At 34.4% G+C, this 72,089-nt stretch overlaps 2 protein-coding genes and 2 long non-coding RNA genes across 6 annotated transcripts; 1 reads left to right on the top strand and 3 right to left on the bottom strand.

Annotated features, from left to right (window-relative positions):
* Positions 1 to 29,828: 29,828 nt before the first annotated feature.
* LOC149190498 (uncharacterized) lies at positions 29,829 to 30,552 on the bottom strand. The gene is made up of 3 exons (XR_016256495.1): positions 30,476 to 30,552; positions 30,255 to 30,332; positions 29,829 to 30,119 (listed from the first exon to the last, which is right to left on the bottom strand). It is a non-coding gene; the product is annotated as an uncharacterized LOC149190498 (long non-coding RNA).
* Positions 30,553 to 31,210: 658 nt separating this feature from the next.
* LOC149190497 (uncharacterized) lies at positions 31,211 to 35,607 on the top strand. The gene is made up of 8 exons (XM_089410528.1): positions 31,211 to 31,918; positions 32,014 to 32,033; positions 32,136 to 32,439; positions 32,602 to 33,180; positions 33,838 to 33,954; positions 34,054 to 34,694; positions 34,896 to 34,914; positions 35,020 to 35,607. The coding sequence occupies exons 1-8, from the start codon at positions 31,211 to 31,213 to the stop codon at positions 35,605 to 35,607; spliced, it is 2,976 nt and encodes a 991-aa protein (XP_089266654.1).
* A 1,515-nt stretch (positions 35,608 to 37,122) lies between these two features.
* Positions 37,123 to 38,330, bottom strand: LOC149190496 (uncharacterized). The gene is made up of 3 exons (XR_016256494.1): positions 38,244 to 38,330; positions 38,023 to 38,100; positions 37,123 to 37,887 (listed from the first exon to the last, which is right to left on the bottom strand). It is a non-coding gene; the product is annotated as an uncharacterized LOC149190496 (long non-coding RNA).
* A 26,599-nt stretch (positions 38,331 to 64,929) lies between these two features.
* LOC149190495 (uncharacterized) lies at positions 64,930 to 66,633 on the bottom strand. Of its 3 annotated transcripts, none has more exons than XM_089412198.1 (3): positions 66,216 to 66,633; positions 65,986 to 66,102; positions 64,930 to 65,510 (listed from the first exon to the last, which is right to left on the bottom strand). In XM_089412198.1, the coding sequence occupies exons 1-3, from the start codon at positions 66,297 to 66,299 to the stop codon at positions 65,403 to 65,405; spliced, it is 309 nt and encodes a 102-aa protein (XP_089268324.1). In that variant the 5' UTR covers positions 66,300 to 66,633; the 3' UTR covers positions 64,930 to 65,402. The 3 variants fall into 3 exon arrangements, with proteins under 3 accessions (XP_089268324.1, XP_089268323.1, XP_089268325.1); XM_089412197.1 differs by having other exon boundaries at positions 64,930 to 65,513; positions 66,216 to 66,632; XM_089412199.1 differs by having other exon boundaries at positions 64,930 to 65,565; positions 66,216 to 66,629.
* Positions 66,634 to 72,089: the final 5,456 nt, after the last annotated feature.

The following is a 72,089-nucleotide window of genomic DNA, read 5'->3' as shown; positions in this document are numbered from 1 at the left end:
TACCATGGCATGCATTCATCACCAAATGCGAAGTCGAAAGGGGGGATGTCATGGTGGTAGTGTCCGCCCTCTTGCGACGCTTAGCCCTGAATCCGCCTCCACCTCCCCTTCCCATGACATTCCCAACCCATATGGCTCCTTCTCTGGCAGGTATCCTGATACCTGCAGTGGTCGTGGACGCGCACAACTTCAAGGCGCTATCCGAAAAGATGTTGCTGCCCACACTACGAATTTTCTTCTCCCCCCTCACCCTGCTCCCCACTTGACCCAATTTCGCTTCCGCAACACCCTGAATAGACCTGTCATTACAGCCACTATCACCATCGTTTTCTTTAAAGAAAATGATCCGCAGGATGCTCCGTCGGGAACACTGGAGCACAAGAACGGGATGCTCACAGGCTCAGGAGCGACCGCGATTCAGGCAAGCAACCGATGGACGAGGAGATGGTCATCCTGCATGGCAAGGCATTGGGTGGCGGTTAGCATGTAGCGGAAGGAAAATCTGGAGACATGCAAACACCTGGTGCTAGAATGGTTGACACATCAGGGCCGCATGCAGCTACTGGCAGCTCTGGTGGCGTTCAACCTGCTCGCGGACCTCAAACCAGCGTGTCGGAGGAGGATGATGATTGGTATAAGTATGCGTTCCTCATCGAAGAGGAGCCCGCTCCGAACGACCTCAAGTGATGACACTTGGCAGCCAGGTATCACCCTTATGCCAACTGGGTATTTCTTTTGCTGACATGCTCTTTTCTGAAATGGTTGAACTGATTAAACTTTCCTGGGTTTTTTGCCATGTTTTGATATTTCTTGTTTTTAAGATTGATAACCCATAGGTGGGTATTTTTGCCTTCGTGGATTGGTTTCCCCATCGATGGGGCAGTGAAGTTATTTTTTGACAGATGATGTTCAGTACTGCTGAGGCCTGTGCCTCAATCTAAACATATTTTGTTTCATATTTATAGAATAGATTGACTTAGAAAAAAAATGAAAAATTAAATATGAAGTTTACAACATAATAGTTATTAAGGTAGTCAGATAACTTAAATTCTTGATAAACACTTATAAGCATCAATTCATAACAAGCATCAAATAAATTACTTCATTATGCATCTCACGTTGAAAAAAATAAAATAAAATAAAATTATAATTTTATTTTAAATTATTATTATTACTATTTTTTTTGTTAGCTTGACCCACTAGGATTTGAACCTTAAATTTTATGGTTTACATGATACTTAATAACATCGTGATTTCCAATTAAACTGTCTCTTGTGAACAAATTATTATCATTACTATTAATTATAAAAATAATTAATATTGAATTTTATGATTTACATGATACTTGATAATATGGCCATCTCTAATTAAACTATCTCTTGTGAAAAAATTATTATCATTACTATTAATTATAAAAAGAATTAATATATAAGTTAAACATATATACATTTAGAATAAGGAACAAAATTCTTAACTATGGAGATTTACCATGTAGATTCTTAATATGAAAATAGGTTTTATTACAATGCTATGGACCAATATCATGGCTTATCAATACCCATGCCCAAAAAAACCATAATTCATTTCAAATGACACTTGTTCAAACGAAATTTTCTTTGTAATTAATCAATTTAGTTAAAACAACAAAAAGAGCATAACTACTTTGGAGATGAATCTCAACCTTTGAATTGTGTATATTAATATAAATATTCTAGAATAGTCTATGAAGGTTAAATTCCTACCATCCAGCTAATAATTATTGATAATTAAAATAAAATTTTATTATCCTTATTACAAAATAGACATACCCATGGCCATGATTAATTTAAATCATTAGTTAATATATGTGTATAGGATTTTCATAAAAAAAATTGTAATTTTATTAAAAAAAAATTGACAGTATAACAATAACTACTTTTTCGGCTAACTAAAATATAGTGTCTCTCAATACAATTATTTATTTTTAAAAATATAAATCAATTAAAAGACATAGAATTTTGAATTTAAAATCTAATATATAAATATTTCCAAAATATCGTATTTAATTATTTATTTTAAATATAATTTATTTAAAAAAAATATAAAAGCAATTTAAAATATATTTATTTATTTTATTTATTTTTGTGTTTAGATTATGTTTAGGATTGGACTAAAATCTTTATTGGATGAAAGAAGAAAGATTAATTTACAATGGAATATTATCACCAAAATTATGTGAGACTTGGTGACATCTTTTAAGATAGTTGAATTCCCTAATGTGACTTCCATCATAGACTTATCATAAACCGTGTTTGGTGACACTCTAAAATAGTTTAATTCCCCAAAATAACTTCCATCATCAACTCTCACTATAAAATATAAACCCAAAAAATGATAAAAACTAAACCCACTCGAATTATTTAAAATATATTTATATTATATCACTCAAAATATCATAAATAAAATTTTATTATTTTTATTTATTATTTTTTTAACCATGATGATGATGATGGTTAACGTCCGCTGAGACCAAATAATGATCTATCAGACCTAAAAAGACAAATTATTTATTTTGATTTAAGATTTTATTCCTATGCTCAAAAAGCTTGGAGAGAAGCCTCTCGAGTTCACTATAATTTTGGCATTGTAAAAGGCTAGGAAGGTCAGTATTGTAACAAAGGTTGTGAAATTGAGATCTAATGTGGTTGTATGCAGGGCACTCTAAGAGGAAGTGGTTTTCATCCTCGATGCTCCTATTCTCACAATTATGGCAGATCCTTTCCATCCATGGCGTTTTAGGAACTGCCTAACGGCCAGTTTCACTATGGAGCTCATGAGAATTCGTTCTAATCTTTGCTATATTAATTTTCTTCTTTCAGCTAGTTAAAATAGAGAGATACTTTTGATCTTCAAGGGTGGGGTTGATGACCTTCTTATAATAACTTAATTTTCTTTTAGACGCTAAATCTTTCTCACACCACAATTTTTCTTTGAACTTAGAAGTAACAATATCTTTAATGTTATTTATGTTTTGCAAAGCATCATTCTCATTGATCTCCCAATAGTTTAACCAGGCCCTTGTGTCCTTATGCCATCCTCGGTTAAGCCTTAGGTGGTTTTGGCTGGAATTTAAAGCTAGCTTAGGAAGTCTATGATTGTCTATGTTATTGAGCTTGTGCTTGTACAACAGAAACCTGAGCATAGCCAAGCTCTCAATAGGAGAAAGACCTGCTTCTATAAGGAGAATAGGATAGGGTGTATTACTTTTAATTTTCAGGTTATAAGTTATAAAATGCTTCTGGATTTGCTCAATCTTTCTCCATGATTCTCTGGAGATGCTGCAGCCCCAAACTTCACAGCCATATAAGATAACAGGAGTGACTAAAGTTTCAAAGAGGAACTTCTTTTTATCCCACATTACGAGGTTTGCTGTTTTACAATTATTTTCAAGACCAAAATAAGCTTTCCATCCCCCATTGATCCTTTTCTCAATACTATGGTTCCAGTTGAGCTTGTGATGGATATCAATTCCTAGGTATTTGTAAGAGTACACTTCCTCCAAGTTATTATTGTCATACATAAAATTAGCGCAAGTGTCCTTCTTGGATTTGATAATCATAACTTTTGTTTTGTCAGTGTTAACAGTCATACCCATGGTAGAGCAGAAATCCTTAAGAAGCTTGAGTTGCTTATCAAGATCAGAAGGGCACCTTGCCAAAAGAACAATATCGTCAGCATAGAGAAGAAAGATAGACTATCCCAGCTAAGATTGTGCCACCACATCCTGCTTCTTCTAAATAACCTTCGAGCTTATCGATGTAAATGCCAAATAGGGTAGGGGAGAGGGGGCAACCTTGTTTAACTCCGATGTTACACTTAATATCTTTTGACCACCCCTCATTGTTTTTTAGCTTGGCAATTACATTCTCGTATAGCCTTATAGCAGCAGCTCTCAACTCAAGAGGAACCTTTAGCTCTTCTAACCTATTCCAAAGGTTGTATCTAGGAACCGTATCGAAAGCCTTTCTAAAGTCTACAAAGCAGCAAAATAAATTGGATTTATCATTACGACACTCCTCCGCAATGATCCTAAGCGTAACAAGGTGGTCTGTTGTTGAGTGATGCCTTCTGAAACCTGCTTGGCCTTTAGCCCGCTTACCTTCATTTTCAAGCCATATGCTTAACTTTTTTTCGAGAATACTACCATACAACTTGGCTAAGAGAGGGCTGATCATAATTGTCTGATAATTAGAGGGGTTATTTGTATCACCACTTTTAAAAATAGGGATAATGAGGCTCTCAGTCCAAGGTTTAGGGAACCCTTGCTTAACAGCTTGATACAAATAACCATATAAATAAATAAAAAATAAATAAAATTTAAAGTTCAATACGGAAATGTTTTTTTCTCTTTATAACATAAATAATATAAAAACAATTTCAGATAATTTTGATTCACTTCATCGTAAATTTCATATACTATGTTAACGAGATTCCCTCATTACTCACGTAAATTGGAAACATTTCAAGTATCTTATATCAGCACAATTTTGACAGCTATATTGTTTTACCAAATAATAATTCTGTTAAGAAATAATAATTAATCAATTTATCAATTCCTTTAGGCTGTTATTGGTTTTACCATATTTTCTATCAAGATAAATACACTTTGAAAGGTATAATTTTAAATATTATATATTTTTTCTATTATCAAAATTCAATAATATAAATAGCAAAATTATAAATTTTTTTTCTTAAAATATAAATTTATAAATAAATAAATTATTAAAAAACCTTAGTCTATATAAATTATTTATCTTCAATAATTAAAATTTATAGTTTAAATATTTTTTTAATTAAAAAGAAAAATCATAAAATAAAAATTAAAAATTTAAATTTAGGAAAAATTATCATTTTATAATTAAGAAGGTATAAATGACATAATTATGTTTTGAGATAAATCTCAATTTTTGATCTCTAATTATTATTAAGGAATAAATAGGCTTTAAGCAAAGCCTTTAGGTAGAAATCATATAAGAGAAATTTTTTGCCAACGCGTTTCGAACCAATGAGTGTGGTTCATCATGAAGACAAGATGAAGAGGCAAACCATGGCAAAGGCTTAAATAGGGAGCAATGTAGAGACCAAAATTTTGGTCTCTACATTGCTCCCTATTTAAGCCTTTGCCATGGCTTGCCTCTTCATCTTGTCTTGATGATGAACCACGCTTGTTGATTTGAAACACGTCGGCCAAAAATTTCTCTTATGTGATTTCTACCGAAAGAATTTGCTTAATTCATTATGGATCACAGAAGCTTGAATACGGAAATTACTACCATATTCGGAAGGGCCACAACTATAAAATAGGCTTTGTTACAATATTATGGGTCAATATCATGTCTTATCAATAGCACATGTCCAAAAAAACCGTAACTTAATTAAAAGGGTGAAAACTGACACAACTTCTTTTGAGATAAATCTTAACATTTGATTTATGATTACTATTAACGCATAAATAAGTTTTGTTATAATGATGATGATAATGATTAACATCCACTAGGACTAATGAGGTTTATTGGACCTATTATACACCACCAATGGTTGACCCCATAGGAGAATTTTTCTCCCAGATTTGTCTTTAGCTAGCATCCAATAGCCCCCTCATAGCCACCAACGTAGTCGATATATTATGTCAATTGATCTCCGCTCCCTGAGCCAGTCATATGTCCCCTCACCCATATGTGAAGAGCGTAATGTATGTTTTTCCCCATTTAGCCTTAAATACGTGATTATATGACTAGTCATATAATCAAACATCAAATCAGAACTTGTGCTCATTATGTCAGGCCGAATGGAGGAAAAACATACATTAGGCATCTCTATCTCTTCCCCCCCCCCTCTCTCTCTCTCTCTCTCCATCTATATCTCTATCTCCCATCTATCCCTTTTCCTCCCTCCCTCTCTTCGCCTCTATCTTCTACCCCTTCCCCTGCCCCATCTATATCTATATCTCCCCTTGTCTCTCATTCTCACCCCAAAAACATACACACTCTCTCTCCATATATATATATCTCTCTCTATCTCCCTCCTCTTCCTCTCCTCTCTCTCTCTCTCTCTCTCTCTCTCTCTCTCTACTCTCCATCTCTCCCTTGCCACTCCCTCTCCACCTTTCTCTCTCTATGTATTTCTTCCCCTTCCAACTCCATCTCTCTCCCCCCTCTGTCTCTCCTCTCTCTCAAGTCCTCTCTCTTTTTCCTTCCTCTCTCTCCCCTTCTCTCCCACCTCCCTCTATCTCTCCCCCATCATACACACACTCTCTCTCCACCCTGGTTGGATATTATTTCTCCTTGTCATACTATATCCATTGGAGTACCATACTAGTCATCAATTATAAAATTTGAAGGACTACTCTTAATTTTAAGTTGAAGGGTATATAATTTTATAACGCTCATGTCATAAAAAGTTGCAAAACTACTTATACTTCAATCAACAACATTAAACTAGGTATAAATTTCATGAAATATTTAATCTAAAAACATATCTCCCCTCCCATTTTTTACCACATTAAAAATTAATCAATCATTAAATAAATACACCTTAATTTCAAAGAAACTAATAACAAAAATCCTTTGCAATTTCAAATGTGACCTTATGATGGGTATATGGGCATTATAAGTAAACAAATTTCAGAAAAAAATGAGTGACCATTGTTGCTTTAGCAAAATTTCAAATTGTTAAAAATGACAATATAAAGCATGATACACAATGTTAGAATCATTTTTTTTTTGTATACACCCATATAAGAGAATTTTGTATGTGTAAACATGTGATACTTTAGAACAACATCTTGAATCCATGTTAACCATGAGAGTTAATTCCTTCAAATTCCCAAGTAGATTTGGTATGCTCATTTTATATCCATTAGAAATAAGAAACTGTAGTAAACCTTGAGGCCTTTGTTGAAGGGTAGTAATTCTATGAAAACATTGTCAAAGCAGTTAAGTGAGTCTAATTTCTTTATAGGCCTCTAGGAACATGTAAATTAACATGATTGCATTCATTGCTTATTACTTAGGCTAAAATGTCATGCTTTGGAACTTCTAAGATCCATACAAGCATAGAGCTAGAGGACATTGTCCATCAAGATCAATAGGGATGCCATTATTATTAAAGATACTAATTGATTAATATATCTATTAAACCATACAAAAATGAATGCCAAAGTAGAAGTTAGAGTATGATTCCTAATATGTATATTTGCTCATAACAAAAATTATGTTACATATTTCTCCATAGCTTGCTTAATAATCTCACCCAAAGATAAAATATGCGGCTACATTCATTAATTTTGCAAATGATATATACCATAAGGCTTGAGGCACAAGGAAAGAGATCTATTGGACATTCTCAAAATATTTGATGGGTAAAGCATTGTCAAAATTGATATCAGTGGCTACAAAACAAAATACACAAAGATTATAGAAATTGAATGAATAGAATCATGTTTTGTGATGTTGAAAAGGTTAATTTTGTGTAGGTTCATATTCAAACTTAATCAAGAACATACAAATTGGAAAATTTCAGCAAGCTTAACAAAGTATTTTTATATCAAGCAAATCATTGACACACTTACTTTTGAAATGAAGAACCATACATTATCTTTACAATTAGATTACAAATGTGTAAAAGATAGATGGACTGGCTTAAGAGGTTATAAAGAAAGAGGGACAACATCATTTAACCACATCATTGATCACAAAGTGACACATAGCATGACTAATGAGAAAAAATAATTGTCTATTATTTATTCTTCAAAACTATCCTAAAACCACATATTTACCATTAATCCAACTAATGTGTTTCTTATCCAATTATAATTTACTTATGGATTATGAATAATTATTTGAATATTTTCCAAAGCAAAAAAAAACTAACAAATAATATAATATTATAGAAATGATGGAATACAAAGATTTAGAAAGATAAAATTTCTAATAAATAAAAGTTAAAAAAAAAAAAAATCCTTTTAGACCAAAGCCAAGTAATAAACATGGACTTTTAATTTTTATCCATTCTCATTTATTTTTATGTAATATTAAAACATAATAATTATTCAATATTTTATTTTTTTATTTTTTAAATTAAAAATTAAAAATATTATTTAAAAAAAAATAATAAAATTTCTTCCAAATTTAAGTCCCTAAAAGACTTTGAGAGGAATCAATCTCGATTCCAATCCATCGTCATTATGATTAAATTCAAATCTTGTAAACCTCTATTAACGATGATGATGCTCATCATTCATTCAAAATGACATGATGATGCGATGTAGTGGAGCGTGACGGTTGTCCATCACCATCATCCACTCCCAAGAAAGCTACTTTTTAAGAAAAAAAACTGTCCATCTAAAGCAAAAAGCATTCAATCTAAAGCAAAAAAGCAGCGTCTCCATGCTCCAGATCGATTTCGCATTGGTATGCTTGTTTTCATGTGCTTGCCTCTCTGCACCAATATTTTTTTAATTTGCTTCTTTGAAAATTTTGTTGTTTTCATCCTTTCTTTATTTTCATGCTATCTCTTTGTTTTGGCCTATTTCTGTGTTTTGTTTTGGATTGGTTTTGATTTTTGGATTGGTTTTGATTTCCAGAACCATGGTTGCATGGCCTATTTCTGTGTTTTTTCGGTGCACCGAATTTTGCTTTTCAATTTTTTTGTGCGGGTATATTGATGAGTTTCAAATGCATGACATCTCTTGACCAGAAAAATGAATGGGAGTGCACTAAATCGACATAATTTAATGACACAGTAAGATAAATCATTCCCTTGCCATTGCCATGTGTAGTTTGAGAAGTAGCTGATTCATGCAGGTTGGTGTGTATATTTTGCAGTGATGGAAATCACGATTCTTACAAAGTCATTGGAATTATATGTTTTGTTTTGGCAATTAACTGATATGTTTTGTTTTGTTGTGGTACTACTGTGCAGGATTACACATATCATTAGCACGGTTTTGAGAAAGTTTCAGAAGAGCTATGAGGCACTGGTTGGTTTTCTAGTCCACATGCCAACATATTTATGCTTACTAGGATCTTGGAACTCAGCCACATCGCATCGCATCGCATCTTATGGAGGTGAGTTTCTTAAAGTAATTCTAAATACTATGGATGACAAATTCTAAATACTATGGATGACAAATGAAAATTCATATCAGAATAAGAACATACCAGAATAAGAACATACGTAAGTCATGGAACTTTTATTTCTTTTCTTCTCGCTTCCTGTTACCATAAAGAAAACCCAATTTCTTTTTTGCATCTATGTTGAAATTAGTCTTTTATGAAATCTGTAAGGAACGGCACGATTTATAGATATTATCTATAGACATATCATTGCCATTTTTTCATACTATGCATGACAAATGAAAATTCATATCAGAATAAGAACATACAGAAGTCATGGAACTTTTATTTCTTCTCGCTTCCTGTTACCATAAAGAAAACCCAATTTCTTTTTCGCATTTCAATTTCTTTCTGGCATCTATGTTGAAATTAGTCATGACTTTTTTTCCTTCTCGCTTCCTGTTACCCTAAGGAAAACCCAATTTCTTTTTTGCATCTATGTTGAAATTAGTACTCTATGAAATCTGTAAGGAACGGCACGATTTATTTTATCTATAGACAGATCATTGCCATTTTCTCAGTTTTGGGATAAAATTGATTTGGAAAATTGTGCACTCAGAGAATCTGCTATATTGATTTTGAAATTTTAGTTGCACAGAATTTGTCATATTAAATTTTAAAGAATGATACTGTTCCTACGTACTGGGAGATGTTTTTTTAAGTTCGTGCTGCCCACTAATTTTCTTCTTTTTAACTCATGCACACATATGGAGATGAGCTTTTAGATTACTCAAGGTTATGCAAAGTAGCATTGGAACAGGAAAAGTCCATGAATTTTTTTACTGCACGTGAATACCAAGTTACGCGGTTGACGTTAGTTTAGGTTATAAAACGTTAGTTTAGGTTATAAAAACGAGCGTTGGACTAGGAAAGTGTTTATGGAAATTTAATTAATAATTATCGTCCCAATTTTTTTTAACTACCCCCATATTTTTTTTTCTCCAAAAAGCGAACCGTCTTCACGATTTAGGTTTTTTCCTTTTTGCTAATTCGAGATATTTTTATTCTTTGTTGGAGGTTGTTTTTAAAACCAAATATAAATGATTTAAACAGAGTCGATTTTTCTACATACCTAAAAATCGTAGCTATCTTTAAGAAAAATAATTGATAGGTGAAACTTAGTTCAGTATTCATAATAGAGAATTTATCATAAAATATTATGTTATTAGGTTTTAGATGTTTCTATAAATAATTATAATTTTTAAGTTAATTATAAATTAAATTAAAAAAATTATATATCAAATTTGTAATATAAATTCTATAAATATTTCCATAAATAATTATAATTTTTAGATTAATAAATTATATATATATATATATATATATATATATATATATATATATATATATATATATAGATATATCAAATTTGTAATATAAACTCTATAAATTTATATTGTTTTTCATGCATTCAAAAAAAATCGTAATTCTCAAATTGGATAGGAGTGATTTAAAGATATATAAAAGTAGATAAGAATAGTTTAAAAAAATTGTAGTTATTTCTCAAATTAGATAGGAGTGGTTTAAAGATATATAAAAGTAGGTAGGAATAGTTTAAAGATCCATTAGATAAACTTTAAAATTTTGCATAATTTTTTTAATAAATTAATATGAATTTTACAATAATATTTTTAATAAAAAAGTTGATATATTGATTTTAATTTGATATTATTTTTTAACTTTTTAATATTAATACTTTAAATATATATCATTTTTTTGTTTGTGAAGTTATGTGACTTTTGAGATGATTGTATGTTGAATCTTTAGTTTGAGAAAATGCGAAGGAAGGATCTATGAAACTATGATGCAAAGACATCTAAGACGTCAAAATATCTAGTATGGAATTTTGAACTAGTGAGCTTCACATCACAAAGTGTCTTAACAATACACCAGTGTATTCTAAGCTCCATGGGCTATATATAATTTATTTTATATGTAATAACAAATTGAAATATTTAGAAAAATTGATTGGAATTAATAAAATATAGATATTATAGTATTGGTTTAAAATATAAGATTTTAAATTTTGTGTATTTTTTAATATTAATATTATAATTAAATATGATTTATTTTAATGCAAAAATAAATCATACTATTTAGAAAAATTGATTGGAATTAATAAAATATAGATATTATAGTATTGGTTTAAAATATAAGATTTTAAATTTTGTGTATTTTTTAATATTAATATTATAATTAAATATGATTTATTTTAATGCAAAAATAAATCATAACTATTTCAAGAAATGAGTTGAAACTAGTTAAATATAAATAATAAATAATATATTGCTTTTTGAAAAATTATTTTTTAAAATTTTACATAAATTTCCTAATCTTAATTGCTCATAAACAGGGTTTTAAATTTCTAATAAATTCCAAAGATATATTTATAGAGAGTAAGTAAGTTTGATATGTTTTTAAATCGATTTGTTTTTAGTGAGACTTTTTGGAAACTTTTCCAGTGGTCTGGACTAATTTCTTCAAAATTCTATAGGAATTTATTGAAATCACAAGCTTTATAAGTAATCCTTGCACAATTTCAAGATATACACAGTCAAAAAACCAGTTTAAATAACACAAATCAAGATTTCACCTCAAAAGTCCAAAAAATCGCACTAAAGACAACTCCTTTTAAATTACTAAGAAATTTTAAAGATATATTTTTAGAGAATAAGTTTTGAAAGTATATTATGCCTATGAATAATTCATATATGGGAATAAGGATCTATCTCAAATTAAGAGTATTTATGTATGGGAATAAGGATTTATCTAATATTTAGAGAAATTTTATAAACTATTTTAAATTAGTAAACGTTAAAATATCATTTCATTTATTGACAAATTGTAATAAGGAAGAAACAATTACATCTTACCAGAAAATAGGAAAAGAATTGTATTGTTACATCTTACTAGAGAAGAGGGAGGAAAAGAATTGTACTAAGAGAATCAAATTAAGTAAAATAAAATACTAATTATTTTGATATCACAAGTGGGAAAAAAAAAACCAAGCAATACTAAAAAAAAATAAAAAATTGTACCTAGGTTTAATCAAGATTTCACCTCAAAAATTTCCGCCATCAAAAAGTCCAAAAAATTGCATTAAAGACAACTCCTTTTAAATTAGTAATAAATTTAAAGATATATTTTTAGAGAGTAAGTTTTTGAAAGTATATTATGCCTATGAATAATTCATATATGAGAATAAGGATCTATCTCAGATTAAGAATATTTATGTATGGGAATAAGGATTTATCTAGTATTAAAATAAAATTTATAAATTATTTTTAAATTAGTAAATGTTAAAATATCATTTGATTTATTAATAAAGCATAAACAATTACATCTTACAGGAAAAGAGGAAGAGAATTGTACTGTTACATCTTACTAAAGAAGAAGAAAAAAATTATACTGAACAAATAAAATAAAATACTAATTATTTTAATATCACGAATAGGAAAAATAGGAAAAAAAAACCAGCGACACTAAAAAAATACATAAAAGATTCTACCTAATTTTCCATCTATATTTAATAATGAGATGAAATGAATATCTCAGCGAAATTTTATCTAATCAATCTAATAGTTATAAATGAAGGTATGGCATAAAAAAAAATAATTGAATTTAATTCTATCATAGTTATATTCTATATATTATTCAAGAGTATGTTTGAGTTGTGCTCGTCTGTTTTGTAAAGTTATTCTTTTGACATAATTTATTACGATAACTGGACTATTGAGTATGCATTGTGAGACGTTGAGGTTGGGAGAAACAACTCGCATTACGAGAAATTTAAAGGCTTGAGCACCCTACCTCTGCACATGATGGTGAAGAGCACGCTCTGAGCGCTGGCTTTGCCAATATTTTTTGGTTCAGCAATAGTTCACTGAATCCGTGGTCAAGTCAGGAAACTTATCAAATTTACATTTAAACCATAAGAATTTAGCAGTTTCACAACTCATGTTAACTATTGTCTCCCATGTTCGATAAGCTCCTAAAACAACTCGGTCCAGTGTTACACATCAAAGGGCCATTCAAGTGCTTCTTTTCCAAACGTTGGAATGATTAAACCCTACTTTTGTGTGGTTTTACTACAGCATCCTGAAAAACGGTCTATACAAACACTGAAAACTTCCCACACTTCCTGTATATTTTCTTTAAATACATCCCACTATTTTCTCTAAATACATCCCACTCAACCTGGTGGGGCATGATCATGATGTTGCTGCCACTATGTTTGTCTGACTCTTTTCGGACAATAAGATTCCAGAAATAAAATTTTCCACGTTGACATTGAGTTTTCGGAGATCAAAATTCTTAGGTTCAGTTTTCCGATGTCCTTGCGATTTCCCTTCCAAACAGAGGTTTTCCCCACAATCCTTGGCAATGGGAAAGTGTAGGGGTTATGTTCAATGAGGGGACGAGTTTATCTGCCATAATGATTCATATTGTTTTGTGAAATATATTTAATGACATATTTTCCATTAGATTTAGTCTGTTTAGATAAGGGTTTTATAGAACTGGGAAATGTACTTGTATGTTATTTATATCAATCTTGCTATTCATGTTTTTTTAAACTCAGTTCCTATCCGAGGTAGAATAAACAAGAGCAACAAAAGAAGTTGTTGATATTTGTGATATTTATTAAATTACATAGTAAAAAAATAATATTCAATTCCAGAACCACCCTCTTCTGCAGGGGTAAGGTGGCATCCAAACCTATCCTTCACTATCTTTCTGGGACCTATTCCCACAAATCTATACTCCAGCAACAGAGATAGATGACGCAGGGCACCAGCAGAAATAGAGACAAAGGCACCACCAGAACAACGACATAAATAAGTTAAGCACACCCAGTCCATCCCAACAATGGTTTTCCTTCTTTCTTAAAAAAGGGCCATTGAATAAAAATGTATTCTGGATTAGAAACAAAGACTTCATTTTTCTAAGCATTGCAATTTAAGTTAAGCACACCCAGTCCATCCCAACAAGGGTTTTCCTTCTTTCTTAAAAAAGGGCCATTGAATAAAAAAGTATTCTGGATTAGAAACAAAGACTTCATTTTTCTAAGCATTGCAATTTAAGCTGGGGTCCAAGATCACAACCAGAACTATTGTCAGTAGTCAAACACCTTGCATTGCAATTTAAGTTGGGGTCCAAGATCACAACCAGAACTATTGTCAGTAGTCAAACACCTTGCAAAATAACCATGGCTTCCCAAGACAAACCTAATATTTCCTCTTATACACTTTGAACTATTGATGGGTCTTGGTATCAACAAATTAACTTTTAGGAGCAGTCTAATTATTAGATAGTTTTTCCTTTTCCACTAGAATCTGACGTCACAATTTTTGGAAAAAACATGAATTTAAGTTGTTTGAAATGTGTCTGTGAGTGTATAAATAAATTCAGTGGCCTGAAAAACTCCTGGGGCACTTGATTTCTGCAGATTACACGACTGAAACTTAATATTCCAATAAATTCCTGCCAAATTTTAGTCAAAATTGACAGGAAAAATTGCCCGGAAAAGGGCAAAAACATCTAACATTTAGACTATAGCTATCCTTTATATCATTTGCAGTTATAAAGTAAAAAAATGATGTCACTATTATCCTCTTCAAAAGCATCAATAAGCAAATCGACATCAAAGTATTGAGCTGACCATTATCTCTCTTTTTACAACCCATTGATGAGAGATCGAGTCTACTGGGAGTGAAAGTTTTGACAAACTTTACTTAAATTTTTTTAGGCTACCATCTATACATAGAGCATGTATAATATTATTGGAAGTAAAAGCTTTGGGAAGTATTTTTCTCACATCCATATCTGTCTGCAAGGGTTTTTTTATAGATATAAGTGTAGTTGGGTTTCACTAAATCATCTAGGAAATGATATGAAGGACCAACTCAATTCTCTGTAAGTTTGAACATATGCATAACATCATAGACCTATGGCTTAAAAGTAGGCCTTTATCATCGTATTAAATGCCATAGGATTTAAATGTGATATATTTGAACCTTGTAACAAATCATATCTTAATTCTATTGCAGGCCTATGAACTAGTGCTATAAATCCACAGAAATGGCCATTGCATTAAAAAATTATCTAGTTTACAAGTGAAAACTTCATTTCTAGACATTTCACTTTAAAACTAGGTACAAGAGCAAAACTAAAGCTAACCTCAGTCGCTAGACAACTTGCAAAATGACCAAGGCTTCCCAATCCAAAGCTAGTGTGTCCTATAGTACAGTTCGTAGTATCGACGGGTCTGAACATGAGCAGATTATCCTTCATATCTTGTATAGTTAGAAAGTACAATAACTTTATCATTGTTGTGCTCTTTAAAAACTATTGGAAACTTGGATGTAACATGTTCTTAGAAAAACCTATTCTTAACTTAAAGATCCAAGTGGAAACATTAAGAACAGGAATCTATATTTCTAAATCTTTCCTAGAAGTTATAGTTGCTACCAATTTTCCCAACATTTTTGTAAGTTTTGCAAACAGGCTTGTTTTTCAACTGCAATTTAAAGCTAGAAATAAATTGCCAAAATCACCATGTTTCTTTAAGAGGACAAAATTTTATGATCATTGCTGATCTGTATTCCATTAATGGGAATCATATACCAAAATGATGTCATCTTTGATATGTTATTCACTCTCCAAACCATATCTTCCTTCAGAAACTTGAATAGTTTTATGAAATCAACACATGCTGAAAAAAATTCCTTGACCTTACAGAGAAAAATTTATACAATAGGACTACCCACAGAATACGATAGCAGAAAACCATCGATTACAGACTGAGTTTTGTTGCCAAACACCAACATCAAACAATGTAGCCCAAAACTAACAACAGTGAGCCATAAAACTCTCAATTTCGTCTTTGAAATGTCAAGGTAGAAGCTACCATTAAAACTCAATAAAACAATTCCCAAGATACCATACCCCATAGACCAAAACAAGACAATTGAACGAGATACCTGGAAAATCATAACCTTGGAGCCCCGATAAAGAAAGCACGACCATATTGTAATGGCAATTATCCATATTTTCATAAATATTTAGGATTTTATCTATAGTAATATGACGGTTATCGGTTCACAAACTATTGTCATTTCATGCGGACAAACATTTTCTTATTTGGGGTTTAGAGCTATGATAGCTTGTATAATTTACAAAAGATATGTATGATTATTGTTATTTGTGATTGATTCTTTCTTGAGCAGGGTTATCTTAAAATAAAATAAATTTAGAGCAATAACAACTTTAGTATGTGAATGATGCTTCTCAAGAGTAAGTTCATATTGGTGGTTGAGAGTTTTTGATAATAAAAAAATTGAAATAAAATTAAAAATTAAAAATTAATATATATTTTATTTTATTTTATTTTCTATGGCTCTTTTTTGGTTTTCAAAATATTTTTGATTGAATAAACATGTTTGCACATTTTAATGTTCATCATTAGAGAAGTATAAGTGAAAAAGAATATAAAATCATTGTGAGTATTAATTTTGTGGAATATTTCTATCATTGAGTTTAATTATTTCTTTAAGCTTATGAACAAAATTGCTAGGAGTCTTTGCTGGTTAGCCATACATGTTATGAGTTTACCAACGTTAATACATTATTTAGCTAAAAAAAATTATATTTATTTAGCTAAAAAAAATTATATTTATTTTCTTAAAAAGGGGTTAGTGTAATCTGAAATCACTTTCATTTATGGAACACGATTTTTTGTTAAATGTTTTTTAATGCCTTGTTAAAAGAGGTTTAAATAAGTTTTCATAGTTATCATGTTTTTTCTTTCATTTAAACCGATGATGTAAGGAGGGATGTGCAAGACCTTAATATTATATTGGGTCTTGGCATTATTCAATTGTTAAAGCTAAATCTCATGTAGGGGACGTGATACTAGTAAATTGTAATTTTTTTAACGGTGATTATGAATTCAAGTGTAAGAATAGGAGAGAAGAGTTTTTAACACCAATGGAACATTGTATTTGAAAGCATGATTAGACAAGTGGAAGATATATTCAGTATTGTTTTTTTTTTATTGTTGATGGCTTACTCAATTTAAGATTATAGAGGTCGGGAACAAAGTGCACTCTGAGTTGTCTTTAGTGTGATTTTTTGGAAGTTTTTCTAGTGGGTTTTTTAGCTCTAATTTCTATAAAATTGGGTAGGAATTTATTGAAATCATGGGTAACCCCTACACAATGGAAGTGCCCTAGGAGTTTTTCAGGCGTTGAATCAATATATACAATAAAAAAAACGAGTTTAAATAACACAATTCAAGATTTCACCTCAAATTTTTCCACCTTATTCTGGCACCAGAAAGTCCAAAAAATCACACTAAAGACAACTCCCTCAAATAATAATAAAGACTACCAAATTTACCATGACAATATAAATATTTTTAATATACATCATGGTTTTAAAAACATAATTAAAATTAACAATGGTATAATTTTCCTAAATATATTTAAATTATTAAAATATTTTAATATACATAAAAATAACTAAATATAATCTTCCTAAATATATTTAAATCATTAAAATATTTTAATATACATAAAATAAGTAAAACACAAACATAAATAAATATCTTTCCGTGAGAAATAAAATTCAAATACGTCACTAAAATATGCAGAAACCAATAAAATACACGAGACACATATGTGATTAGCTATAACAAAACTAACAAAGATCTTATCTTACTCTAACTAATTAAAATATAACACCAAGCTTTCACCGTATTAACTTTTCCTTTATTTTCACAACCTCTAAATACACGATCAACATCATAGTGGTGATGCCATTATTTGGCTTCTAAACACTTAACACTCGGTAGATAAGGCTTAACACGTGGTATGGTAGATATAAGTTTAAAATGTTTATATAAACTTTACATTTTTATATATAAAAATATGTTTATTTTAATTTTATTAAAATTTAGATTATATATATGTTTGGTATTTTTTTATATGTTTCAATTTAATATATATAATATTAATTTTATATATTTAACTAGAATGGTTTATCGTAAATATTAAATTTTTATATGCATATTAATTAAATTTAAATATATTCAGATGCAGGTGACAATCTAGTCATTTAAAATGATTAGATTGATGGGCAGCGAGAAGATGGGCCACATGACCCTCTGCTTTCCCTCCCATGTCAGTCTGATACGAATTCATGGCGGCCTACAAGCTTCATTAAATGGGTACTTTGGCTGAGATTTACCCATCATGCGCATATCAATGAATTCCACTCGCCATAATGTTGTTCTTCCCCCCCCCCCTGCTCCATTGCATTTGTCCGCCTCAGGCTGCTGAACCTGGAGCTGTTGCTGGTTGGTAAGTTGTGTAGACCTTGGTAATGGGCATCACTTCTCCCAAACTAGGCTATGCAATTTGACATCAACCCAACCTTCCCTTGCTCATCCTCTGTTCAATTCTTCAGCCAACTCCCCCACTAATAGCTCGGCTTTGCATTCTGCAATGGCATGCATTCATCACCGAATGCGAATTCGAAAAGGGGGATGTCGTGGTGGTAGAGTCTGCCCTCTTGCGACGCCTAGCCCTGAATCCGCCTCCACCTCCCCTTCCCCTGACATTCCCAACCCATATGGCTCCTTCTCTGGCAGGTATCCTGATACCTGCAGTGGTCGTGGACGCGCACAACTTCAAGGCGCTAGCCGAAAAGATGTTCCTGTCCACACCGCAAATTTTCCTCTCCCCCCTCACCCTGCTCCCCACTTGACCCAATTTCGCTTCCGCAACACCCTGAAGAGACCTGTCATTACAGCCACTATCACCATCGTTTTCTCTGAAGAAAATGATTCTCAGGATGCTCCGTTGGGAACACTGGAGCGCAGCAACGGGATGCTCACAGGCTCAGGAGCGACCTTATTTAGGCAAGCAACTGATGGATGAGGAGATGGTCATCCTGCATGGCAAGGCATTGGGTGGCGGTCAGCATGTAGTGGAAGGAAAATCTGGAGACATGCAAACACCTGGTGGCAGAATGGTTGACAGATCAGTTCCACATGCAGCTACTGGCAGCTCTAGTGGCATTCAACCTGCTCGTGGACCTCAAACCAGCGTGTCGGAGGAGGAGGATGATTGGTATAAGTATGTGTTCCTCATCGAAAAGGAGCCCGCCCCGAACGACCTCAAGTGATGACACTTGGCAGCCAGGTATCACCCTTATGCCAACTGGGTATTTCTTTTACTGACTGGCTCTTTTCTGAAATGGTTGAACTGATTAAACTTTCCTGGGTTTTTTGCCATGTTTTTATATTTCCTGTTTTTAAGACTGATAACCCATATGTGGGTATTTTTTCCTTCGTGGATTGGTTTCCCCATCGATGGGGCAGTCAAGTTATTTTTTGACAGATGATGTTCAGTACTGCTGAGGCCTGTGCCTCAATCTAAACATATTTTGTTTCATATTAATAGAATAGAATTACTTAGAAAGAAAATAAAAAATTAAATATGAAGTTTACAACATAATAGTTATTAAGGTAGTCAGATAACTTAAATTCTTGATAAACACTTATAAGCATCAATTCATAACAAGCATCAAATCAATTACTTCATTATGCATCTCACGTTGAAAAAAATAAAATAAAATAAAATTATAATTTTATTTTAAATTATTATTATTACTATTTTTTTTGTTAGCTTGACCCACTAGGATTTGAACCTTAAATTTTATGGTTTACATGATACTTCATAACATGGTGATTTCCAATTAAACTGTCTCTTGTGAACAAATTATTATCATTACTATTAATTATAAAAATAATTAATATTGAATTTTATGATTTACATGATACTTAATAATATGGCCATCTCTAATTAAACTGTCTCTTGTGAAAAAATTATTATCATTACTATTAATTATAAAAAGAATTAATATATAAGTTAAACATATATACATTTAGAATAAGGAACAAAATTCTTAACTATGGAGATTTACCATGTAGATTCTTAATATGAAAATAGGTTTTATTACATATTACAATGCTATGGACCAATATCATGACTTATCAATACCCATGCCCAAAAAAACCATAATTCATTTCAAATGACACTTGTTCAAATGACATTTTCTTTCTAATTAATCAATTTAGTTAAAACAACAAAAAAAGCATAACTACTTTGGAGATGAATCTCATCCTTTGAATTGTGTATATTAATATAAATATTCTAGAATAGTCTATGAAGGTTAAATTCCTACCATCCAGCTAATAATTATTGATAATTAAAATAAAATTTTATAATCCTTATTCCAAAATAGACATACCCATGGCCATTATTAATTTAAATCATTAGTTAATATATGTGTATAGGATTTTCATAAAAAAAATTGTAATTTTATAAAAAAAAAAATTGACAATATAACAATAACTACTTTTTCCGCTAACTAAAATATAGTGTCTCTCAATACAATTATTTATTTTTAAAAATATAAATCAATTAAAAAAATAGAATTTTGAATTTAAAATCTAATATATAAATATTTCCAAAATATCGTATTTAATTATTTATTTTAAATATAATTTATTTAAAAAAAATATAAAAGCAATTTAAAATATATTTATTTATTTTATTTATTTTTGTGTTTAGATTATGTTTAGGATTGGACTAAAATCTTTATTGGATGAAAGAAGAAAGATTAATTTACAATGGAATATTATCACCAAAATTATGTGAGACTTGGTGACATCTTTTAAGATAGTTGAATTCCCTAATGTGACTTCCATCATAGACTTATCATAAACCGTGTTTGGTGACACCCTAAAATAGTTTAATTCCCCAAAATAACTTCCATCATCAACTCTCACTATAAAATATAAACCCCAAAAATGATAAAAACTAAACCCACTCAAATTATTTAAAATATATTTATATTATATCACTCAAAATATCATAAATAAAATTTTATTATTTTTATTTATTATTTTTTTAACCATATAAATAAGTAAAAAATAAATAAAATTTAAAGTTCAATACGGAAATGTTTTTTTCTCTTTATAATATAAATAATATAAAAACAATTTCCGATAATTTTGATTCACTTCATCGTAAATTTCATATACTATGTTAACGAGATTCTCTCATTACTCACGTAAATTGGAAACATTTCAAGTATCTTATATCAGCACAATTTTGACAGCTATATTGTTTTACCAAATAATAATTCTGTTAAGAAATAATAATTAATCAATTAATCAATTCCTTTATGTTAGTTTGACAACGATTTAGTAAATTTAGGTATAGACAGTTTTGCAACGAATAAGTTTGTAACGAATAATTAGTTATGTAAATATAAAATTATCATTTTGCCTATGAAATGTAAGGCAAAGAAACTCATTGTTGAATGAAAAAGTCTGATCCAGAATTCAGTTTCATATTTCGGTTTCTTGTCTTGTTGATTCTCTGTTTCTTTTTCCTTCATTTGTTCAAGAAGTGGTATCGGAGCTCCAAGGGCGTGAAAGGCTGTCTGTCTGTTGTGAATAAAGCGGCTGTACCACCTGCGTGACTGTGTCAAGCGTGAAGAGCCAGAAGAGCGGCTGTGTAGTTGCTGCCTACGTGGTCGGCTTCAGAACCTGCGTGTGGAGACCAAAACATTTCCTTTTTTCAGCCTGTCTGAGGTTTGCCAAAATCTGCCAACCTGCGTGAGAGGGTAGATCTGAGATTTGCCAGAATCTGCGCTGTTTGCCAGAATTTGTCTGCGTGTTGGTGTTGGCTGCCAGAATTAAATCTTTTGCTCTGCGTGCCGCTGCCCAGGACCGCTGCCTCTATTCTATGTGTTGGCTGCCAGAATTAAATCTTCTGCTCTGCGTGCCGCTGCCCAGGACCGCTGCCTCTATTCTGTGTGTTGGCTGCCAAAATTAAATCTTCTGCTCTGCGTGCCGCTGCCCAGGACCACTGCCTCTATTCTGCGTGTTGGCTGCTAGAATTAAGTCTTCTGCGAATCCGGGAGAAAGTCTGAAACCCTAGGAAGGAGGAAAAATGGCCAAGATGTCAAATGCAAGATTCAAGGTGGAGAAATTCACCGGAAAGAGCAATTTTGCTCTTTGGAAACTGAAGGTTAAGGATCTGCTTGTGCAACAAGGGTTGCACAAGGCATTGGATGGGGTAACTAAGAAACCTACAACCATGACTACTTCAGACTGGGAGGACTTGGATGCCCGTGGTCTTAGTACCATCCGGTTATGCCTAGCGGATGAAGTTCTCTTCAACATTGTTGAAGAGACTACGGCGTAAGGATTGTGGGAAAAACTTGAAAATCTCTATATGACAAAATCATTAACCAACAGAATTTATCTGAAACGACAGTTATACAGTCTTCGAATGAAAGAAGGTTCAAACGTTGCAGAACATTTGAATGTTTTTAATACACTAATATGTCAATTAACAGATATGGAAGTCAAGATACATGAAGAAGATAAAGCCATAACCTTGCTGTGTTCTCTGCCTGAATCATGGGATCACTTCGTAACTTCAATCAGCTTCAGCTCTGCTGATTCTTTAAAGTTTGAATCAGTCGTGGGAGCTCTTCTGTCTGAAGAAGTACGAAGGAAATCCAGCATTTGTCAATTAACAGATATGGAAGTCAAGATACAGGAAGAAGATAAAGCCATAACCTTGCTGTGTTCTCTACCTGAATCATGGGATCACTTCGTAACTTCAATCAGCTTCAGCTCTGCTGATTCTTTGAAGTTTGAATCAGTCGTGGGAGCTCTTCTGTCTGAAGAAGTACGAAGGAAATCCAGCACTGAAACAGCTGCATCAGAAGCCATGGTCGCTAGAGGACGCTCAAAGGAAAGAGGAGAAAAACCAAGGGGGTCTTCCCGGTCGAAATCGAAGGGCAAGAAGTGTAAGGCAAAATGTTGGAACTGCGGTAAAGTTGGACACTTGAAGGACTATTCGAAACGGAAGGAATCTGAAAACCCAAAGAACGAAGCGAATCAGGCTGATTCAGGTATGGTAGACGAAGTATTAGCTGCTGAAGAATTGTGTATGATAGATGAAACTTCACCTGAATGTAATGTCTCTCAGAGTTTTGATAGCTGGCTGTTAGACTCTGGTGCTTCGCATCACATGTGCCCACATAGAAATTGGTTTACTTCGTATGAAAATGTAAACGATAGTTCTGTGTTTATGGGTAACAATATGTCATGTCAGACTGTTGGGATGGGAGATATCAGGATTAAGATGTATGATAACACAGTTAGAAAATTAACTAGTGTTAGACATGTACCTGATTTGAAGAAAAATTTAATCTCTTTGGGAGTGTTGGATTCAGATGGTTATAAGTTTACAGGCCAGGATGGCGTCTTGAAAGTCTTCAAAGGTGCTCTTATGGTTATGAAGGCAGAAAAGGTCAGAAATCTTTACAGGTTAAAAGGAAGTACTCAGGTCGGTGAAGCAGCGGTTGTGTTAGAAAAGGAAGAAGCAGGTACTCATCTGTGGCATCAGCGTTTGGGTCATATTAGCGAGAAAGGTCTTCACATACTGATGAAACGTAAATCTCTTCCCAGTCTGAAATCCTTGAATTTAGATTTCTGTAAACATTGTGTGTACGGAAAACAGTGTAAACAAAGATTTAAAGTTGGCAATCATAATAGTAAAGATGTTTTAGACTACATTCATTCTGATCTGTGGGGGCCTTCCCCTATTATGTCATATGGAGGTGCATTGTATTTTTTAACGTTCATTGATGATTACTCTCGTAGAGTTTGGGTCTATTTGCTAAAAAGGAAAGCTGATGTATTCAATGTCTTTAAACAATTTAAAATAATGGTAGAGAAAAGAACATGCAAATCTATTAAATGTCTAAGAACTGACAATGGTGGTGAGTTCACTTCTGTTGAATTTGAACAATACTGTAAGGATGAGGGCATTGTTAGACACAAAACTGCTGTCTATACTCCTCAGCAAAATGGTGTTGCTGAGCGTATGAATCGGACTCTTATGGAAAGAGCCAGAAGCATGATCAGCAATGCTAACTTGCAAAAGGAGTTGTGGGCAGAAGCAGTATCTACTGCTTGTTATTTAGTTAACAGATCACCTTCAGTAGCAATTGATTGTAAAATTCCTGAAGAAGTTTGGACAGGTCAGTCTTGTGAGTATTCTCACTTGAGGATATTTCGCTGTAATGCTTATTCTCTTATTCCGAAAAATCATCGTTCAAAATTAGATCCAAAGTCGAAATGTTATGTCTTTGTTGGCTATGACTATGCAGTGAAAGGATATAGGTTGTGGGATCCTACATTGCGGAAGATAGTCATTAGTAGAGATGTAACATTTGATGAATCCTCTTTGTTAAAATCAAATGTTGAAAGAATTGAACAGGAATAGGTATCGCCGAGTCAACGAGTTCAGTTGGAGGCTAGATCTTTCGGCGACAGTCGAAAGGAAGGAGAGACTTCTGGAGACAAAGGTGTTGAAGACACAAAGGAAGCCGTTGAAGCTTCTGAACCAGTGCAAGTTTCTGAACCAGTTCAGCAACCAGTCGCTCTGAGAAGGTCTACAAGGGAAAGGAAAACTCCCAAAAGGTATGAAGATTCTGCTTCATCTGTTGCTTTGGTTACTGAAGATGGAGAACCTTCGTGTTATCAGGAAGCAGTAGATGATACTGATAGCGAGAAATGGAAAATGGCTATGGAAGAAGAAATGAACTCGTTAGCCACGAACTATACCTGGGATCTTGTAGAGCTTCCTGAAGGAAGAAGTGTTGTTGGATGTAAATGGGTCTTCAAGCTGAAACGGAAAGTTGATGGTAGTATTAAAAGGTATAAGGCACGACTGGTAGCGAAAGGGTATTCTCAGGTTGAAGGTATAGACTTTCATGAGATTTTTTCTCCAGTTGTAAAACTTGTTTCTATACATACTGTGTTGGCACTAACTGCATTGCTTAATCTTGAGTTAGAACAGTTAGATGTTAAAACAACTTTTCTACATGGTGATTTGAATGAAGAGATATATATGGAACAACCAGAAGGTTTTGTACGAGGTCGCAGCAGAAGATTAGTTTGCAAGCTCTGAAAATCATTGTATGGTCTGAGGCAGTCTCCCAGACAATGGTACAAGAAGTTTGATTCCTTCATGGTGAGCCAGAACTTTATAAGAAGTGAGTATGATCATTGTGTGTACTTCAAAAGTTTCAATGACATGTTCATTATCTTAGCTTTGTATGTTGACGATATGCTTATTGCAAGAAAAAGCATGGAAGAGATCAACAGGTTAAAGGCTCAACTCTCTAGGACGTTTGATATGAAGGATCTTGGAGCAGCAAAACATATCTTGGGCATGGAGATACACAGAGACAGGAAAAATGGTAAGCTTTGGTTGTCACAGCAGAAGTATGTGGAGAAGGTACTTGAAAAGTTCTCTATGAATAATGTGAAACCTGTTAATGTTCCTTTAGCTTCCCATTTTAAGCTTTCTTCGGTTTTGAGTCCTAGAGCTGATGAAGAAAAGCAGTATATGTCTCATGTACCATATGCAAACGCTGTAGGCAACTTAATGTATGCGATGGTATCTACAAGACCTAACATTTCACATGTAGTTGGAGTTGTCAGCAGGTTCATGGAAAATCCAGGTAAAGAACATTGGCAAGCAGTGAAATGGGTGCTTCGATATCTAAGAGGCACAAGTGACCATTGCATCGTCTTTAATGGTAGTGAAGGATCAGTTTGCGGATATGTAGATGCTGACTATGCAGGTGATTTGGACAAAAGAAGATGTACTACAGGTTATGTCTTTACTCTTGCAGGTGGAGCAATTAGTTGGATGTCAAAGCTTCAAGAAACAGTTGTGTTGTCCACTACCGAAGCTGAATATATAGCTGCTTCAGATGCCAGTAAAGAAGCAATCTGGTTAAAGGGTTTGCTCGATGAGCTTGGAAGGACGCAAGAGAAAGTGAATGTACTTTGTGATAGTCAAAGCGCTATTCACTTGGCTACAAACCCTGCCTATCATAGCAGAACCAAGCACATTGATGTAAGGTATCATTTTCTGAGACATGTGATCGCATCGCATCTTATGGAGGTGAGTTTCTTAAAGTAATTCTAAATACTATGGATGACAAATGAAAATTCATATCAGAATAAGAACATACGTAAGTCATGGAACTTTTATTTCTTTTCTTCTCGCTTCCTGTTACCATAAAGAAAACCCAATTTCTTTTTCGCATTTCAATTTCTTTTTGGCATCTATGTTGAAATTAGTCATGACTTTTATTTCTTCTCGCTTCCTGTTACCATAAAGAAAACCCAATTTCTTTTTTGCATCTATGTTGAAATTAGTCTTTTATGAAATCTGTAAGGAACGGCACGATTTATAGATATTATCTATAGACAGATCATTGCCATTTTTTCATACTATGCATGACAAATGAAAATTCATATCAGAATAAGAACATACAGAAGTCATGGAACTTTTATTTCTTCTCGCTTCCTGTTACCATAAAGAAAACCCAATTTCTTTTTCGCATTTCAATTTCTTTCTGGAATCTATGTTGAAATTAGTCATGACTTTTTTTTCTTCTCGCTTCCTGTTACCACAAGGAAAACCCAATTTCATTTTTGCATCTATGTTGAAATTAGTATTTTATGAAATCTGTAAGGAACGGCACGATTTATTTTATCTATAGACAGATCATTGCCATTTTCTCAGTTTGGGGATAAAATTGATTTGGAAAATTGTGCTATATTTATTTTGAAATTTTACTTGCACAGAATTTGTCATATTAAATTTTAAAAAATGATACTGTTCCTACGTACTGGGAGATGTTTTTTTAAGTTCGTGCTGGCTCACTAATTTTCTTCTTTTTAAATCATGCACACATATGGAGATGAGCTTTTAGATTGTTATGAAAAGAAGCATTGGAATAGGAAAAAGTCCATGAATTTTTTTACTGCACGTGAATACCAAGTTACGCGGTTGATGTTAGTTTAGGTTATAAATCTAGCGTTGGAGTAGGAAAGAGTTTATGGAAATTTAATTGAATTTTTTTACCGCACCTGAATACCAAGTCACGCGGTTGACGTTAGTTTAGGTTATAAAACGAGCGTTGGACTAGGAAAGAGTTTATGGAAATTTAATTAATAATTATCGCTCCATTTTTTTAACTACTGCCCATATTTTTTTTTCCAAAAAGCGAACCGTCTTCACGATTTAGGTTTTTTCCTTTTCGCTAATTCCAGATATTTTTATTCTTTGTTGGAGGTTGTTTTTAGGAAAATAAATTTGGTTTCTACCATATAAATGATTTAAACATAGTCGATTTTTCTACATACATAAAAATCGTAGCTATCTTTAAAAAAATAATTGATAGGTGAAACTTAGTTGAGTATTCATAATAGAGAATTTATCATAAAATATTATGTTATTAGGTTTTAGATGTTTCTATAAATAATTATAATTTTTAAATTAATTATAAATTAAATTAAAAAAAATTATATATCAAATTTGTAATATAAATTCTATAAATATTTCCATAAATAATTATAATTTTTTAGATTAACTATATATATATATATATATATATATATATATATATATCAAATTTGTAATATAAACTCTATAAATTTAGATTGTTTTTCATGCATTCAAAAAAAATCGTAATTCTCAAATTGGATAAGAGTGATATAAAGATATATAAAAGTAGGTAGGAATAGTTTAAAAAAATTGTAGTTATTTCTCAAATTGGATAGGAGTGGTTTAAAGATATATAAAAGTAGGTAGGAATAGTTTAAAGATCCATTAGATAAACTTTAAAATTTTGCATAAATTTTTCAATATATTAATTTGAATTTTACAATAATATTTTTAATAAAAAAGTTGATATATTGATTTTAATTTGATATTATTTTTTAACTTTTTAATATTAATACTTTAAATATATATTATTTTTTTGTTTGTGAAGTTATGTGACTTTTGAGATGATTGTATGTTGAATCTTTAGTTTGAGAAAGTGCGAAGGAAGGATCTATGAAACTATGATGCAAAGACATCTAAGACGTCAAAATATCTCGTATGGAATTTTGAACTAGTGAGCTTCACATCACAAAGTGTCTTAACAATACACCAGTTGTAATGACCCCGTAAAAACTTGTAATTATAAAAGTTACCATGGTAGAAATTAGTGTGAACTGCTAACTACTATTGTTAAAAGATATTATTTTTATTTATAAAATGAAAGATATTTTGGATATATGCTGGCAGTCTCCTAAGGGAGGATTGGAAAAAGAAACAGTTATAGAAACTGAAAAGGAAACTAACCCTCAGCCAGGAAAAGTCCTGGGAGGAAAAACCCCTGGTCTGTTGGGACAGAGGGGGGGAGGAAAAATTCTGTGTGACAGAAGAAAAAAAAAACAAGAGAAAAGGGTTACGTCTGGTAAGGACCAGATAACCTAGGCACTGAGGTGCTTGAGTCTTGCTGAGGGTTGTAGGCCTGCAGGACAGCTCGGGGGGAGAATCCAATGAATTGATGGATCTCATGGCTGGGTGGATAAGAGCAATTATATGACTACAGGTGAACGTCTGGAGCATTAACTTCTGTAGCTGGCGAACCAGGTACGAACTGAACACCAGATTTAGTTCTCCTTATTCTGTGTATTGGAAAGTTTAAGAGAAAATGAAAACCAGTTCTCTGTTGCTTATAAAGGCAAAAGTATAACTCAGATTTAGTTTTCCTTATTCTGTGTTCTGGAAAGTTTAAGAGAAAATGAAAAAACCAGTTCTCTGTTGCTTAAAAAGGCAAAAGTATAATTACTGTTAGTAACCAGTACGAAGAGCATTTTAGTACTAGCTATTAAGCAAGAAAATAGAGACTATCCGCTGTAAGCGTTACAAGTGAATGTAGGAGAACTGATACATGTTATAAGTGCAGAAATTAGTGCTTACAGACTATCTGATATAAACGTAAACATTGCAAGTTAGGTGTATGAGAACCAATGCTTATTAATGGAATAGAAATTAATGCATGCATCTGTGTAAAAGCTGAGAACGTGCTTTATTCATAGAAATTATTCCAGTTCGGGAAGATAGTAACTGTGTGAATGAAAATGCATGAGATAAGTACACATCAAACTGTGCAACAGCGGAGAACTCGCTGCACAACGATAACAGTGGATTATCCGGAAGACCAATGAATCCGTGCGATTCTAAAAATAACAAGAACAAAGAATTATCATGAGAAGAAGTACCATTATCATAACATTATAATCAAAGCTTGTAACCGAAGATCATAAGACTACATGCCATTGCATTCGAAAACAAAAATGAACCCTCAACTGTATGCCACCGTCTGAGCGCATTTGCTTCAGAGTGCGGGTTGGTACTAATATCCATAGGGCAACATGATGTTCCCGGATAAAGAACCCACAGTGGTGACAGCCATGCGGCCGCTGTTCTAACAGACAAAGTCCGTTGAGCCGTTACAGGACTGTGACAATAAACCCTAATCAAAACATTGTCAAGCGGTGGACTCCATCGAGCTCCAACGTGTCTGAGATATGATGCAATGCGCATAGAAATACACGGGATTGATGCCAAGATCTGTAAGCATTTAATTATACAAATCATATTCAATAGAAAAACATATGACTCTGTATTAACCGAAAAACACTGAGTATCAAACTGTACAATAATCAAGAACCCTGAGGGCTCGTTCTCTTACAAATTACAGACATCAACTTATGATTCAATGTTAACATTCCCAAACAGTATGAGAAGATAGAAGGAGATGACGGCCTGTGAACCGTGAGTCGAAAAGGTTCCAGTCATGGGAAAGTGGTCCATTTAACAAATAAATACATACAAGCAACTTGGCATGAAGCCCAAACAACCATTTCACATAAAGTAGAGACCATGAGAACGCAGGTGCCGGCAAGAAAGGGCCGACCGCGTTTCGAGCCAGGGTTTGCACAAGAGAATAACCCTGAAGCAGTTAAGGAAAAAACCTCTGTAAGGGTCTCCTTCATCTATTAGCATCAACTCTACATAATACTCAAGGAAAAACTCTCACCCTTCAACGGAAAAGCCAATTCGTGCTAAAGTTATGGTGGGTAAATACCTGGAGAAGCCGCGGCCATCTATTCTCTGTTGAATAGCTCGGACTTGTAGCAAATCCCTAACACGATGCAGCAATTCCCTAACACAGTGAAAGCGGAGGATTAGTTTGAGTAACAGAGCTAATGAACTGGTATTGAACGCGGAATACTAAGAAAGCTACTTATAAAACCCAATCAGTAGTGGAAGAGTACCGTAGCCGGCGGTCTGTGGTTATGAAGATACCTGAATGGAGCGCTGCAGAACTGATAGCTGCAGCAAAGGGGTCACCGCCGAGCTGAACAGCTTTCACCTCCGAGAACATGTGCAAATGGACAACGAAAAAATAGCTTAGCGGCATATAAACCACCGGGAAACCCTTGGATGGATCCGGACCCTCGGATCTCATCTTACCATCCACACCGTTCATTAGTTGGCGCGCAAACCCTAGCACTTTATCCAAGGTATCACGTGGCCTCAGCACGGTAGATTGCCACCTGGTGCGGGTAGGTGAGGTAAGGAGGATTCCGTGCATCAGCTGGCACCGATGATGGGATTTGTCATTACCTTAACCCTCAATATATTAAGGTTGCCAAATGGTTCACAAACCGTAACTCAAGGAGAGAATTTTATTACATTGGGAACTGCTATACGATGTATAGTCAACAGCACTATCAAACCATGGAATAGGATGCATTTCATTATATACATATGTGCTGGAAACCGAATGTATGGTTATAAAGTAGTGGAACCATGATACTGTTTTAATTTTTTTTTTTATATAGATGTTGGGTAGATCGTGACAATGTGGTATCAGAGCAGGGGTCTCAAATCTGTGGCCTCTGGAGCAGTACTTCCAGCTGCATGAGAATTATTTTATAATACATGTATGAGAAAGAGTTAAATTCAGCTAATTGGTTTCTGTCTATTATTTAGGAAACAAACACAGGTACAGCACAACAATAACAGCCAATAGTGAGGATGGAGGGAATGCAGGGAGCAGGTGGTGTTCCTCGGGAAAATCCAGAGCTGTGGATACAGCTTGGTGCGGAGTCGCGCAGTACCAATCTAGCAATACTGCAAACTGTTCAAGAATTGAAAGATGAAATGGCGCGTCTGCGGGAAGACAACGCGCGACTGACAGTGGAACAGGAAAGAATATTAAAGAGTCTGTCGGAAAGACAAAACCCACCATTAGCCAATCCTAGTGCGGAACAGCAAAGGGCAACTGAAGAGCGGAATTACGCACCTGAATTTTCAGAGGAAAAGGAAGATCATTCCGACAATGTAGTGGAACAGCAGACACCAAAGAGACAGAGAATGGAATTACAAGGAGAATTCCGGAAAATTAAGCCTCCACATTTTGACGGAGAACAGGAGGAAGCTGCAGAGGCTTGGTTAATTAACATTAACAAGTACTTCCAGCTATATGAGTATGATCAAAATCTGAAAGCGCGGCTGGCCATTTTCCAGTTACAGGGCAAGGCTACCCTGTGGTGGGAAGAAATAAAAATTGTAAAAGGAGTAAACGAGCAGAACATAACTTGGGAAAAGTTCCAGAAGTACATCAAGGAGAGATATCTAACTGAACGTTTCTACGATGAGAAGGCACGGGAGTTCCATGATTTGCGACTGGGACAGCAGTCCATGGACGAGTTCATTAACCGTTTCACCTCCCTGCTTCGCTATGTACCATATATCAAGGAGGAGAAGGCCAAGGTGCAGAGGTTTGTGAGCAGTTTACCAGCTTATATAAGAGAACGTATTGAGTTCGATAATCCCAGGACAATGGACGAGGCGATTCGTAAGGCAAGAATCTGTTATCAGCAAAGCAAAACAAGCAGAAAGGAGATACTTCAAATAAAAGGTGGAATGAAAGAAAAAACAATAGAATTGCTGGTAACAGCAAGGGAAGTCGTGGTAGTGGCAGCAAGGTTGCTGGTAAAGGGCAGATTGGCAGAAATATAGCAAAGAGTACTTTTCGGACTAAACCAAGTGAGAGCAGAATCAGTGAACCACCTGCCAGATCAGACCTTGAAGGAGTGGCCAGACCTCCAGTCCAATGCTGGGGTTGTGGAGGCCCACACTATGTAAAGAATTGCCCTCAGCGTAAAGGAGGGGATCAGATATCTCAGATCCAAGAAGCATCAACTGTTGGAGATATGGCGCGCAGCATGCCAAGAATTAACGCGGCTCTGGAGGACCGTCAAGCGGAATACCAGCCGAGCATGGTGGAGTTTGAAGGTAAAATTTCCAATCTTTCCATAGCTGTTCTTATTGACCCAGGAGCTACCTTATGTTATATTAGCCCAAAAGTAGTAGAATATTGTAAGCTATCTTCTGAAAAATTTAAGAACCCATGGCTGGTACAGTTAGCCACAGGGGCTAAAAGAAGAGTCTTAGCCAAAATAAATAACTGTCCTTTTAGCATAGCGGGACAGTCAATTACAGCAGACTTGAATGTGCTTCCCTTGGGGTCCTATGACATTTTGATTGGCATGGATTGGTTGGAAAAGCACTGGTCGTTGGTGAACTGCAAGACCAAAACCATTTATTACAAGGATTACTTAGGACAGCAGCAAGAATTACAAGGGATTAAACACCCTGTACAGATCCGGCCTATCACTGCTTCCCAGCTAGCTAAATGTCTCAGGAACAAGTGTCAGATTTACGCCATTCAAGTTGGGTATGCAGATCAGAAGAATAAGACAGCTGCATTGGACAATATCCCGGTAGTGCAAGAATTTGTGGATGTATTTCCTGAAGAAGTACCGGGATTACCCCCGAAACGGGATATAGATTTCACTATAGAGTTGACACCAGGAGCGGCACCGGTGTCACGAGCACCGTACCGGATGAGTGTACCTGAGTTGACAGAATTGAAAATGCAACTACAAGAGTTGCTGGAAAAGAACTATATCCACCCCAGCGTGTCACCGTGGGGAGCTCCGGTACTATTTGTCAAAAAGAAGGATGGGACTCTCCGTATGTGTATAGACTATCGTCAGCTGAACAAACTCACGATTAAAAACAAATATCCCCTGCCGCGGATTGACGAACTCTTCGATCAAGTGAAGGGAGCAAAGGTGTTTTCTAAGATCGATTTGCGATCTGGTTATCATCAAATCCGCATTAAAGAAGAAGACATTGCCAAAACCGCTTTCAGAACACGCTACGGTCATTACGAGTTTGTGGTGCTGCCCTTTGGCTTGACCAACGCACCCGCCACCTTTATGTGTTTAATGAATAGCGTGTTCCACAGGTTCTTGGACAAATTCGTGCTGATATTTATAGATGACATTCTGATATATTCTCGTTCCCATGAGGAACACAAAGAACATCTCCGGTTGGTGCTGCAAACACTTCGGGAGCATCAGCTGTATGCCAAATTTAGTAAGTGTGACTTTTTCAAGGAGGAAATCCAATATTTGGGCCATGTGATTACTAAGGAAGGAATAGCAGTAGATCCGGAGAAGATAAGAACTATCATGGAGTGGCCCATACCCAAGGATGTAGCTGATATCAGATCCTTTATGGGACTAGCAGGCTACTATCGAAGGTTTGTGGAGGGGTTCTCAAGAATAGCCTATCCTATCACGTCCTTGCAGAAAAAGGGAAAGGTCTTTAAATGGACACCAGAATGTCAGCAGAGCTTTGATCGGTTGAAGCATTTACTCACTACTGCACCCATCTTGAGAATAGCAGATCCTAATAAGGATTACGTGGTATGCACTGATGCAAGTAAAGAGGGGGTGGGAGGAGTATTAATGCAAGAAGGAAGAGTAATCGCATATGAATCAAGAAAGCTAAAGGAGCATGAGCAGAGATACTCTGCTTACGATTTGGAGTTAGCAGCAGTGATCCATGCTCTGAAAATGTGGCGGCATTACCTCTTGGGGAGGAAATTTCTGTTGTTAACAGATCACCACAGTTTGACCAATTACTTCAGCCAACCTACCTTAAATGCAAGACAAGGACGTTGGGCAGATTTCCTAAGTGGTTTCGATTTCGAGATTAAGCACTTAAAGGTCAAGGAGAATCGGGTGGCTGATGCCTTGAGTCGAAAAGTGCAGTGTTTGTGTGAACTTTCAGTCAGCAAGTGGCGGAACTCTCTGTTTGAGCAGATTAAATCAGCAGCAAATCAGGATGCTGAATACCAGCAGTTAAAACAGCAGGTACAGCAATTAAATAATGAAACCTTGCAGCAAGGTTATACATTGGACAATGCTGGCATGTTACATTTTAACAAGAAATTATATGTACCCGATTCAAATGACCTTAAGAACCTGATTTTGGACGAGTTCCATACCAGCCACTATACTGGCCATCCAGGGTACCAAAAGATGGTCACTGCTTTAAGGAAAGAATACTTCTGGCCTAGAATGAAGAAGCAAGTGATTGAGTATTTGGCAAAGTGCTTAGAGTGCCAGCAGATTAAGGCAGAACACCAGCATCCAGCCGGGCTGTTACAACCGTTGCCTATTCCGGAATGGAAATGGGAAACCATTTCCATGGATTTTATAACAAGTTTGCCTCGGACAAGGAAAAACCATGATTCCATCATGGTAGTGGTAGATAAGTTGAGTAAAGCGGCACACTTCATACCCGTGCAATCCACCTATAAAGCAGTGCAAATTGCTCATCTTTTTATGCAAAATGTGTTCAGATTGCATGGACTACCAAAGGTAATCATTTCAGATCGGGATGTAAAGTTCACTTCCACCTTTTGGAGGTCGTTGTTCGCTGAGTTGGGAACACAGCTGAACTTTAGCACAGCATATCACCCACAGACCGATGGCCAAACTGAGCGAGTAAATCAAGTGCTGGAAGATATGTTGAGAGCGTATGTAATGATGAAACCACACCAATGGGAAGAATATTTACACCTGGTTGAATTCGCGTATAACAATGGATATCATACCTCGACACAATTAAGCCCTTTTGAGGTTTTGTATGGGCGAAGATGCCGCACACCCTCAAGTTGGGGTGGGCCTGAGGATAAGTTGAGTTTGGGTCCGGAAATGCTTAAAGAGATGGAAGATACGGTGAAAAAGGTGCGTGCCAATTTGAAGGCTGCACAAGACCGGCAGAAAAGTTTTGCCGACAGGAAAAGAAGGTTTAAGGAATACCAGGTGGGTGACCATGTGTTTGTAAGGATCCAAGCTAGAAGGAGCACACTACAATGGAGTGGTTGCGCCAAACTGGCTCCTCGGTACTTTGGTCCTTTCCAGATTTTGGCCAGAGTGGGGCCGGTGGCTTACCAACTCGCCTTGCCAAGCCATATTAGAATTCACAACGTGTTTCACGTCTCTGTTCTAAAGAAATGTGTACGATCCCAAACATGTGATCCAATGGCAAGATGTTCGGGTAAGAATTAACCTCGTTGATTGTATGTGTCAATATACTTAATGGAAGACTGATTAAGAACATTGATTGTCTGCAGGTCGAACCGGAAGGCGAGGTTCTGGTCGAACCACAGAGCATTCTCGACCGGAGAGAAGTGCGGCTGCGGAAACGGGTTATTACCCAAATTAAAGTGCTGTGGCAGCACTATGGGCCTGAGGAGGCCACTTGGGAAGACGAGGAGCTTATGAGGAAAGTGTACCCAAACTTATTTGATGGGAATAGACATCGGGACGATGTCCAATCCCAGGGGGGAAGATGTAATGACCCCGTAAAAACTTGTAATTATAAAAGTTACCATGGTAGAAATTAGTGTGAACTGCTAACTACTATTGTTAAAAGATATTATTTTTATTTATAAAATGAAAGATATTTTGGATATATGCTGGCAGTCTCCTAAGGGAGGATTGGAAAAAGAAACAGTTATAGAAACTGAAAAGGAAACTAACCCTCAGCCAGGAAAAGTCCTGGGAGGAAAAACCCCTGGTCTGTTGGGACAGAGGGGGGGAGGAAAAATTCTGTGTGACAGAAGAAAAAAAAAACAAGAGAAAAGGGTTACGTCTGGTAAGGACCAGATAACCTAGGCACTGAGGTGCTTGAGTCTTGCTGAGGGCTGTAGGCCTGCAGGACAGCTCGGGGGGAGAATCCAATGAATTGATGGATCTCATGGCTGGGTGGATAAGAGCAATTATATGACTACAGGTGAACGTCTGGAGCATTAACTTCTGTAGCTGGCGAACCAGGTACGAACTGAACACCAGATTTAGTTCTCCTTATTCTGTGTATTGGAAAGTTTAAGAGAAAATGAAAACCAGTTCTCTGTTGCTTATAAAGGCAAAAGTATAACTCAGATTTAGTTTTCCTTATTCTGTGTTCTGGAAAGTTTAAGAGAAAATGAAAAAACCAGTTCTCTGTTGCTTAAAAAGGCAAAAGTATAATTACTGTTAGTAACCAGTACGAAGAGCATTTTAGTACTAGCTATTAAGCAAGAAAATAGAGACTATCCGCTGTAAGCGTTACAAGTGAATGTAGGAGAACTGATACATGTTATAAGTGCAGAAATCAGTGCTTACAGACTATCTGATATAAACGTAAACATTGCAAGTTAGGTGTATGAGAACCAATGCTTATTAATGGAATAGAAATTAATGCATGCATCTGTGTAAAAGCTGAGAACGTGCTTTATTCATAGAAATTATTCCAGTTCGGGAAGATAGTAACTGTGTGAATGAAAATGCATGAGATAAGTACACATCAAACTGTGCAACAGCGGAGAACTCGCTGCACAACGATAACAGTGGATTATCCGGAAGACCAATGAATCCGTGCGATTCTAAAAATAACAAGAACAAGAAACTGAGGAAGTACCATTATCATAACATATAACAAAGCTGTAACCGAAGATCTAATCCACTCGATACCAGGGATACATATTCCATTTACTTGAAAACAGGGGTTATATTCATCTAAAGATTATAAGTATAAACTTGAAACAGGGGTTTCATTCACAGAAGGATTATACATCTAAGCTCTGAACAGTGGATACATTCTTATGTTAAATAAAGACTACATGCCATTGCATTCGAAAACAAAAATGAACCCTCAACTGTATGCCACCGTCTGAGCGCATTTGCTTCAGAGTGCGGGTTGGTACTAATATCCATAGGGCAACATGATGTTCCCGGATAAAGAACCCACAGTGGTGACAGCCATGCGGCCGCTGTTCTAACAGACAAAGTCCGTCGAGCCGTTACAGGACTGTGACAATAAACCCTAATCAAAACATTGTCAAGCGGTGGACTCCATCGAGCTCCAACGTGTCTGAGATATGATGCAATGCGCATAAAAATACACGGGATTGATGCCAAGATCTGTAAGCATTTAATTATACAAATCATATTCAATAGAAAAACATATGACTCTGTATTAACCGAAAAACACTGTGAGTATCAAACTGTACAATAATCAAGAACCCTGAGGACTCGTTCTCTTACAAATTACAGACATCAACTTATGATTCAATGTTAACATTCCCAAACAGTATGAGAAGATAGAAGGAGATGACGGCCTGTGAACCGTGAGTCGAAAAGGTTCCAGTCATGGGAAAGTGGTCCATTTAACAAATAAATACATACAAGCAACTTGGCATGAAGCCCAAACAACCATTTCACATAAAGTAGAGACCATGAGAACGCAGGTGCCGGCAAGAAAGGGCCGACCGCGTTTCGAGCCAGGGTTTGCACAAGAGAATAACCCTGAAGCAGTTAAGGAAAAAACCTCTGTAAGGGTCTCCTTCATCTATTAGCATCAACTCTACATAATACTCAAGGAAAAACTCTCACCCTTCAACGGAAAAGCCAATTCGTGCTAAAGTTATGGTGGGTAAATACCTGGAGAAGCCGCGGCCGTCTATTCTCTGTTGAATAGCTCGGACTTGTAGCAAATCCCTAACACGATGCAGCAATTCCCTAACACAGTGAAAGCGGAGGATTAGTTTGAGTAACAGAGCTAATGAACTGGTATTGAACGCGGAATACTAAGAAAGCTACTTATAAAACCCAATCAGTAGTGGAAGAGTACCGTAGCCGGCGGTCTGTGGTTATGAAGATACCTGAATGGAGCGCTGCAGAACTGATAGCTGCAGCAAAGGGGTCACCGCCGAGCTGAACAGCTTTCACCTCCGAGAACATGTGCAAATGGACAACGAAAAAATAGCTTAGCGGCATATAAACCACCGGGAAACCCTTGGATGGATCCGGACCCTCGGATCTCATCTTACCATCCACACCGTTCATTAGTTGGCGCGCAAACCCTAGCACTTTATCCAAGGTATCACGTGGCCTCAGCACGGTAGATTGCCACCTGGTGCGGGTAGGTGAGGTAAGGAGGATTCCGTGCATCAGCTGGCACCGATGATGGGATTTGTCATTACCTTAACCCTCAATATATTAAGGTTGCCAAATGGTTCACAAACCGTAACTCAAGGAGAGAATTTTATTACATTGGGAACTGCTATACGATGTATAGTCAACAGCACTATCAAACCATGGAATAGGATGCATTTCATTATATACATATGTGCTGGAAACCGAATGTATGGTTATAAAGTAGTGGAACCATGATACTGTTTTAATTTTTTTTTTTTATATAGATGTTGGGTAGATCGTGACACCAGTGTACTCTAAGCTCCATGCGCTATATATAATTTATTTTATATGTAATAACAAATTGAAATATTTAGAAAAATTGATTGGAATTAATAAAATATAGATATTATAGTATTGTTTTAAAATATAAGATTTTAAATTTTGTGTATTTTTCAATATTAATATTATAATTAAATATGATTTATTTTAATGCAAAAATAAATCATAACTATTTCAAGAAATGAGCTGAAACTAGTTAAATATAAATGATAAATAATACATTGTTTTTTGAAAAATTAATTTTTTAAATTTTACATAAATTTCCTAATCGTAATTACTCATAAACAGGGTTTTAAATTTCTAATAAATTCCAAAGATATATTTATAGATAGTAAGTTTGATATGTTTTTAAATCGATTTGTTTTTAGTGAGACTTTTTGGAAACTTTTCCGGTGGTCTGGACTAATTTCTTCAAAATTCTATAGGAATTCATTGAAATCACAAGCTTTATATGTAATCCTTGCACAATCAAAGTACTCTAGGGTTTTTCAAGATATACAGTCAAAAAACCAGTTTAAATAATACAAATCAAGATTTCACCTCAAAAGTCCAAAAAATCGCACTAAAGACAACTCCTTTTAAATTACTAAGAAATTTTAAAGATATATTTTTAGAGAGTAAGTTTTGAAAGTATATTATGCCTATGAATAATTCATATATGGGAATAAGGATCTATTTCAAATTAAGAGTATTTATGTATGGGAATAAGGATTTATCTAATATTTAGAGAAAGTTTATAAACTATTTTAAATTAGTAAACGTTAAAATATCATTTCATTTATTGACAAATTGTAATAAGGAAGAAACAATTACATCTTACCAGAAAATAGGAAAAGAATTGTATTGTTACATCTTACTAGAGAAGAGGGAGGAAAAGAATTGTACTAAGAGAATCAAATTAAGTAAAATAAAATGCTAATTATTTTGATATCACAAGTAGGAAAAAAAAAACCAAGCAATACTAAAAAACAATCAAAAATTGTACCTAGGTTTAATCAAGATTTCACCTCAAAAATTTCCGCCATCAAAAAGTCCAAAAAATTGCATTAAAGACAACTCCTTTTAAATTACTAATAAATTTAAAGATATATTTTTAGAGAGTATGTTTTTGAAAGTATATTATGCATATGAATAATTCATATATGAGAATAAGGATCTATCTCAGATTAAGAATATTTATGTATTGGGAATAAGGATATATCTAGTATTTAAATAAAATTTATAAATTATTTTTAAATTAGTAAATGTTAAAATATCATTTGATTTATTAATAAAGCATAAACAATTACATCTTACGGGAAAAGAGGAAGAGAATTGTACTGTTACATCTTACTAAAGAAGAAGAAAAAAATTATACTAAACAAATAAAATAAAAGACTAATTATTTTAATATCACGAATAGGAAAAATAGGAAAACAAAACCAGCGACACTAGAAAAATACATAAAAGATTATACCTAATTTGCCATCTATATTTAATAATGAGATGAAATGAATATCTCAACGAAATTTTATCCAATCAATCTAATAGTTATAAATGAAGGTATGGCTTAAAAAAAGAATAATTTAATTTAATTCTATCATAGTTATATTCTATATATTATTCAAGAGTATGTTTATAGTGAGTGTCGCGAGTTGTGCTCGTCTGTTTTGTAAAGTTATTCTTCTGATATAATTTATTACGATAACTGGACTATTGAGTATGCATTGTGAGACCTTGAGGTTGGGAGAAACAACTCGCATTACGAGAAATTTAAAGGCTTGAGCACCCTACCTCTGCACATGATGGTGAAGAGCACGCTCTGAGCGCTGGCTTTGCCAACATATTTTGGTTCAGCAATAGTTCACTAAACCCGCAGTCAGGTCAGGCAACTTATCAAATTTACATTTAAACCATAAGAATTTAGCAGCTTCACAACTCATGTTAACTATTGTCTCCCCTATTCGATAAGCTCTTAAAACAGCTTTGTCCAGTGTTACACATCAAAGGGCCATTCAAGTGCTTCTTTTCCAAACGTTGGAATGATTAAACCCTACTTTTGTGTGGTTTTACTACAACATCCTGACAAACGGTCTATACAAACACTGAAAACTTCCCACACTTCCTGTATATTTTCTTTAAATACATCCCACTATTTTCTCTAAATACATCCCACTCAACCTGGTGGGGCATGATCATGATCATGATCATGATGTTGCTGCCACTATGTTTTTCTGACTCTTTTCGGACAATAAGATTCCAGAAATAAAATTTTCCACGTTGACATTGAGTTTTCGGAGATCAAAATTCTTAGGTTCAGTTTTCCGATGTCCTTGCGATTTCCCTTCCAAACAGAGGTTTTCCCCACAATACTTGGCGATGGGAAAGTGTAGGGGTTATGTTCATTGAGGGGACGAGTTTATCTGCCATAATGATTCATATTGTTTTGTGAAATATATTTAATGACAGATTTTCCATTAGATTTAGTCTGTTTAGATAAGGGTTTTATAGAACTGGGAAATGTACTTGTATGTTATTTATATCAATCTTGCTATTCATGTTTTTTTAAACTCAGTTCCTATCTGAGGTAGAATAAACAAGAGCAACAAAAGAAGTTGTTGATATTTGTGATATTTATTAAATTACCTAGTAAAAAAATAATATTCAATTCCAGAACCACCCTCTTCTGCAGGGGTAAGGTGGCATCCAAACCTATCCTTCACTATCTTTCTGGGACCTATTCCCACAAATCTATACTCCAGCAACAGAGATAGATGACGCAGGGCACCAGCAGAAATAGAGACAAAGGCAAGCCTAGGCATAACAAGAACAACGACATAAATAAGTTAAGCACACCCAATCCATCCCAACAAGGGTTTTCCTTCTTTCTTAAAAAAGGGCCATTGAATAAAAAAGTATTCTGGATTAGAAACAAAGACTTCATTTTCCTAAGCATTGCAATTTAAGTTAAGCACACCCAGTCCATCCCAACAAGGGTTTTCCTTCTTTCTTAAAAAAGGGCCATTGAATAAAAAAGTATTCTGGATTAGAAACAAAGACTTCATTTTTCTAAGCATTGCAATTTAAGCTGGGGTCCAAGATCACAACCAGAACTATTGTCAGTAGTCAAACACCTTGCATTGCAATTTAAGCTGGGGTCCAAGATCACAACCAGAACTATTGTCAGTAGTCAAACACCTTGCAAAATAACCATGGCTTCCCAAGAAAAACCTAATATTTCCTCTTATACACTTTGAACTATTGATGGGTCTTGGTATCAACAAATTATCTTTTAGGAGCAGTCTAATTATTAGATAGTTTTTCCTTTTCCACTAGAATCTGACGTCACAATTTTTGGAAAAAACATGAATTTAAGTTGTTTGAAATGTGTCTGTGAGTGTATAAATAAATTCAGTGCCCTGAAAAACTCCTGGGGCACTTGATTTCTGCAGATTACACCACTGAAACTTAATATTCCAATAAATTCCTACCAAATTTTAGTCAAAATTGACAGGAAAAATTGCCCGGAAAAGGGCAAAAACATCTAACATTTATTCTATAGCTATCCTTTATATCATTTGCAGTTATAAAGTAAAAAAATGATGTCACTGTTATCCTCTTCAAAAGCATCAATAAGCAAATAGACATCAAAGTATTGAGCTGACCATTATCTCTCTTTTTACAACCCATTGATGAGAGATCGAGTCTACTGGGAGTAAAAGTTTTGACAAACATTACTTAAATTTTTTCAGGCTACCATCTATACATAGAGCATGTATAATATTATTGGAAGTAAAAGCTTTGGGAAGTATTTTTCTCACATCCATATCTGTCTGCAAGGGTTTTTTTATAGATATAAGTGTAGTTGGGTTTCACCAAATCATCTAGGAAATGATATGAAGGACCAACTCAATTCTCTGTAAGTTTGAACATATGCATAACATCATAGACCTATGGCTTAAAAGTAGGCCTTTATCATCGTTTTAAATGCCATAGGATTTAAATGTGATATATTTGAACCTTGTAACAAATCATATCTTAATTCTATTGCAGGCCTATGAACTAGTGCTATAAATCCACAGAAAGGGCCACTGCATTAAAAAATTATCTAGTTTACAAGTGAAAACGTCATTTCTAGACATTGCACTTTAAAACTAGGTACAAGAGCAAAACTAAAGCTAACCTTAGTCGCTAGACAACTTGCAAAATGACCAAGGCTTCCCAATCCAAAGCTAGTGTGTCCTATAGTACAGTTTGTAGTATCGACGGGTCTGAACAAGAGCAGATTATCCTTCATATCTTGTATAGTTAGAAAGTACAATAACTTTATCATTGTTGTGCTCTTTAAAAACTATTGGAAACTTGGATGTAACATGCTCTTAGAAAAACCTATTCTTAACTTAAAGATCCAAGTGGAAACATTAAGAACAAGAATCTATATTTCTAAATCTTTCCTAAAAGTTATAGTTGCTACCAATTTTCCCAACATTTTTGAAAGTTTTGCAAACAGGCTTGTTTTTCAACTGCAATTTAAAGCTAGAAATAAATTGCCAAAATCACCATGTTTCTTTAAGAGGAAAAAATTTTATGATCATTGTTGATCTGTATTCCATTAATGGGAATCATATACCGAAATGATGTCATCTTTGAAATGTTATTCACTCTCCCAACCATATCTTCCTTGAGAAAGTTGAATAGTTTTATGAAGTCAACACATGCTGAAAAAATTCCTTGACCTTACAGAGAAAAATTGATACAATAGGACTACCCACAGAATACGATAGCAGAAAACCATCGATTACAGACTGAGTTTTGTAGCCAAACACCAACATCAAACAATGTAGCCCAAAACTAACAAAAGTGAGCCATAAAACTTTCAATTTCGTCTGTGAAATGTCAAGGTAGAAGCTACCATTAAAACTCAATAGAACAATTCCCAAGATACCATACCCCATAGACCAAAACAAGACAATTGAACGAGATACCTGGAAAATCATAACCTTGGAGCCCCGATAAAGAAAGCACGACCATATTGTAATGGCAATTATCCATATTTTCATAAATATTTAGGATTTTATCTATAGTAATATGACGGTTATCGGTTCAAAAACTATTATCACTTCATGCAGACAAACATTTTCTTATTTGGGGTTTAGAGCTATGATAGCTTGTATTATTTACAAAAGTTATGTATGATTATTGTTATTTGTGATTGATTCTTTCTTGAGCAGGGTTATCTTAAAATAAAATAAATTTAGAGCAATAACAACTTTACTATGTGAATGATGCTTCTCAAGAGTAAGTTCATATTGGTGGTTGAGAGTTTTTGATAATAAAAAAATTAAAATAAAATTAAAAATTAAAAATTAATATATATTTTATTTTATTTTATTTTCTATGGCTCTTTTTTGGTTTTCAAAATATTTTTGATTGAATAAACATGTTTGCACATTTTAATGTTCATCATTAGAGAAGTATAAGTGAAAAAGAATATAAAAACATTGTACGTATTAATTTTGTGGAATATTTCTATCATTGAGTTTAATTATTTCTTTAAGCTTATGATCAAAATTGCTAGGAGTCTTTGCTGGTTAGCCATACATGTTATGACTTTACAAACGTTAATACATTATTTAGCTAAAAAAAATAATTATATTTATTTAGCTAAAAAAAATATATACTTATTTTAAGAGAAATTCTTCGGCGTAAATCACAAGATAAATCATTTGCCAACGCGTTTCGAACCAACTTGTCCTGACGATGAACCACGCTAGTTGGCTCGAAACGCGTCGGCATATGATTTATCTTGTGATTTATGCCGAAGAATTTCTCTTAAACTTGATATGGATCACAGAAGCCTCAATTCAACAATAATATATTTATTTTCTTAAAAAGGGGTTAGTTTAATCTGTAAGCACTTTCATTTATGGAACACGATTTTTTGTTAAATGTTTTTTAATGCTTTGTTAAAAGAGGTTTAAATAAGTTTTCATAGTTATCATGTTTTTTCTTTCATTTAAACAGATGATGTAAGGAGGGATGTGCAAGACCTTAATATTATATTGGGTCTTGGCATTATTCAATTGTTAAAGCTAAATCTCATGTAGGGACGTGATACTAGTAAATTGTAATTTTTTTAGCGGTGATTATGAATTCAAGTGTAAGAATAGGAGAGAAGAGTTTTTAACAGTTTTTAACACCAATGGAACATTGTATTTGAAAGCATGATTAGACAAGTGGAAGATATATTCAGTATTATTTTTTTTTTGTTGATGGCTTACTCAATTTAAGATTATAGAGGTCGGGAACAAAGTGCACTCTGAGTTGTCTTTAGTGTGATTTTTTGGAAGTTTTTCTAGTGGGTTTTTTAGCTCTAATTTCTATAAAATTTGTTAGGAATTTATTGAAATCATGGGTAACCCCTACACAATGGAAGTGCCCTAAGAGTTTTTCAGTTGAATCAATATATACAATCAAAAAAACGAGTTTAAATAACACAATTCAAGATTTCACCTCAAATTTTTCCACCTTATTCTGGCACCAGAAAGTCCAAAAACTAAAGACAACTCTCTCAAATAATAATAAAGACTACCAAAATTTACCATGCCAATATAAATATTTTTAGTATACATCATGATTTTAAAAACATAATTAAAATTAACAATGGTATAATTTTCCTAAATATATTTAAATTATTAAAATATTTTAATATACATAAAAATAACTAAATATAATCTTCCTAAATATATTTAAATCATTAAAATATTTTAATATACATAAAACAAGTAAAACACAAACATAAATAAATATCTTTCCGTCAGAAATAAAATTCAAATACGTCACTAAAAAATGCAGAAACCAATAAAATACACGAGACACATATGTGACTAGCTATAACAAAACTAACAAAGATCTTATCTTACTCTAACTAATTAAAATATAACACCAAGCTTTCACCGTATTAACTTTTCCTTTATTTTCACAACCTCTAAATACACGATCAACATCATAGTGGTGATGCCATTATTTGGCTTCTAAACACTTAACACTCGGTAGATAAGGCTTAACACGTGGTATGGTAGATATAAATTTAAAATGTTTATATAAACTTTACATTTTTATATATAAAAATATGTTTATTTTAATTTTATTAAAATTTAGATTATATATATGTTTGGTATTTTTTTATATTTTTTAATTTAATATATATAATATTAATTATATATATTTAATTAGAATAGTTTATCGTAAATATTAAATTTTTATATGCGTATTAATTAAATTTAAATATATTCGGATGGAGGTGACAACCTAGTCATTTAAAATGATTAGATTGATGGGCAGCGAGAAGATGGGCCACATGACCCTCTGCTTTCCCTCCCATGCCAATCTGATACGAATTCATGGCGGCCTACAAGCTTCATTAAATGGGTACTTTGGCTGAAATTTACCAATCATGCACACATCAATGGATTCCACTCGCCATAATGTTGTTCTTCCCCCCCTGCTCCATTGCATTTGTCCGCCTTAGGCTGCTGAACCTGGAGCCGTTGCTGGTTTGTAAGTTGTGTAGACCTTGGTAATGGGCATCACTTTTCCCAAACTAGGCTCTGCAATTTGACATCAACCCAACCTTCCCTTGCTCATCCTCTGTTCAATTCTTCAGCCAACTCCCCCACTGATAGCTCGGCTTTGCATTCTGCCATGGCATGCATTCATCACCGAATGTGAAGTCGAAAAGGGGAATGTCGTGGTGGTAGTGTCTGCCCTCTTGCGACGCCTAGCCCTGAATCCGCCTCCACCTCCCCTTCCCCTGACATTCCCAACCCATATGGCTCCTTCTCTGGCAGGTATCCTGATACCTGCAGTGGTCGTGGACGCGCACAACTTCAAGGCGCTAGCCGAAAAGATGTTGCTGTCCACACCGCGAATTTTCCTCTCCCCCCTCACCCTGCTCCCCACTTGACCCAATTTCGCTTCCGCAACACCCTGAATAGACCTGTCATTACAGCCACTATCACCATCGTTTTCTCTGAAGAAAATGATCCGCAGGATGCTCCGTCGGAAACACTGGAGCACAGCAACGGGATGCTCACAGGCTCAGTAGTGACCATGATTTAGGCAAGCAACCGATGGACGAGGAGATGGTCATCCTACATGGCAAGGCATTGGGTGGCGGTCAGCATGTAGCGGAAGGAAAATCTGGAGACATGCAAACACCTGGTGGCAGAATGGTTGACACATCAGGGCCGCATGCAGCTATTGGCAGCTCTGGTGGCGTTCAACCTGCTCGTGGACCTCAAACCAGCATGTCGGAGGAGGAGGATGATTGGTATAAGTATGCGTTCCTCATCGAAGAGGAGCCCGCCCCGAACGACCTCAAGTGATGACACTTGGCAGCCAGGTATCACCCTTATGCCAACTGGGTATTTCTTCTGTTGACTGGCTCTTTTCTGAAATGGTTGAACTGATTAAACTTTACTGGGTTTTTTGCCATGTTTTGATATTTCCTGTTTTTAAGACTGATAACCCATATGTGGGTATTTTTTCCTTCGTGGGTTGGTTTCTCCATCGATGGGGCAGTCAAGTTATTTTTTGACAGATGATGTTCAGTACTGCTGAGGCCTGTGCCTCAATCTAAACATATTTTGTTTCATATTAATAGAATAGATTTACTTAGAAAAAAAATAAAAAATTAAATATGAAGTTTACAACATAATTTTTATTAAGGTAGTCAGATAACTTAAATTCTTGATAAACACTTATAAGCATCAATTCATAACAAGCATCAAATCAATTACTTCATTATGCATCTCACGTTGAAAAAAATAAAATAAAATAAAATTATAATTTTATTTTAAATTATTATTATTACTATTTTTTTTTGTTAGCTTGACCCACTAGGATTTGAACCTTAAATTTTATGGTTTACAAGATACTTCATAACATGGTGATTTCCAATTAAACTGTCTCTTGTGAACAAATTATTATCATTACTATTAATTATAAAAATAATTAATATTCAATTTTATGATTTACATGATACTTGATAATATGGCCATCTCTAATTAAACTGTCTCTTGGGAAAAAATTATTATCATTACTATTGATTATAAAAAGAATTAATATATAAGTTAAACATATATACATTTAGAATAAGGAACAAAATTCTTAACTATGGAGATTTACCATGTAGATTCTTAATATCAAAATAGGTTTTATTACAATGCTATGGACCAGTTATAAGGTTTGTGTGACCAAGGACTACTTATTATGCTTATGATGATTTTTTTTTTGGACAAGAAATGATTGCATTTATGGAAAATTAAGATAAAGCATTTTTGTAAAATATGTAATCTATTTTTAAAAGAAAATTAATATGGTAATTACACGGAGAGGTGATCTACAGCCTAGTATGGGGGTAGATCTCACATAAAAATGTATACTTAAACATAAATGCAAACAACGGAGTATGGGGTTAGATCTCACATAAAAACATAAATGTAATGCTTAACATTTAACATTTCTAATCTAATGTTGGCCCTATTGAAAAATCAATCTAGTTATTAGTATGTATAAACACTATAAAAATTTTAAATATAAGAAGGTTTACGAACACTCAAAAAACATGTATCGTAAATAAATAAAAATATAAATAAACTAGAGGTATGACAAATAAATAAAACCTCATTTTATATTTATTCCATAAACCTCTTTATATTTAAAGAAAACTCAAAAACTATGTTTTATTTAGGTGAAGCCTATGGGCCAAATACCATGGGACAAATAATTAATAATACCATGGGCCAAATACCATGAGACAAATAATTAATAATACCATGGGCCAAATTCCCTAATTATAAAAGAGGTATGGTAAATATTTAAATATAAAAAAGGCATAAAGAGGTATGCTAAATAAATCAAAATATATCAAATAAGATTAGAAATCAACATCTAATTATATACCAAGCCTATCGGCAAAATACCATGGTAAATAAAAGAGTTATGATAAACAAATAAAAATATAAATAAACTAGAAGTATGGTAAATAAATAAAACCTCTTTTTATATTTACTCTATCAACCTTTTTATACTTACTAACACTCGAAAAATAGTTTTTATGAAGCCTATATGCCAAATACCACACGCCAAATTTTTATTAATACCATGCAAAAAACCATTATTAAACCTAATATTAATATTAAAATATTAAAATTATTATTATGATTAAATCTAATATTCATATTAATATATTATAATATTAATATTATTAAATCTGATAACTTGGATTAATACAATATTAAATTTTTATATATTAATATTTATTAATATGTCATGATACATATTAACTCTAGATATATATGGGAGGGAATTACGCAGACAGATTGATAGAGGTGGAGAGATAAGGGGAGTGACAAGGGATAAATGGAGATAAAATTAAGGATAGTGGAGAGGAGGAATGAAAAGAGAGAGAGAGGGCGATGAGTGTGAGAGGTAGAGAAGGGTAAGAGAGGGAGAGGGAGACACAAAGATGGAGGAGGGAGAGAGAAGGAGAGAGGGAGGGTGTCACGTTCCCATAAGTAAACTACAAGCAAATAATTTTTTTTTTTATATTAACTCCTTTCACATCTACTATTACCATTACTTAACATGTTAAAACATATCAATTAAACCCGCATCTGAAATCATAACCTAAGTTATGTAATAATCATAATGTATATATTTCATGTCAATGCGTATGCGTTAGCATATTATATGTATAAGTCAACTGTTGATTATCCGCACATATGATTCACGGTATAAAAGGTAAGGTTTACTCTATGCAATTACATGATTTGATGTTACGGAACCACAGTTGGCAAGGCATTCATTGAATTATTTATGGCAACTGCGCTTTTCATATTCCGAGAAATCTAATGGATGAGTTGGCAAGTCCGGCTCTGGCATCGATCCACTTGGTGGCGTTGATGATGTCCATCTGGATAGATCAACGGTTAGTTGACGTGCGGCCATGTGCTTGTACTGTTACATTGGACTTGCTGTCTCTGCGCCAAAACCCATCCCGAGGATCACCGGCTAACGAACGGTGCGGATGTACTCACCGCAGATCCACGGCTCCAGTTAAGCCACGAGTCGGTAATTGAGCTGGGCTATTTGTATGTCGGCTTTGGTCTTTTCCATTTCATACACAGCGTTGCAGCTGCAGCTCCGCAACCTTCCAACGCTGCTCCACATCCTCCGTCTTCCAAGGTCCACAGGCATGCAGCCATGGCTTCCAGGTTCGGCATGCTTCATCGTTGAAGGCATTGTTTCCTCCAGGTCTTGTTTTTACAGGTGATGGACCTTGCTTTCCGATGTTTGTTTTACAGTTTTTTTTTAACTAAGTTCTGCCAGGGTTTCTGTTAACATTTTATTCATGCTGGTGTGCAGATGGTTATCGTCCTCACCTCCGGAGCAAGGGGGTCCCTCTTCTCGCCGGTTACCCAGCACCGGGTAAGATTTTGAACACTGGACTTTATTCTTATGTGGGTTTTCAAGGTTTAGCTAAAACACTATTCCCTTGGCAGGGATTACCGGATTGATTCAGTTTCTTCTCTGTTCAAGCTCGGAACTCCTCTGCTAAGAGGCAGAATAGTCTCAGATGATATATGTATATTCCTAAATGTAGTCGGTTATTCTATCTCATGATTCTAGACTGGTTCTTTTGAACCCAGCTGTAATCTTAATGTTAAATCTGATTTTCGAACCATAAGACGTCCCTGCACTGGTTGACTGTGGTATATGTATGTTCAAGCGCACAGTTAATATATAGACTCAGTCTAATATGTATGGATATTTATTTTGGGTCTTTTACCAGTTCAACATAAATGAATAGCATTGTTCCAATTAAAATAATTGCACGTATATCCGTCGAGGCACTGTATATTTTTTTTTTCCTTTAATGTTTATGAATACGTCTTTTAAATTGTGGACACCGGCTTGGTGCCTCGACCAGCCTAGCGCAAGCTACAGCTCGGCCTGAGGGGGTTCACCAAGCGGCATTTTGATATGAAGAACAGCCAGGGGTCATGAACTTACGGTTACAGTTTCCCCCTGTCTCGGCGTTCATGTTTATACCCTTATTTTGTTTCGTTAGATGAATACTGTGCTTTCCATGTCATGCAATACATTTGTTTATTTTGAATACGTATATATCCAGGTTATCTTCGGGAATGTATCTCCTTTGAAATCTCTGTAATTTTTATGGTTCGGTTGTCCATAAATAAGGTGTTGTGGTAATGGGTTTTTTTGTTTATTGCAATATATATAACGATGACACCATTGCTCTGTTAACTCGCTTGAACGCGAGACTCTAGATTCATTTTCTGTGTATATAATATATTATCAGAGTTTTTACCCCATTCGTTGTTACAGAGAACGGCTGTATGCCTTCTTGCTTTCGCTAAATGGTTGTATATGTTTATTCTGGCTCCTTGCTTATACTTGTTTATGTTTTCTCCGTTCCTGTTCATATATACGGGGTTCTGTTCTGAATAGGTTATCTACACTGTGATTACAAACCCTTATAGAGTATATTCTAGGGTTTTTAGTGGAGTACTGTAAACGCAGACTCTGTTAATACTTCTCATGCAGATTTTTAGGTTCTTTCTTCAGATTTCTGTTCAAATCCGTTAATGCACTCGACTCTGTTGTTTTATAATTCACACAGTAAATTTTACATGTTTTCTAACGCTGAATTTGTTTATCTACAATGCACACAGAGTGTCATGTCTGTTTTCTTGACACTATTTCATAATAGTAAGCAGATAACACTTAACTCATTTCACTTTTCTTTGTACAGTACAGAAGGTAAACATTAAACCTTTTAACAGTTCTATAAGCAATAAGCCATACCTGCTTCTGTGCCAAACCTGTTGTAATGCTTGTCAATCCACCCGTCCGTAGGAAGAGTCCTTCTTGAATCTTCCACCCCCAAGCACTTGCAGGTCCTACTCGACCGCAATCACACTGGTCTCGCCAGTAACGCTATCTGATCCTAACCAAACGTAGCGTGCACAGGAAATTCCTTCCTCTTATGCCATCTGATCCCAACCAGACATAGCATGAATATTTCTTTTTCTCCTCTCTGCCATCTGATCCCAACCAGACTTGGCAATTCCCCTTTTCCCTGGGGTCTCAACTACCTCTAGGTAGTTAGGGTTCCCTTGTAACTGATTCCTCAGTTACTAACCCTGATTAATCATAGCTCAATTCAAGTAGTACCAACACAACTGTTTCTTTTTTATTAACATAAAATTAACAACAGGATATATATATATATTTCAAATAAAGTCTTTGCTCAATAATTACTTTTACTATTTTACTAACATTAACTTTTCACAAGGGGTGTCACATCTCCCCCTCCTGAAAGTCTACATCGTCCCGATGTTGCTGTTCATCCAAAAACAGTCTGGGATAAGTATTTCTCATTATTTGTTCATCTTCCCAGGTGGCCTCTTCAGGCCCAAAGTGCTGCCACTGCACTTTAACCTGGCTGATGACCTTTTTCCGCAGCTCGACTCTTCTCCGATCTAATATGTTCACTGGTTCGACCAGGAACTCTCCTTCCGGTTCCACCTGAAACACATAGCAATTAAGTCAGCTACTTGCTAGAATAATTTTTTTTTTGTTCACATTATATAACAGTGTTCCTTACCTGAATGTCCTGCCAACCTATTATATGTCTAGGGTCATACACATATCTCTTTAAAACTGATACATGGAACACATTGTGGACCCGAATATGGCTGGGTAGGGCGAGCTGGTAAGCTACTTGCCCTACTCGCGCCAAAATTTGGAATGGTCCACAAAAACGCGGTGCCAATTTGGCACAGGCATTCCATTGGAGGGTACTTTTCCTAGCTCGAATTCTGATGTACACATGTTCACCCACTTGATACTCTTTAAATGTTCTTTTCCGATCTGCGAAATTTTTCTGCCTGTCCTGAGCCATCTTTAGATTAGCTCGAACTCTTTTTACCATAACTTCCATTTCTTCCAACATCTCAGGGCCTAGTAAGAATTTGTCCTCTGGTCCTCCCCAACTGGAGGGTGTGCGACACCTTCGGCCGTAGAGGACTTTGAAAGGGCTCATCTTCAAGGATGAGTGATAGCCATTATTATAGGCGAACTCCACTAGATGCAGATACTCCTCCCAGCGCGTAGGTTGCTGCATCACATAAGACCTCAGCATGTCCTCCAACACTTGATTCACTCGCTCAGTCTGTCTGTCAATTTGCGGATGATAAGCGGTGCTGAAGTTCAATTGCGTTCCCAGACCTTCAAATAAGGTCCTCCAAAAAACTGAGGTGAACTTAACATCACGATCAGATATTATTACTTTCGGCAGCCCATGAAGTTTAAATATGTTTTGCATAAAAATGTTTGCGATTTGGGCTGCACGATAAGTGGATTGAACCGGTATAAAGTGGGCCGACTTGCTGAGTTTATCCACTACTACCATTATAGAGTCGTTATTCTTTTTGGATTTCGGCAACCCGGTGATAAAATCCATGGTTATGGTTTCCCATTTCCATTCTGGTATGGGTATTGGCTGTAGTAGTCCCGCAGGGTGCTGATGTTCAGCCTTCACCTGCTGACACTCCAAACAGCGCGCCAGGTATTTAGCAACATCCTTCTTCATACCAGGCCAAAAATACTCCTTCCTTAGTGTAGTGATTAATTTCTGGTAACCAGGATGTCCTGCATAAGGACTTCTATGATTTTCATCCAGAATCTTTTCTTTGATACTGCTCTGATTGGGTATATAAATCTTCTTCTGGTAACACAAAATGCCGGTTCTATTCAAGGTGTAACCTTATTGTATGGAACGGGCATCTGCATTCTGCACCAAATGCTTCTTTTGCAAATAAATCTGATCTTGTGCCGCAGCCTCCTCAATCTCTTTGTCCAGAGTGGACCATCCCTGACTGATACCAATCTCATAAATGCAATGCACCTTTCGGCTTAGTGCATCAGCTACTCTGTTCTCCTTTCCCTTTAAGTGCTTAATTTCGAAATCGAAATTCCCCAAAAAGTCCACCCATCTTGCTTGTCTGGCGTTTAGAGTGGGTTGACTAAAGTAACTAGTCAAGCTGTGGTGATCAGTCATTAACAGAAATTTCTTCCCTATTAATAATGGCACCACATCTTCAAAGCATGGATCATAGCGGTTAATTCCAGATCATAGGCAGAATATTTCTGCTCATGTTCTTTTAACTTTTTGGATTCATAAGCAATCACTTTACCTTCTTGCATTAGCACTCCACCCACGCCCTCCTTACTAGCATCTGTACAGACTACATACTCCTTTTCAGGATCTGCCACACATAACACAGGTGTTGTGGTAAGTAAATGCTTGAGCTGTTCGAAGCTCCGCTGACAATCCGCTGTCCACTTAAACACTTTTCCCTTCTTTTGCAAGGAGGTAATGGGGAAGGCAACTCTAGAAAAACCTTCTACAAACCGCCGGTAATATCCAGCCAGCCCCATGAAAGATCGAATGTCTGCTACATCCTTGGGTGTAGGCCAATCCATTATAGTTTTAATCTTTTCGGGGTCTACAGCTATACCTTCCTTTGTAATAATGTGACCCAAATACTGGATCTGTTCTTTATAGAAATCACATTTGCTGAATTTTCCATATAACTGATGCTCCCGTAAAGTCTGTAACACTATCCTTAGATGTTCCTCATGCTCTTTTCTATTCCGGGAGTAGATAAGTATATCATCAATAAAGATCAATACAAATTTATCTAAGTATTGATGAAATACACTATTCATTAAACACATGAATGTTGCAGGCACATTAGTTAACCCAAAAGGCAGTACCACAAACTCGTAATGTCCATAACGAGTACGAAAAGCGGTCTTGGCTATGTCTTCATCTTTTATTCTAATTTGGTGGTATCCTGATCTCAAATCGATCTTTGAGAAGATGGTCGCCCCCTTCACCTGATCAAACAGCTCGTCAATGCGGGGTAGTGGATATTTGTTTTTGACTGTTAGTTTATTCAGCTGTCTATAGTCTATGCACATTCGCAGAGTCCCATCCTTCTTCCTCACAAACAGCACAGGAGCTCCCCAAGGAGAGACACTGGGGCGGATGTACTTCTTTTCTAGCAGCTCTTGCAGCTGCATTTTTAACTCAGTTAACTCTGGCACACTCATCCGATAGGGTGCTCGGGACACTGGGGCTGCTCCGGGTATCAGCTCAATGGTGAAGTCCAAATCCCTTCTGGGTGGCAGCCCTGGAATCTCTTCAGGGAATACATCTGCAAATTCTTGCACTACTGGTATATCTTTAACAGTTGCAACCTTATCCACAGAATCTGCAAACCCCACTTGCACTGCATAAATCTGACACTTATTCCGGATACACTTAACCAGCTGGGAGGCTGTGATCGGCCGAATCTGCACTGGTTTCTGGATGCCTTGAATTTCTTTTCCCACACCCAGCTCATCTCTGTAAGAAACTGTTTTTGTTTTACAATTAATTACAGACCACCGTCGTTCCAACCAGTCCATTCCTATCAGCACGTCATAGGAACCAAGAGGGAGTACATTTAACTCGGTTGTTATGGTTTGGCCAGCTAACCTTAATGGACAATTGCTGACTTTGGTTAGTACTCTTCTTTTGGTCCCAGTGGCCAGCTGTACTAACCATGGGCTTTTAAATTTAGTGGTTTGCAAACCACAACTTTCTACCACTTTAGGACTTATATAGCTTAAAGTAGCTCCTGGGTCTACTAAAACAGAAACAGCTAGATCAAAGATCTTACCTTCGAACTCTATCATTGTTGGCTGGTAATCAGCTTGCCGATCCTCCAGTGCTACATTTATTCTAGGCATGGATCGAGCCACATCTCCTACTGTTGAAGCTTCGTAGATCTGGGACAACTGATCGCTGTCCTTCCGATGAGGGCAGTTTCTAATATAATGGGGTCCGCCACAACCCCAACACTGAACAGGTGGCCGAGCTGAGCCTTCATTGTCCAATCTAACTTGCTGTTCACTGTATTTGGATTCTGCAGGAGTTTTGAATCTGCTCTGAGTTTTTGCTGGATTTTTAGTGCTGGCTCCTTTCGAAAATCCTTTCGGAAAACTGCTGCGTGCTCCCTTACTACCCATAGGCATTTTACTGCCTCGCTTATCTATCCAACGCTTTCCGGAATTTTCTCCTTTTGATTTGTTCTACTGATAACACAGTCTTGCTTTTCGTATTGCTTCATCCATGGTTTTCGGATTATCGAACTCTATCCTTTCTCGCATTGTCAGAGGTAGGCTACTAACAAATCTTTGTACTTTAGCCTTCTCTTCACGAATATAGGGCACGTAGCGAAGCAGGGACGTGAATTTAGTTACAAATTCATCAATAGTCTGCTGTCCAAGCCGTAGATCATGGAATTCTCGCGCTTTTTCATCATAAAAGCGTTCTGTCAGGTACTTCTCTTTAAAATATCCTTGAAACTTTTCCCATGTCACATCCTGTTCACTTATTCCCTGCACCATCTTGACCTCTTCCCACCATAGCGTGGCTTTGGCTTGCAACTGGAATATAGCCAGCCTTGCCTTAAGATGATGATCGTATTCATACACCTGAAAATACTTATTCATATTAATCAGCCATGCCTCTGCAGCTTCTTCAGATTCTCCGTCAAAATGAGGTGGTTTAATCTTCCTGAATTCTCCGTGTAATTCCATCCGGGGTCTCTTTGGAGTCTGATATTCAGAAGCGTTAACAGACTTCTCTCCTCGCGTCTCTCCTCTGTCCTCTGCTTCCTCCTGTTCAGTATGATAGCTCTATTCATCTGTTATTTGTGCTTGTTCCGGCCTCGGATGTGACTGCTGTTGATGTTGTTTATCAGATAAGCTTTTCAGGATCCTCTCCTGTTCAACATTCAATCTTGCGTTATCCGCACGCAGCTGAGCCATTTCATCCTTTAGCTCCTGCAATGTCCTCAATAGCGTTGAGTCAGTAGTGCGACCTGCTGCTCCCAGCTGTACCCAAAACTCAGAATTCCCTTGAGGTTGTTCCATGTTATCCGGAGGTTCCAGATTCCCATAAGGAGCACTGTTTGCTCTTCTCATTCTGCTACTACCTGCTTCAGAACAACTCATTAAACAGATTTAATTTATCTTGGTGTATTGCTGAACTGTTAGCATAATACTGTTTATATTCATGTTGCTGTAATCTTAAAAATTTTCCCAAAGGTCACAGAGTTGTAAACCTTGGGCTCTGATGCCAATTTGTCACGTTCCCATAAGTAAACTACAAGCAAATAATTTTTTTTTTTTATATTAACTCCTTTCACATCTACTATTACCATTACTTAACATGTTAAAACATATCAATTAAACCCGCATCTGAAATCATAACCTAAGTTATGTAATAATCATAATGTATATATTTCATGTCAATGCGTATGCGTTAGCATATTATATGTATAAGTCAACTGTTGATTATCCGCACATATGATTCACGGTATAAAAGGTAAGGTTTACTCTATGCAATTACATGATTTGATGTTACGGAACCACAGTTGGCAAGGCATTCATTGAATTATTTATGGCAACTGCGCTTTTCATATTCCGAGAAATCTAATGGATGAGTTGGCAAGTCCGGCTCTGGCATCGATCCACTTGGTGGCGTTGATGATGTCCATCTGGATAGATCAACGGTTAGTTGACGTGCGGCCATGTGCTTGTACTGTTACATTGGACTTGCTGTCTCCGCGCCAAAACCCATCCCGAGGATCACCGGCTAACGAACGGTGCGGATGTACTCACCGCAGATCCACGGCTCCAGTTAAGCCACGAGTCGGTAATTGAGCTGGGCTATTTGTATGTCGGCTTTTGTAATACGGCTTTGGTCTTTTCCATTTCATACACAGCGTTGCAGCTGCAGCTCCGCAACCTTCCAACGCTGCTCCACATCCTCCGTCTTCCAAGGTCCACAGGCATGCAGCCATGGCTTCCAGGTTCGGCATGCTTCATCGTTGAAGGCATTGTTTCCTCCAGGTCTTGTTTTTACAGGTGATGGACCTTGCTTTCCGATGTTTGTTTTACAGTTTTTTTTTAACTAAGTTCTGCCAGGGTTTCTGTTAACATTTTATTCATGCTGGTGTGCAGATGGTTATCGTCCTCACCTCCGGAGCAAGGGGGTCCCTCTTCTCGCCGGTTACCCAGCACCGGGTAAGATTTTGAACACTGGACTTTATTCTTATGTGGGTTTTCAAGGTTTAGCTAAAACACTATTCCCTTGGCAGGGATTACCGGATTGATTCAGTTTCTTCTCTGTTCAAGCTCGGAACTCCTCTGCTAAGAGGCAGAATAGTCTCAGATGATATATGTATATTCCTAAATGTAGTCGGTTATTCTATCTCATGATTCTAGACTGGTTCTTTTGAACCCAGCTGTAATCTTAATGTTAAATCTGATTTTCGAACCATAAGACGTCCCTGCACTGGTTGACTGTGGTATATGTATGTTCAAGCGCACAGTTAATATATAGACTCAGTCTAATATGTATGGATATTTATTTTGGGTCTTTTACCAGTTCAACATAAATGAATAGCATTGTTCCAGTTAAAATAATTGCACGTATATCCGTCGAGGCACTGTATATTTTTTTTTCCTTTAATGTTTATGAATACGTCTTTTAAATTGTGGACACCGGCTTGGTGCCTCGACCAGCCTAGCGCAAGCTACAGCTCGGCCTGAGGGGGTTCACCAAGCGGCATTTTGATATGAAGAACAGCCAGGGGTCATGAACTTACGGTTACAGTTTCCCCCTGTCTCGGCGTTCATGTTTATACCCTTATTTTGTTTCGTTAGATGAATACTGTGCTTTCCATGTCATGCAATACATTTGTTTATTTTGAATACGTATATATCCAGGTTATCTTCGGGAATGTATCTCCTTTGAAATCTCTGTAATTTTTATGGTTCGGTTGTCCATAAATAAGGTGCTGTGGTAATGGGTTTTTTTGTTTATTGCAATATATATAACGATGACACCATTGCTCTGTTAACTCGCTTGAACGCGAGACTCTAGATTCATTTTCTGTGTATATAATATATTATCAGAGTTTTTACCCCATTCGTTGTTACAGAGAACGGCTGTATGCCTTCTTGCTTTCGCTAAATGGTTGTATATGTTTATTCTGGCTCCTCGCTTATACTTGTTTATGTTTTCTCCGTTCCTGTTCATATATACGGGGTTCTGTTCTGAATAGGTTATCTACACTGTGATTACAAACCCTTATAGAGTATATTCTAGGGTTTTTAGTGGAGTACTGTAAACGCAGACTCTGTTAATACTTCTCATGCAGATTTTTAGGTTCTTTCTTCAGATTTCTGTTCAAATCCGTTAATGCACTCGACTCTGTTGTTTTATAATTCACACAGTAAATTTTACATGTTTTCTAACGCTGAATTTGTTTATCTACAATGCACACAGAGTGTCATGTCTGTTTTCTTGACACTGTTTCATAATAGTAAGCAGATAACACTTAACTCATTTCACTTTTCTTTGTACAGTACAAAAGGTAAACATTAAACCTTTTAACAGTTGTATAAGCAATAAGCCATACCTGCTTCTGTGCCAAACCTGTTGTATAGCCTAATCTATCCTAGCCTAACCTAACCTTGCCTAACCTAGCCCAGCCTAGACTAACCTAGCCTACCTTGGGCTAGCCTATCCTAGCCTAGCCTAGGTGAACGTAGCCTTGGCTAAGCTAACCTAGCCTAGCCTAACGTAACGTAATGTAGGCTATCTTAAAATAGCTTTACCTAGCCTAACCTAACCTAACCTAACCTAACCGAACCTATCCTAACCTAACCTAACCTAACCTAACGCAGCCTTATCAGAGCCTAACCTTGCCTTGCCTAACCTAACCTTACCTAACCTAGCCTTAGCCTTGTGTTGCTTAGCCTAGACTAACCTAGCCTAGTGTAGCCCAACCAAGCCGCCTAACCTAGCCTACGTTTACCTAGCCTAACCTAGCCTATACTAATTTAATGTAGTCTAGCCTAGCCTATAGTAACATAACCTACCCTAGCCTAACATAGTCTTTCCTCGCCTTGCCTAAGGTGACATAACCTAGCCTAGCATATCATATTCTATCCTAAACAAATTAATATGAAAAAAAAAAATGAACCTTCCATATTAATATAAAAAGGGGGAAATTTTTTTTTCCTATTTCCAAGTTTAGTAAATGCACCTATATAAAAAATATGAATAAATACTTATAAATAAAATATAATAATAAAAAATATACAAAGATTATAAAATTGAAATATAAATAATATAAGATATTCAAAATATTTTTGTATACTAAATACAAACTAGCATGAGTAAAAAAATTTAAGTCACACAAACTTTTTGAAAAAGACAAATTGTTAAATAAATCAAAACATGGTGTATATGGATAGTGTAGTTGCTTAATATCTCGCATATATGATGGTGAAAGGCTCTTTAAATTCGCTGCTAGAAAAACTTATCAACTTTTACTTTTCAAAAGTAAAATTCTATTGAAATTGAAGTCATGGAAAAATAAAAAGCATAAACTAAACTAGCGTACGGCTGAAGCCAAGGAAAAAGAAAGAGCTGAAGCCAGGGAAAAAGAAAGAGCATAAACTAAACTAAGGCAGGCCTTTTCAAAAATAGAACTCTATTTAATTAAAGCCATGGAAAAATAAAGAGCATAAACTAAACTAGAGCAAGGCTGAAAACATGGAAAAAAAAAGCATAATCTAAAGTAAGGTAGAGAAGAGAACAGTATAGGAAAAAATAAATCACTAAACATAATCAAAAGCAAATATCAAACACTAAATTAGAGTTAAACATGTTAAATAAAAAAACTCAGATTAAGACACATACATACCTGGAGTTGCAACAATATGTTCAAAGATAAAATGACATTCGAACGACCATCACATGCCTCGAAGTTGACTTCATACTTATTTATTTGTTCTTCACGGCCTCCCATAAGAATAGAGGAAATTGAAGCCAAACCCTAAAAGGCGAATAGAGGTAAGTCAAGTCCAAACCATCCAAGGCAAAGGGATCCCGCTGAAATTGCAGAAAAATTAAATCAAGAACTCATATATGAATTCATGGAGAGATATAACAATATATAAAAAAACACACAGAGCTGATTTCTAAATCAATGGAAGTCTCTAGTATATACATACACATTATATATGGAAAATTCATTTCCATGACTCAAAATATGCTGGGGCTGGAAAAAGAGAAACTAGGGAGGGGAATAGTATAGAATAACATAGAGACAAAGGTAAACATCTCAACTAATATCAAAACCATATTTCAAACCCTCTAACCAAGTCAAGCAGGTTATTCAAATGATGTGGAGTTCGGAGATTGAAAAACACAATTAATTGGAGTTGCAGCAAAATATTCAAAGATGAAAAAGCGCTTGAACGACAGAGCAGCCATCGGCGCATGCAGAGACTTTGATAACTCTCATGTATTCGCGTTTAGTTTGAATGCTATGGCGGTCAAGGAATTGGGTTTAAAGCAGAGTTCGAATAAAGCCAGAAAGCAAACCCAAATCGTCAAGTCCAAATCCTGCAATGATAGAATACCTTAATGAAGAAATGCACAAAGAGATGAAAAAGGCACATAAATTAACGGAAGCCTGCAATACATACATACCATCTTTTAAAATAAAAACCCCAAGGAGAACAGAGGAAATTCAAGCCCCAAGGTGAACAGGAAAGCTAAGAAACTCTGAAATTAATTCACACGCAGAAAGAAAAAGACAGATATGATCTCTAAATTAAAAGAAACCATTATATAGGAAACATTCATATCCACGAAATTGTCTAATATTGATATGGATCGAATTGTGAAATATTGATATGCATGGAATTGTCAAATTGGGAAAAGAAACGACGTTCACAATTGCAAAAGTAAATGCTGAAAAAATATATCGAAAGCTTGTATCTGAAATAGATTTTTCTACAACGAGTATTCCATGATTAGTGAGATGAAGCAACAAAGTTCGCAGCACTTGCAGAACCCACAAAGTGCAACCACAAACACAAAAATCTGCCAAAAGATGGTACAAGCTGCTCATTCACTTCTGCAAGACATTAAAATTTAATATGAGTTATATTTGCTGGAATTCAAATCGATAATTATTGGATTCTTCCAGACCAATAATTAAAAACGAAAGTAAATGCATGCAAACCAAGCCCGTCAATAGAATTTAAAAAAAGCGCTATGAATTCATTGAGAAAGAAGTTTCCGGGATAATAATGATACTGGGTACATAGCAGCCATCGGCTTATGCAGAGCCTTTGATAACTCTCTGTATTCGCGTTTTGTTTGAGTGCTTTGATGGTCAAGCATTTGGATTTAATGCAGAATTCGAATAAGCAAGCGGGTTTTCATTTCTGCGAGACATTAAAATCCAATTCTCTTTCCATCCAGCGTTCTCTGTTTCTCCCAAATCGAATTCTCTAATACTCGCAGACACAAAACAAAACCAAATTTAAATCTGAGACATAAATAAAAACCAAATTTAAATCGGACTTGGACACCCAAGCAGAGAGACACAAATAGGAAGCGTTTCCAACAAAACATATATATAGACATTTACCTAGATGGATCATATATATATAGCATAGAGACACAGATAAAAAGCGTTTCCAACAAAATCATAGATGGATCATATATATATAGGAGAGAGACAATGTTTGATGTTTCATTTTGTGGACTTCCTTGAGTTCTCCCAAAATAGAAGTGATCAACGGTTATTTTGTATGTTCTTTTAAGTCACGATCTCTCGTGCTTTTTCTATTTTCATTTTAAATTTTAAAATAATTTTCTATTTTCATTTTAAATTTTAAAATAATTGCAACAACGGTCTTTCAGTTATTTAACTGAAAGACGCTTTAGTTTCTATTTTCATTTTAAATTTCAAAATAATTACAACAAAGGTGTTCAGTTATTAGATTTCAGTCCCAATCTCAATATGTTCTTTCTTTTTCATCAACGGTTAAGATTATATCACTTTTATCTCAGAATCATTAAACGCTTTTGTCCCATCAATGCTACAGTGAGTGGACGCTCTTCAGTGGATGATCATGTTTTTTCTCAACGGTCAAGTTTATGATGGGTTTAGTATACCATCATCAAGACGTTGTCTTACGATATTATTATTTGTTTCGTTAATTCAAAATTTATTTTAAATTTTGGTTTTGATTTTATATTTTATTATATTTTTTAATTTTGATTTTTATTTTTTTGGGCATCCCTTTTAAAATTTCTAAGTTTTTGCTATTTTATTTTTAAACATTATTATGGCAATTTATTTTATGGAAAGTTAAATGATTCTATGACAGTTTTTACTATTTTCATTTTAAATTTAATTAACATTTATGCTTAGTTACCATCCTGGAAAGTATTTGTGTTTTTTCTATTTTGATTTTAGGTTCCATTATCTTCATTTTTAACATATATTATCTAAAAAATTCTATTTATCTATTTTCTTTGGGTGCCACAGTTGTTTCAACGTTTCTGTTATTTTGATTTAAATTGTTTATTATATTTAGGGATTTCAAATTCTTATTATACTTAGGGTTGGATGAATTGTTGATATTGACCATCGATTCATTATGTTTAATATATATTCTCAACGGTTCACTTTGTATGTGCTTTTCAGTTACCATCTCTCTCGTCATTTTTCTCTTTAGTTTTTAAAGTTTAAAAAAGTTGCAAGAGCTCTCCATCAATGACTTAGTTAATGGATTTCGATCACGATCACTAGATGTCTTAAGGCTTTTCACTCATGATCATTAAACTCTTTGGTCCTTAAAAGTTTCAGTTAATGTATTTTTTTTAGTCAACATTAGTGGATGCTCCCTTTTTTTTCTTTTTTTAGATATCGATTGTCACATTTGCAATGCTTTTCAAATACCATCATTATGACGTTTTTCAGTTTATTTATGCTTTTTTTTTGTTTTAATTCAAAATTTCATCAACATATTTTCAGTATGACGTTTTTCTGTTTATTTATGCTTTTGTTTTCGTTTTAATTCAAAATTTCATCAACATATTTTCAGTCACCATCATTAAATATTTTTTCCTCTATTTTGAATTTAAATTTCATTAACATTAACCCTAGTCGACCACCATTCTCAAACATTCTTATGCTTTCTCTATTTTGATTTTAGATTTCATTAACATCATTCTTAAAAATTATTTAAACTGTTCTACTTATGACAAAAACCTTTTGAGGATTAATTTTTTGTTGTTGCTATTTTCATTTCAAATGTTATTCTCATTTTTAACATTATTTATACATAAATGAGTTGATGATATATACAATCAAATTATGATGGAGTTGGATTTTGTGAAGATTTCAAATATCATATGCCAAGAGTTGTTGAATTTGTTAATTTTACATACATATATTTATTTATTTTTATATTTATTTATAATAATGTTTATTTTATATATTACTAATTTTTCACAAAATTATATAATATTTAATCATTTTTTGAATTTGTATGGTAATTTTTTTATTTGTTTTAAGCTTGATATATGGAGATTTGAACCTTCAATTTTATTCCTTACACAAAATTTTATAATATATTCATCCATAAATAAGCACACAGCTGATTTATGTTGTAATTTTATTTAATATTGATGATAAATTATTAATGTGATAGTTCATTTTTCTTTATAGCATAGTCTAAAAAACTCACAAATTAGTCCAAAAATAATGAGAATTACGTCAAGATTATAACAAAATCGAGAAGTTTATTTATTTTTTTTAATTTGGATTAGAAATATCAAATATCAAAATTATGGGTACCCAAAGGTTCTTGATGATATTGAATCTATACACTCCGACATTACGATTTAGAAAATGAACTTCGAAAGAAATATATATAGCCATTTACAAAATGAACTTCGAAAGAGATATATATAGCCATTTACCAAGTTAATTGAACGGCTTGTATCATCTGGAACTGTACACCGGATATATGAATTTCTGGTTTGAACGTTTGATCAGCCCATCTGGAACATTCCACCGTATATACGTATTTCCGGTGGGGTTTGAACGTTGGAGGAGCGTAATACAAACACAAGTGGCATTATGGAGTGTAAGACGCTTCTTTATTGTCAGATAATATAACAAACTTGCCTCTGACAAAAGCACGCCCACTACTTGGCATCTACATTCAAATAAATGAACTTCGAAAGAGATATATATAGCCATTTACCAAGTTGGTTGAACGGCTTGTATCACCTGGAACCGTACACCGGATACCTGAATTTCAGGTTTGAACGTTGGATCAACCCATCTGGAACATTCCACCGTATATACGTATTTCCGGTGTGGATTGAACGTTGGAGGAGCGCAATACAGACACACGTGGCATTATGAGTGTCAGATGCTTCTTTATTGTTAGATAATATAACAAACTTGCCTCTGACAAATACACGCCCACTACTTGGCATCTACATTCAAATTGGTTTGAACGTTTGATCAACTCCAAGCGCCCACTACTTAGCATACCTTATCTGTCACACACTGGTGGCATCTGTGAATTCCATGTTTGTACAAGCGTTGGGTTTGACAGCTGCCTTTAGAAGTTTCTCGTTCAGCTTCACAAATCTTCTGTGCACAGCCTTAGGATCAATCCTCGTTACAAACAGATAATATGAAAGCCCTAGAGCAGAGAAGAAAACGAAGACCATGGTTCACGCGTAATGTCAGGGAGCAATGAAGGATAGTATTCAAGTAATTGAAATTAGTATTAGAGGTCGGCTGGTTGAAATTAGTATCAAGAAGTCAATGGATTTTACGCTAATATGGAAAAATGAGTTTATACTTGTTCTGGAAGCTGAACCTAAGCGAGACTGGAAAAATGATTTTATACTTGTTCTTGCAACCAACACAAATTTGAAAGCCAAGACATAAATGAAACCTAGATCGAACAAGATAAACTAATTATCAAAATCAACTAAACTAAGGTGAAGGCGAGGGAGGTTAAACTAGTTAAAGAAAATGAAATAGAGAATTTATGAGAAGAACAAATTACATTAAATTTAATTTAAATAAACACAGAGGAAGGAAATAAACAGAGTACCTGAAACCAATTTTGAATAGGCAAAGAGAATAGCACAAGGAGAAAGAGGGTTTGTGTAGCAGCAGTAACAAGAGCGCATTGTAATATAACAACTCTCCCCGTAGCGGTTGGTTGTTCCTGTACATAAAATGATAAATGAATTTACTTTGATATATACATTCAAAGGGACAGAGCGCATATCTAAATCAATAACCGAATCAAGAAATAGCAGAGGATCTTCTGGAACAGACCAAATCAATCGTGCTCGATCCATTGGATGTAGCAGAGGATCTTCTGGAACAGAAAGAGATTTCATAAAAATCCATTGTGCTCATCGACAGAAAGTCGAGAATTCATAAAAATCCATTGTGCTCATCGACAGAAAGTCGAGAGTTCATCAAAATTGCATCCAACAGAGGATCTATTCTGTCGAGAATTCATCAAAATTGCATCCAACAGAGGATTCTCTGAAACGGACTAGAGGTCCAAATCCATTGTCATTCTCTTCTGGCAACATACAAATTTTGGACATTAAATTTTAACTATAAAGTCTCTCTCCACAAACACACAAGAACCAGACACCCAAATGGAGGCTCTTCCCAGAAAACATATCACAAACGAAATTTAAAATTTATAGGTGCTTCCGCCTCGTTTTACTTTAACCTAAAATAGATGAATGATATGCCTGATTCTCTATAAATGATATGCCTGATTCTCTGTACCTCTTCCGCTTTCTTCGCTTTTTACACATCAGCGGATATTTCGGCTTTGATCAGCGGATATTTCGGCTTTCTTTGCTTTTTAAAGATCAGCGTATATTTCGGCTTTCTTTGGCTTTTTACAAATCACGCGTTTCTGACCAACTCATGCATGATAGTTATTTCTATTTTACGGAGGTCTATAGTCCCACTCCCACTCGCACTCCCAATTCTTCCAACGGAAAACTTTTTCAGCCAAACTCATTTTTATTATAAATTAATTAATTGATGTGGTGGTTAATTATTTCAAAAAAAAACTTACTATTTGTGTTTGTGTTCATGTCGTTTTCTAATTCAAGAAAATTAGGTAACGTTCAACATCCTTCACATTTTTATTTTGGAGTTTTTTTGTTTTCTAATTATTATTATTAATATGGTTTTCTAAGATTTTTAAAACACTATAAGTAAAAAGTAAGAATTTAAAAATTAAAATACATTTCCAAAATAACAATTTATAAATTAAAATATATTTTAAAAATATGTATGGAAATGTTAAAACAAAAAATCAGATAATATAAAAATTTAATAAAGTTTTTCATATTAGAAGAATATCTTTAATTTAAAATAAGAGAAAAATACATGATAATTTCGTTTGTATTTCATACACAGCCGCCAAAAAGTTGAACGATAAGGTTTACATAATTTTATAATAACATTTTATGTTCTACGGACAAAATGATTGTATATTCACAAAAACAGGTAACGTAAAACATTGCATTTCAATTTTACATTCTAACTATGCTAAAATTTAAAAATATGTATAACTAGCAATTCTCCTAAAAGGTACAAAGAGAGGCCGATAGGATTATTAAATTGGAATTGTTGAATTTTTCTAGAAGAGTTAATTGGTTTGTGGAAAACCTTGTTTTCTTGGACTGGATCATTGTGCAATTACTTTTCTTTAGATGTTTTGTTTATATCTATATTACAAGGAACACATTGAATGTCTTATTTCATTTTAGAGTAAGTTAATTACCCAAAATCAAATATATAACTTATCTTAAAAATATATAACATAATTGCTGAGACCCCAAATAGAAGTGTAGGTGTCTTGGGGTTGCTAGGCCAAACCCATAGAGTTTTAAAGAATTCACATGATAGGATTTGGCATTATGCTTATGTGCATCCTCGTTACCTAATTTTATTTAGCTTATGCTTATGAGCATTATGCTCAAACGAATACACTATCACAAACCAAATTTAATAAAGAACAGTGATGTCATATTTAGCATGGTTTCGAATATTATATTTTGACTTTCTAATCTCACTAAACAATTATGGTTTTCAATGTAGTATCATTCTATATATGTATATTATTCTTTATAAAATATAATAATAATATCATGGTTTCTAATGGAATTAACTTTTTAATAGCAATATATCAACATGTTTTCTAATACTATGTTTTGACTTTCTAAATGCAATATACAATTATGGTTTTCAATGAAATATATTGGTAGGGGATAGTCATGGTGGTTATTGCCTTGGTCACTAGCAAGCTTTGTATATGCTTGGCCATCTATAGAGGTTTCTTGATTTTGGGTAATTAACTTTAAAATGAAATAAGACATTCAATGCGTTCCTTCTAATATAGATATAAAGAAAACATCTAAAGAAAAGTAATTGCACAATGATCCAGTCCAAGAAAACAAGGTTTTCCACAAACCAATTAACTCTTCTAGAAAAATTCAACAATTCCAATTTAATAATTCTATCGGCCTCTCTTTGTACCTTTTGAGATAATTACTAGTTGATATACTTGATTAACTTTGTTATTGAAAATTCATTAGATGTCTAATGTTGTATAGAATTTTTTGAATTTTTTTGCTAGTTGAAAAAGGTATTATTTTTTAAAGTTGACATACTTATTAATTTTGTTATTGAAAATTCGTTAGATAACATTAATTAGATTTATATTATTATTTAGACATAGTTTGTTAAGATAATCTGCGAAAATTTTACTTGGTCAAATTAGTAGTGGTTTTCAGTTCCAAGTTTATTACAATCTATAGTTTTCACCATGGTTTTATTTTTTAATGGAGTCGATTTTTTGTTAATTGGTATGAGTGACCCATGGGATTCTAGCAAGAGTGTCTTTCTAGTTGACTAGTGAGATTCTAGTAGGAGTGTCTTTAGACAACACCACTTCTCTCTAGGTGTTTAGTGATCCTAACAACTAGTATCAAAACCAAAGTGAGAGCCACTGTGAGAGCATATTAGAATAACAAAATGTAATGGATTCAAAATTGTCAAAGCTTTGTGGAATTTGTTTATGATAGGAAGGGAAACTCAAAGTATGAATGTAAGGAAAGAGAGATTAAGTGAAGGCAGGGATAAAAAAAGCTAGAGATGTGGCTAGAGAGTTAATGGTCTTTGAACATATGAAGGAGCTAGCTTGTGATTGAGAGTGGTAATGGTGTGATAATAGCAGGGGTGTGTGAACACCCTAAGGGTTTTGGTTCAATAAAAGTGCATTTCCCTAGGACGATGTAAGGCATGTTGTTCAAACATACGTGATGTCTAGGATTATGGATTGTTATAAGGCTTTGACGAGGCATACATGTAGTGCATTGGAGCATGGAGTCACCAAGTTGTGAAATGGACCACTTGAATAAGTACTAGGGTTGCAGGTCCACTAGTATCCTAGCTTGAAGGGTGGAATGTGACATCTCATGTGAGATGGCTAATGAATGATTGAGACCAGGTTAATCTCCCATAGTCAAGTTTAAAAGAGGGATTGTTAAGGTGGTTTGGGTAAACTTGTCTAGATTAGGTTACTAGAAGATTTCTAGCTCCAACTTCCTATGATATTATTCTTTAATACAACTTCTCTAGCTGTCGTAATGTGAACAATTTTTTTTAGTTGTAAGTGAAAATTAATTAATACTAACTTCAAAATTTTGAAAAAAAAATGTATTTTCTTTTAGCTATAAGTAATTTTTTGAAATTTAATAAAATTTTGGTCAAATTTGTCAATATAAATAAAGATTTTTCTGTCCTTATAATGTTGTACCAATTCTAAAAACTGGCATGACCAAAAATTCAACCAAAGACTAAGGTTTTGATTCTAGTAAAACTTGATCCGTCGATTCCACATATGACTGAATTTAGTGATCACTTAGGATTGACCTTGGTTATCAATCAGACGATATGGCTAAAGCGAGGCGTAATAATGAGAATTTGGAATAGTTTTTCGAAACTATAGAAAGAAGTATTAATGAGACCATGTTGCCTGTGAATATAAAGCGCTTATGAAATTGAATCGTCAATAAAATAGTGCCCCTCACAATTTTAGCTATTTATCTGATAGTAAATTGTGCTAAAGATCCATAAGTGGTTTTGCATATATTATATGATGATGATGTTGGAATGTTATTTTCTAGGGGAACACGAACATGTGCCACTTTGACTGATATATTATTTTTGACAATGAAGAAGAAAAATCCTCTTACAGACTAGCTACCTTTATGGATAATTAGATGTATAAGCAGCAAAGATTTATGGATAATTAGATGTATAAGTAACAAATATTTATAGATTAAATGGTTAATAATTAGCATGTATTTATAGATTAAATAGGGGATAAATATGGATAGTTATCAAAATATTTATGTGTCATTTGTAATGATACTAATTTCTAATATTAGTATAGAAGTAAAATGTGATAAAAATATTTATGTGACATTTCTAATGATGAGAATTTGTAATATCAATAAAGTTGTAATAAAAAAATAGTTTGAAAACTTTTAAATGCATCTGATGACAAAGAATATTCTCAACTTACTAATTTTAGACTATTTGTAATTTTTTTATTTATTTTTTAAATGAAAATTATAAAATATACCATATTGGTCTTCAGGTGATTAGGAGTTCTGTTAAGGAATTCTTTAATATAAAGTTACATGTTCAATTCCTCACTCCTTAATGTGAAATTACCTATTCAATTCCCCACCCTATTATTGAGGTAATATATTCAACATAATAAATATATAATCTTATAAAACTTACTATATATATATATATATATATATATATATATATATATATATATATATACACGATATTTATAAACATAACTATACACCAATCCAAATCCATATATATTACAATGTAGTTTTAGTCGATTAATGTATCACAATGAAATTTTAACCAATTAAAGTATTCTTATGAAATTTCTATTTAGAAAATCTGATAAACATAAACGAAGTTTTTGTAGAAAATATAAAATTTCTTATTTAATGCTTATGGGTCTCCAGTTCCCATCGATAACCCATGGAAAAAATATCGTGTATATGTATTATCCAGTAAAATGGGATTCACATGCTACACAATAGGTATATTCTCCTTCTTCTCTTTCTCCTCCTTTACAGGACCTATGCTCAACAATCTGCTTTGTAGCCCAATTTCCTTAATTTTTTTGCAAGATACATGGGATATGTTTCTCCCATAGCAGTTATCTTTACCTCCTTGTTGACTTCAATAGAGTCCACTCAAACAGAGCAATCACAACATTAGTAAAGGAGTATGAAACATCAAAACTCTAGTAAATCGATGGAAAATATTTTGCCTATATATGCAATAAAGGTAATGATTATCCGTGCCTCCAGACCCTACAACAGCCTTCATGGCCCTCATTTTGCTTTTCTTATCGTCTATGGTCGATTTAAACACCATCTTCTGCACATCAATTAACTGTTAAACACCTCTAAATAATTCTTCAGTCATTCCCAAGAAACAATACAAGATTAATAAAATGGATAATACATATATACCTTCGACATCTTGAGCAAGGTAAAAGTGTTGATGATTGTTGATGCATAGGAAGGTCTATCAGCCTAAACATTTTATATTATTAACATGATATTTATTTTTACATTTAAATTATTTTTTTAAGAAAATCAAAATTTTGATATGATTTTTTTTATCTTAAAAATGATAAATGATAATCGGGAAAGTTTGAAATGTGTATTTAATGTTGAATAGTGAAATATTAATTATAGTTTTACGAATTAAAATTTACTTATATTTAGTTTCTTGTACACACAAAAATCATAATAATAAAAAAATATTTATAACATAAAACTAATTTTATTGTTTTTATGTTACATAAATTATTTTTTGTAACTTAGTCATATAGGAAAATAATTAAAATTTACATTAAAAAAAATCAAATTAATAATAATGATAATAGATATTTAATTTCTTTTTATTTCTTTAGTACAATGAAGATATGTAATTCTTTAACTAGCAAAGATGAAATTGAGATGACATTTGAATTAATATTTATATTAAATAATAAGTGAATAAAAAAATATTTTAATGTCCATAATAACTAACATAATTTTATTTCAATTTGAGAGATAAAAT

This window comes from Pinus tabuliformis, chromosome 3_1, assembly GCF_031772625.1.
Source record: "Pinus tabuliformis cultivar Carrire ecotype Pingquan chromosome 3_1, CPIR1, whole genome shotgun sequence".
Lineage (NCBI taxonomy): Eukaryota > Viridiplantae > Streptophyta > Pinopsida > Pinales > Pinaceae > Pinus > Pinus tabuliformis.
The sequence above is the reverse complement of the archived record's forward strand: the minus strand, read 5'-3'. Positions and strand labels throughout refer to the sequence as shown.

Bases quoted from the DNA above. Each gene is read 5' to 3' on its own strand.
- LOC149190497 (XM_089410528.1), top strand. From the start codon at position 31,211: ATGGAGGGAATGCAGGGAGCAGGTGGTGTTCCTCGGGAAAATCCAGAG. The intron at 32,034-32,135 runs GTAAGGCAAGAA...TGCTGGTAACAG, and splicing joins GACAATGGACGAGGCGATTC to CAAGGGAAGTCGTGGTAGTG. The intron at 33,181-33,837 runs GTACTATTTGTC...ACGTCCTTGCAG, and splicing joins TGTCACCGTGGGGAGCTCCG to AAAAAGGGAAAGGTCTTTAA.
- LOC149190495 (XM_089412197.1), bottom strand. From the start codon at position 66,299: ATGAGCACAATGGATTTTTATGAAATCTCTTTCTGTTCCAGAAGATCC. The intron at 66,103-66,215 runs GTCTGTTCCAGA...TTTTATGTACAG, and splicing joins GATCGAGCACGATTGATTTG to GAACAACCAACCGCTACGGG. The intron at 65,514-65,985 runs GTACTCTGTTTA...GGCTGTGCACAG, and splicing joins CTATTCAAAATTGGTTTCAG to AAGATTTGTGAAGCTGAACG.